This window comes from Chenopodium album, chromosome 14, assembly GCF_948465745.1.
Source record: "Chenopodium album chromosome 14, dcCheAlbu1.1, whole genome shotgun sequence".
In the NCBI taxonomy this organism is placed as follows: domain Eukaryota; kingdom Viridiplantae; phylum Streptophyta; class Magnoliopsida; order Caryophyllales; family Amaranthaceae; genus Chenopodium; species Chenopodium album.
In genome coordinates this window covers 19,056,033-19,128,121 of record NC_137847.1, presented here as the reverse complement: position 1 = coordinate 19,128,121, position 72,089 = coordinate 19,056,033, and the positions used below count along the sequence as shown (strand labels likewise).

Sequence of the window (72,089 nt, the reverse complement as noted above, 5' to 3'; positions counted from 1 at the left end):
TGTTAAAGCATAATATTAGCAAGATCCTAGGCATGATACTAACAAGATTAATAACAAACCCTAGCATGTCACTAAGCATTAAAGATCAAAGCTTTAGCCCTAACATGGTACTAACAAGATATTAAAAAAGAGTAAAAGGCACCCTAAACATGATACTAGAAAGCAATAATAACATCCTAACATGATACTAGGAATTAAACAAATTTAAACATGCTTTCTACAAGAATAGAGCAATAAGATTACATACTTTGATGCCTCGTATCTCTTTCTAATAACAAAATACACGCGTTAGTAACTTCAAGGAAAAGTATAAAATTAAACAATTAAATTAAATAATTTAAATAGAGATTAGGGACCAAACCCTCAGAAATTATAACCTTTCACGTCTAGGGCGAAGGCAACTTCGAACTTGGCTAGGTGTTTCTAGATCTCGTGTATGCGGAATTTTGTTTGAGAAAAGTTAGAGAGACGAGAGCATAGAGAGAATTGATTATTGTAGATGATGATTGATGATTGTCGATGATTGTAAACGGAGGTTCAGGACCCTATTTATAAGAAAACAGTCCGAAAATAAGTAGAATTTGATAAGGAATAAAACTCCACTCTGTCGCTGCAAAACCGACTTTGTCGCTTGGCGACAGGCTCTGTCGCGTGGCGACAAGGCTTGTCGCGTAGCGACAGGCCTGTCGTTTGGCGACAGCCTAGATTCCTACGCGCTTTAAAACACGGAGTCCACTTATCAATCAAAATTGATTTGTAAAGTCCGTATGAAAACTAAAAACGTATTTTTCATAAAATAATATTTTATTCCAAATAAAACTTATCAAAATATCTAATTATTAATTCTAATTCTATTAGGATTAAAGAGAACCTTCTAAAGAATTCTAGAAGACTATAATCAATTCTAATAAATTTAGGAATAATAATTAACATTGGGCCCTCCCCTAGATCATTGGGCAGCATGTAAAGATCAAACCGGACCCATTTTAGTATTTTGGCCATCACTTCCTCATTATTCATCGGAATTGGGCTTATAACATATCGTTGGAAAGCTCTTTGCAAGCCCCATCCAACTACACTATTATTGGACCCTTGTTGTGGACCAAACTAAACTAGATTGGCTGTTTTCATAAAATAGAGTTGTTTTTCGAAAACAGAAAGGAAGGATTTTTAATAAAAACTAACCGCAACACGTGACCTTTCACACTTTCACCTCATTCGATTATGATTCGACGCAAAAGGTATTCATCACTGGGTTTGGTTTTTGGGGAGACACATTTGGGTGTCTACAAAGAGCCAATCCAGGATGCAGGCAGTGGGGGGGAAGAGCGAGAACAAGGAGAGAACACTCAAGTGAATACTACTCTGCCCCCGCCTGAGAAGGATGGTTCGGGTGCCCCGACTGAGCCTTAGTAATCTTAGCTTCAATTTCTTCAATTCGGCTTTAGGCCATCTGCACTTCCAACCTGCGTGCCGTGTATTTTGGATGTTAATCAACAATCTCTCTATTTCTCGGATGTGGATCCGGTGTGACAATTTCTTCCCCGGCCATTTGGTCGGGTTTATTTAATGAAAAATACCGACTGAGTTGGTTTTGCTTAATTTGATTTACTTTTTGCAAAAAAAAAATTATTTTCTTTATATCTTCACATATACATGAATTTGTTTAACTTATTAATTGCATGCGGCAATCATCCGGCTGCCCTTTTTACCCTTAAGAGGCTGTGTGGTTGGTTTCAAACCTTAATTGATTGTCTTAGGAACTTTTGATACTTTGAAGAGTATGACATGTTCCTAAGTCAATCAATCACATTAGTGATTGCCCCAAACCAAGCACACACCCGACCAACATACAGGCGGGTAAACTGTTGATCTAGGCAGTTTAGTTAGTTTTAATACTCTTCTTCCTACCGTCTGGGGTGTTTGTGATCCAACTATACATTCCATGTCCTTTTGCTCCATTGGGAGGACTTTTTAAGAGTACATAACTTCAAGTTATAACCTAAGTAAGAACTTTGATTTAACACCGGCTGTGCCTCTAGACACATGATTTCATATATCTCCGGTTGCGTTCATTTTAGATTACTTAGGTCAGACGGCTAAGAGTTGGCCAATTAGGCCAATCAATTTTGGTCGTCTGTATAAGTTTGTAGAGCAATGTGTCACCCAAATGGGGGATACTCTTTGCGGGGAATTCACCCGGATGGGCGTCGTCGGATGTCGTGCTCTTGTTAGAGTAGATGGTTTTTAATTGATATTATCCGACCATTGGCCTCCTATGTTTTTAGGACAGTCGTTTGAACCAATAAGTTTTTTGGACTTAGCTTATTTACTTTGTGAGATTGGGAAGTTTGTATATTGCACAGACGGTGTTCTCAGCATAAATCGCATGTAATGAAAGCAATAAATAACAAGATTGAAAACGAAAAGTATCTCTTCATTGATAGGCTTTCCATTTACAAAAAAAATAACAATTTCTTAGAAGTAGTATTTCTGTAAGTTGTCTACATTCCAAGATCTGGCTAACCTCTTGCTGCCTAGGGTTTCCAGACGATAGGTGTCGCCTCTTACTTCTTCATAGATCCGGTGGGGCCTTCCCAATTAGGAGTCAGCTTGCCTTGCTCATTGAACCTACTGGTTGCCTCCATTTTCCGTAGCACATAGTCCCCCACTTTCAAGGGTCATTTGTGTACTCTTTTGTTGTAGGATTTAGTAATTCTCAAACGGTAAATCTCATGACTCATGGCGGCATTGCCCCTACGCTCTATGAGTGAACCCAATGCCAGCCGCATGGCCTCCCAGTTTGCCTCTCCATCATATAGCATGACTCGGAGAGTTGGTTCATAGTGCTCAATAGGCAAGACGGGCTCTGCACCATACACCATGAGAAATGGGGTTTTATCGGTTGCCCCTTTTTTGGTTGTTCTGATGGGCAATAGGACATGAGTTAACTCCTCTTCCCATAAGCCGCCATCTCTTTCAATTTTTTTCTTAATGTTATCTAAGATTAGCTTGTCGAAGGCTTCAATTTGGCCATTTGCTTGGGGTCGGCCGACTGATGCAAAATAATGTGAGATCCCTTGATCACCCAACCAATTTTTGAGCTGAGGTGTCTCAAACTGAGGGCCATTATCAAACACCATAGACATAGGTACCCCAAACCGGGTGATGATATTCTTCCAAATAAAGGAGATGACATCCTTTGTCTTGATGTTTTTGACCGCCTCTGCCTCCACCCACTTGGTGAAGTAATTAACAGCCACGAGGATATAGCGTTTCCTACGGACCCAGAATGTCCATACCCCATTTTGCAAACAGAACCGGGCTGTGGATAGCCGTCAGGTCAGTGGCCAGACGACGGATTAACCTGCCAAACCTTTGGCACTTGTCACATTTTTTTCACTATCTCCATAGCGTCTGACTCAAAAGTGGGCCAGAAATATACTTGCCGCCTGGCCCTGACTACTAGCGACCTGCAGCCTATATGGGAGGCGCAGTATCCAGAGTGCAACTCCTCGAGAACTTCTTGACCCTTTTCAGGGGTAATGCACTTCAATAGAGGCTTTAAGAAACCCGTCTTAAAGAGCTCTCCATTTTGAATCTCAAAGTTTGTAGCACGCTGTTTCATGACAGCTGCCTCTTGGACTGAATCAGGCAGCGTGTCGTCCAGCAAGTATGCCTGGATACCATCCATCGAGGTTGAGCTTTGGTCAAGTACTCCAATGGGCTGTTCTTCAACAATACTTCGTTTTTCCGTCACTTCCCAAAAGACCGACCGAGGCGTATCATAGGAGGTAGATGATGCCAGCTTTGATAAAGCATCCGCTTGATTGTTCTCATATCTAGGCACTTGACCCAAATGAAATTCTTCAAGTGTTCCAGCTTCAGTTTTGACCGCCTGAAGATATTTGATCATAGCCAGATAAGTGGCCTCATATTCATCATGGTATTGGCTAACGACCAATGTAACTATGACTCAGAACAGACGTCAATTTTGGTTGCACTTGTCGCCTTACACATGCGGATGCCGGCTAGCAGGGCTTCATATTCTGCCTCATTATTTGAGGCCTGGAACTTGAACCATAGTGCATACTCATACTTGTCCCCTTCAGGGGACTGACAGATAACGCATGCGTGCACCACAGTTGTTCATAGTAGAGCTCCTGTCTACATACACTTTTTTAACCTGATCAGTATTCTTCGGCGTAGCCGGCGTTGTCATTTCGACAATGAAGTCGGCGAACGCCTGACCCTTCACTGCCTTTCTTGGTTCGAAAGTGATTTCCAGACTTTACATTTCAATAGCCCATTTAAGCATTTTATCGGATGACTCCAAAGTTGTCATTGTTCACTTGAGAGGTTGGTCTGTGTAGACCACAATCGGATGTGCCAAGATGTAAGGTTTCAACTTCTTGATAGCCATGTAAAGAGTAAGGCAAATTTTTCAACCATTGGGTACCGTAGTTCAGCATTTCTAAGTACATGGCTAATGAAATAGACCGGGAGTTGGATGTTGTCTCTCTCAGCGAGGAGAACAACACTGAGGGCATGATCTGAACGGCTAAGTACATGTAAATCATCTCTTTGGGTAGATGGCTAACAAGCCTTGGCAAAGAGTGTAGATGAGGCCGCCTCAGCATCATCCCCCCATTCAAACCTTGTCTTCTTCCTAATCGCTTGGAAGAAATAGAGGCACTTGTCACCTGACCGGCTGAGGAATCTTCCCAATGCCACCAGACAACCTATTAGCTTTTGTACTTATCTAACAGTTCAGGGTGACTTCATGTCAATAACTGCACCACTACAAATTGGCCAAAGAAACCATATCAAAATGGCCAAAGAGACTACCTCAGGGATGGTCTCTAGCTCACAGATCTCTTTGGCCTAAGGGACCATTTCATCAAAAGTGGTCTCTTGTTTGAAAAACTGAGACCATCTATTTTAAATAAGTAGTCTTAGGTTTTGAAAAACTGAAACCACCTATTTCAAATAGATGGTCTCTTTCTTCTTTTTTTTTACAAAAAAAAAAAATATCCAATTGAAAAAAAAAAAATAAAAAAAAAAATAAAAAAATAAAACTCAATAATACTATAATCAATATTCTTTCAAAAATTATACAAAACTCTACAATCAAGGCCTTTTAAGCATATCTTGTGCATCAATCTCACGTCAACCAAACAATTCAACAAGCAAAATCATTAATCTTCCCCCATTACACTTTTTATCCTAAAATTTTTTCCAAGACATCAAAAATTAGCACACAATTATAAAAGAAATATAGTAAACAAACTTTAAATTAGCAATTAAATAAACAAAACAAAAATTAAAAACTTAATTAAAAAAAATAAAATAGGAATAATTTGATTTGTAAGCCAAAACAGCAACAAATAATCTGATTTGATATCCCCTTAAAATAAACTTCATTATCACCCAAATTTTATCAACATGCATTATTTAACATTCATTAGGAAGTATAATCTAACTAGAAAAATCACATCGTTTAATATTCAATCAAATTTTAAAGAATTTTAAAATCGAGCAGTAAAATTCAGTGTGGATGGACTGGCCGCCTGATAGGCTCTCATGAATTGATTGGGAATACCTTACCAAGGTATTCTTGAAGTTTTATGGGAAGCTCGACGTAGAAGCCGACTCAGACAGCTGTTGGTTTCTCTTTTGCTCGATGATATGTTGAGCATCAGAGAATGACTTCTTACTGCCATCTGGCTGAACTTGCCAGATGACCTTCCTTGTGCCCGTCCGAGGAAGAAGGACTTTAGACCAGTCAATCGCGGTCGTGGCCTTCTCCTTCAGGTGTGGAGTAGGCTGCTTGTCCCTGACTGGCTTTCTCCTCTCAGCTTGAGGAGTCTTCTTAGCCGACTGACCCTTTCTAGGGCCAGTCGTCCTTTTGTTGATGAGGTCCCTGATCTCCCCCTTGAAACTAGTCATGAATTTCATGAGTTCGTCCCTAATGATAGGAGCACTCCCTCTTGCCGCCTAGGTTTCCCCAGCCGATGGTCTAGAGGATTTACTTGGACCGGCTTGGTTGTCGCTCCTTTCCAAGTTGTCTCTGGGCGGATGCGTCTAGAGATGAGTGACCCATCAGGGGCCACATGAGTTTCGACTTCAACGTCGTTATCTGTGTCATGGTCTGAAAAGACCTCTGCCTCAACCCGAGGCTGATTCTCATTAGGAGGTGGTACAAACTCTTCAACCATCTTAGAGGTACTCTCCCCATAGACGGCACTAAAAGTTTCAAGGTTTTTGGTGTCCTGCAGGAGAGTTACAGCTCCAAGACTAGGTTCAGCTACCTGTACATGCAAAATAACAGAGACTCCGGGTGGTAGGAGCTCTGCCTCTGACGATCAAGTTAGAGCGTGTTCGGAAAAAAGTAAAGAGTACGAAAAAGGTAAAGGTGAGATCTTCTCGGATTTCAAGATCAGGTGTTTTCTCTAATGTGAGAAAATTTAGGTGTTTTGTAATAAATGAACGTGCCCCGACCCTAAAAAGGGAGAAATCTCCCTATTTATAGGGTCATCGGGAATGGTGCCTCTGCCTAGGTTACGGAAACCTAGGACTGATGGGCTGCGCCGCTTTGGGGTTTTCTTGGGATGTGGGCCTAGAAGGACGCCTTTTCTCCCAGTCATAAGGAGTGCCACATGTCGAATGGAGATAGGTCAATTTTAGGCCTATCTTAGGGTGACACGTGTCTCCTACTGATAGGACCACGTGGCATGGGTATTTTTACCCAAAACAGTTCCTAAACCCCAATTCTTTAAAATTTACCTCATAACATAATTGGGTTGGCCTCGACTCACTTTGTCGTTACCCTTCCACTTTTAGATACGTACGTACACTCCTGCTCCGGCGTCAAAGGTCTCTACTTTCTTCAATTTCTATAATAATCCTTCTTGTTCTCTCTCCTAATGAAACTAGGAAAAAAAACAATTAACTAACTCCGTCAAGCTAAGAAATGGTAACAAACCACGGTTAAACCCATAACCCTCAACAAAACTTTAAATATTATTAAATCGACAATTTTTAGGCCCATATTTACGTTTGTGCCACTTGAGTAACGCAAATAGTTACTCAATTAAGTTGAGTAACGAAAATTTAATGTGAGAATGACACGTATGATTGTTTTAGAGTTGATGATGTCATCAATGTTTTGTTTTAGTAATAGTTAATAGATTTATTTTATTACTAAATTTATTACTTAGTAGCTTTTCAGACAAATTTAAAAGTTGATCCTAGAGTAAAGTCTATTTTGAGATACTCTATGCTTTCATTATTTGGTTTTTTTGTTATTTTTTTGGAATTCCAGTGCTTAACAAAATTAAATAATAACAATAAAAAAAATCGTTTTTTGTTGAGCCTGATGCAGGTTAATGTAAGTTCTGTAATAGAAGAATTTATCTTTAGAGGCTTTTTCTAGGCTCGTTAACCTCTTAATAAGTATTGTGTATTTAATTGTTTATTTTTATAATCTAAATCCAATAAAATGATTATAGTTAGTCCTGTTTTTTATTAGAAGGAAGATTATAGAGCAAGATAGTCGTTCCACCATCACTAATGTTTTTAGTTTGGTTAACAAAAATTATATATTTATTAGCCACTATAAAGTTTGAAATGTTTCATGTATCGTTGAGACTAGTTCAGATGACAACACTATAGTTTAGCCTTTGATTAGCTTTTTGTCACATTAATATTTGTATTTGATTGACTTTTGTCATTGTAGTTTAGCGTAATTCCAAGTATCAACGTAACAATGTTTTAATTTGTACATCAAATTTACAATAACAGTCTTAATCGAGTGTTTACGGAACACACCCAACTAGGAAATCAATTTGAAAGGTAGATGACGCAATCCAATTGAAACAACGAACTAAATCATTGAACTAGTCCAACTTCAAGTTAGTATACTTGTCAGTTTGGGAAAATATCATACAAATGTACGAATTGTGTCATATATATATATATATATATATATATATATATATATATATATATATATATATATATATATATATGAACTTAGAGAGAATAAATAGAAGTAGATATTACCAGGCCGGGGATAAATGTGAGATTAGTGAAAGAAAATAATTCCTCCGTTTCTTTTTAATTGTCACGTTTCTTTAGTCACGTTTGTCAATGCACAAACTAAACCATTAATATCTTTAATTACTGATAACTAAAAATTATGAAAAGTTGATATTTTGAAAGTATATATTGTGACGAATCTAACAAGATTCCACGTGACTATATTTTCATTACGTATAAAGCACAAAACACGGTCAAAAGAGAGTGTGTGAATAGTGCTAAAGTCAAAATGTGTCAACTAAAAAAAACGGAGGTAGTAGGTTAGTGAGAGAATCCAAGCTTCAAGCTCACTTGCTGTACAAGTCGTTAGTTATTATACTTCCTGTAATTTTAGATATTAGTTATATAACAGATTTTACGAATTAGATTGATATAGTACTTGCATGATGCATTATTAATTTGTGACTTACAATGTCTTTAAAATTATCATTTTACCCTTAAACTTAAATAAATTTACTATTACACTTCCCTAATGCAACTATTTGTTTTTTAAACAACAATACGACGTTTTAATATTAAATAAATTTACAATCTTAATTATGATCCCTCACATAATTATTTTTATTATTATTATTATTATTATTATTATTATTATTATTAATTCCCTCCTCTCACATAGCTTACTTTTTAATAAACTACTAGTTTAAATTCTGTGCAATGCATGATTTTAAAATAAACTACTAGTTTAAAGGATTCGATAGAGACAAAGGGTAAAGCATATGAAAGGTTTATTAGATAGAAAACAAAGGTAAAAAGTTTAAAATAAAAAAAAAACTAATGACATCATCATAGCAAATTGGCGAGAAAAAAATTTATGTGAGAGTGACATGTGTACAATTTGGAGAAGAGGTGATGTCAGCATGTTTTGTTTTAGTACTCTGTATTAATTAAAAGATTAGAACCAATAAAAAAAAGACACGTGTCCAATTAACTTGTTCTACAGGTAACCATTATGTTTCAATAGGTAATGGAGCAAAGTGAGATGATCCAATTAACTTGTTCTACAGGTGACCATTATGTTTCAATATGTAATGGAGCAAAGTGAGAAGATGAGTGTTAAAGGTGGGATTATATTGTGTAAATTAAAAGGTTGGACCAATATGAGAAGAGAGGTAAATGGTGAGATTGTTCCTACAAATTTTCCTTTGTAAACTTCATTTATCGGAATCGATCAAGATGCTCACACCATTGACAAATAATTTCTATTTCTATAATCAATGTTAATGATGATAATAGTTTCACCATACATATGGCATTCAATTTACATGTTAGTTAACTTTTTTTTTTTAAGGAAACATGTCAGTTAACTAAAAAGAAATAATTGAATTCGATTGCATATAACAGAAAAAATTAATCGAATCCGATTGCATTTGATGAGAATCGATCCGAAAGCTCTAAGCACTTGAGATATCTCTTACTCCCGCCTCACCCAATAATTTTTGTTACTCTTAATTAATTTTATCTTTGTTGTAAGGGATTATTATTATTTTGACAGATTTAAAGCGATTAATTAATTTTATCTTCACTCAAACTAATGAGCTTCCCCCGGTTAATATGCCATATTAACGAAGTTTGTTATGATGGTATTTTTGCAAATATTCAAGCATCTTTCAATTATTTTAATATTTTCATGGTTGGAGCTGAGTTGGCACATAACCGCGGACGTTATTCCATGGTTAACGGTCAATTTTAATCCCGTTTTGTCTTCACTTTGGGAATCACAAGCTCACCCCGTTGGTGTTGAATTTGGAGAACACGAACAACTTGCTCTCCTCCTTCTCTACTCCATTCTTGTCATAGTTTGGGCTAGCGAGATAAAAATTTGATGTTTAGCGTCCTCAACCCAGATGAAAAGGTCTAATTAGGAAGGATACGACACATACCTTTCAAAACCCTAGCTCCACAAAATTGTTCACTGATACTGTAGTCACTGCCTCCGTCTCCACCTCCTTAACCCTTTGTAATCGGTACTGCAATTGGTCGCCTCAACAATTGCCTGGTGATATCACTTCAATTCTTCACCAAGTTACTGCTAGCTACCTCCATTAACAGCCTAACAGGAGTTGATGTTGGAAAGGGGGGGGGGGGATTGTTGAACGAGGTCAAACATGGCGTTAGATTGGTAAGACTTAACGCCGCTACTCTTCAGTTAACTCGCCAATTGTTGTTGACGACTTTACCCTTACTATAGCTGGCGAAATGACACGCATTGCCCCCATATAAACACTCCTCTAAAGAGGATTTTCTCAAAAAAAAATTACGTACAACGGATTAAAATATATCTTTTATATAATTATAGAGTCACTTAAGTACAATCCTCCAAAAGCCAAATTCTCAAATCTCATTGGTTTTTTTTTTTTTTTTTTTTTTTTTTTTTTTTTTTTTTTTTTTAACTCCAATATAATAACTTCTAGTTCTCCATTTTTTCTAATAACTTCCACATCTCCTATTTCTCTCTAAATACACATGTTATGTATATACCGTGCGTTACCACGGATACAATCTAGTTCATGTAATGCTTGAGCACTAACTTGCGGGCCTTGCTACAAATAACATTTTATACTCCATTAATCATGTGAAAATTGATGAATAGTTATGGTTTTGATAAATCTAGGAAATTGTTGGTGAAAAGGTGCGGTTGTTTATTTGGCTGATACATTTGTGTTGTTGGCTTATTTTGGATTGGCTTATACATTTATTCTGTTGGAGCTAATGCTAGATACATATAAGCCAACAAAGGATGTATATTAGCCATTAAAATGAACATATCAGTCAATTAATGTCTTATATCAGTCAATATTAGTGACATATAAGACATTAATAAAAACGTATCACCAACAAAAGATATTTATCAGTCAACAAAAGGAACATATTAGCCAACAAATAAAGCGTATCAGCTAACAAATGAAGCGTATCAGCCAACAAAAGTAACAGGTAAGCCAACAAAATAAACATATCAACCAATAAAATAAAACATATAAGCCAACAATTAAAATAAACATATCAACCAACTAAAATAAAAAACATATAAGCCAAATAATGTATGATATCAGCCAACAAAAAGAACTTATCAAAAATTAAAAAAAAAAATATCAGCCAACAAAAAGAATACATTAGCTAACACAAAAACCATATCAGCCAACAAATGAAACATATTAGCCAACGAGTAAAATATATCAGTCAACCCTCCTGCACCAAACAGTTCGTGCGTCCGTACGCACGCAATACCTTCTCTAAAATTGTCACGAATTGTAAAAAATAATAATAAAAAAAAAAAAAAGGTTTCACCACTACCTAACGGATTCTTGGATGAGATCCGTCAATGGGGCCATAACAGACATGTGTCAATATCCTATTGGTTTAAGAAAATAATTTTAAAAAATTAAAAGATAAATAAAAAAAACCCTAACCCCACCAGGCCCACCACCTGCCCCAGTTGCCGCCGACACCTCTTTCCCCACTACAACCCGCCAAACTAGCCCTACCACCCCTTCCTCCCCTCCCCCCCACCCCCCCCCCCAAAAAAAAAATAGCCCTAACGGATTGTTTGGTGGGTAGAAAGTGGTGGCTGTCACAATTATTGACCCCGAAAGACACCACCTCGCGCAATTCATGCACGCTTCTTATATCACGCCCCACAACTCAACCCACCGTTGAATAACGATGTGCTCAATGCGGTCGTGTTGTTGGGCTGGTTTTCAACCATCATTGGTGTTAGGGGAGGGGGTTCGAGCGTTGGCGATGTTAGGGGAGAGGGTTTCGGGCGGTAACAGTATTAGGGGAGGGGGTTTCGTGACGTAGTTTTGGGTTTGCGGGGCGTTCTAGTGTTAGGGGAGAGGATAGGTGGTGGTTTCAGCGATGTTACAGGCGGCAGGGTGGACTTCTCGACAGTGGCAGTGCCGATGGTGGGTTGTACAGCTGTCAGTGGTGGTGGCTGGGTTAGGGATTAGGGTTTTTTTCTTCGTTTTTTTTAATTCTTTTTTTAATCCAATACATAATTGACACGGGTCCCATCAACGGTGTTTGGAGAGAAGCCGCTAAGTACATGGTGGTGAAATCAAATTTTGGTGTTTTTTTTATATATATGGTGTTATAATAAAATTAAAAAAATATATAAATATAAATTTGTGGTGTTGTTATAATCCAATTTCCATCATTTTTTTTATGGTTTTATATTATTTTGCAAAATTCTCAAGGTTTTATCTTACTTAATTATGACATTTGTTTTACATAAAATATAAACTAAACATTCTACATCATTAAATTGTTCATTATAACCTTTTGATGTGGCTATTTTTTTTTTTAATATACTACCTCCGTTCCAAAATGATATTTATGATTGGAATCTTTGACTTCTATAATATAATTACAGAGTCGTTTTGATGAGAGTGCTCCAAAACCCAAATGCTCAACTCTCATGCATTTAGGTTTTTTTTAATTTTTTTTAAGAAAAAAATAACTATCAATCCCACTATTTTATTTTTAGTTTTTTTTTATCACTTTTTTTTAAAAAAATCAATAACTACTCATTCACTATTTCTTTTTGGTTTTTCTTTTTGTTTTTTTTTTCAAGGGACTACTACTAACATTTCACTTTGTGATTTTTTTTTTTTTTTTGGTACGTTGTATAACATATGACATGCATTAGCACGAGTATATAGTTCTTTTTATCAACAATTCACTATAGCACTAAAAATCCCCAACATTTCACTTTTTTTTTAAACACTACGTACTAACATTTCACTTTATTTTACGAGTATTTTTTTTTTTGGTACATAGTATAATATATGTCATGCATTAGCACGAGTATACAGTTCCTTTATCGACAATTCACTATAGTACTCTAAATCCCCAACCCTTCAATTATATGCATTTTTTTTAGGGACTACCCTCCAAACATTTTCACTTCTTTAATCATAAAAAAAAAATAAAAATGTACAACACGTTTTTGTGCAACTGGCCTCAGCGAATAACTACTTGCAACAGAACAAAGTATGTAACTCCTAGAGCAAGACACTAACCATATGACACTAACCGAGTAACACGAGTAACCCCTATAACACTGAACAGGTAACCTCTATAAATTTGAAAATGTAAACCCCATAATAGCACTGTGTGGCCACCGACATAAAAGAGTAAGATCCTGTTTTTTTAGCTTCTAAGCAAAGCATAGAATATCATATTTCAGCACAGCACAGCAGGTGTCAGCACATTATTAATACGATTATTAATACTCAGTACAACAGAGCTAATTAGGGTTCAACAAAACTGACCATTACAGCTCAAGTTTAAATTACAACATCAAAATCAACTTTCCATATTTTAAATATATTTTTTCTTATATATCCCGTGCATTTTGCACGGGTACACTCTAGTTTTTTTTAAAAAAAAAAAAAAAAAAAAATCAGGATTCAGAATTTCTCCGTCTCTCTTCCGCTTCAACATCCAAATTTCGCAATTTCGCAAAACCCTAATTCCACTCTCTACTTTTTCTCTCTCTTTCACTTTCTCTCTCCTCTTCTTCGCATTCTCACTTTCTCTCTCCTCTGCAAATCCATGGCGTCGGAGGCAAGCGCCGGAGCAGGCGGCAAATTCCGGAAGAAGCCCTTTCGACGAACCCAAGCCACGCCTTACGATAGGCCGCCGACTGCTTTACGCCCTACTCAGCTCGTCGGTGCTGCCTCTGAAAGAGAGAATAATGGTTGGCTTTCGAAGCTTGTCGATCCAGCTTCACGCCTTATCACTGCTGGTGCTCACAAGCTTTTTTCTTCCGTCTTTCGGAAACGCCTTCTTCCTCCTCCTCCACCTCCTCAACCTTCTCATGGTATTTTACTATTCCCCCCCCCCCCCCCCCCCTTTTTTCTGATATTTGGGCTGTTTTTATTGCGAATTTAGCTTAATAAATTGTTTTTGAATTGAATGATTTGGAATTTGTGTTTGGGAATGATGGGTTTTGTTTTGATTTTTGTGTTTTAGCTTAATTTGGGATTTGGGAATTGGGTAATTTGGGAAAATTGGGTACTTTTGGAATCTGGTAATTGGGTAATTTGGGAACTTGGAATTGGTTATTAGGGAAAGGAGGAATGAATGATTTGATTAGAATTGTTTAACTTAAATGTCATTTGAACGTTTTGCTGAATGCTTGCTTATAGGGTATCTTCTATAGATTCGGAAGCCGTGAAGGTGTGAAGTAAAAAGTGATTGTATTTTGTGGATGTTGTCTTACTTAGTTTAGAAGTTTTTTTTTTTTTTTTTTTTTTTAAAAAAGATTGTAATAAGATGTTAGTTTGTAGAATTTTGAATTGCTAGGTTGTGTGTAGTTTATTAGTAGCTGATTCCTGTATTTGCTTGCTCTAAATTATCGACCAAGTTTATAATCTATGCTGTTTTGGTGTTGATGTCGTGTTTGATTACATTTGAATGCTGTACGGTCGTAACTAGCTATGATAAAAGTGATGGGTCTGGCATTGGCGGTTATGTTTGCATTGATTAAGGTTACCTTGATTAAGATTTTAATGTATGATTCTAATCTGATTTTATTGTTGTTGCTATTTTGATCTTGATTTTAGTTTACACGTCTAATTGAATAGTGATGTTTGTAATTGTGTTTTTTATTTTTAAATTCAAGCCAAATATAAATCTGAAATTCTGATCTGAGTAATTTCCATTTGACTTTTCCCATGTATATAGATGAGACGCCAGAGATAGCGGACGAGCAGCCAGAAACCACGACAAATGTATGTCTCACATATTGTACATGTCTTGCCTATCTGCTATACTTTTAAATTTGTATTCTTAATGACGATATTATGTTTGCCTATTCAAAATTCATGTTTTTGAATCGTAAAAACTGTTCCATACACAATAAAGGATAGAATATGTATTCTAGTGAGTGTGATAGTGTATGCCTCTTTAGTATTGGCCCTAACTTTACAGATATTCTTCTTCTATATTTCCGAATAATATTTCTGTGTTGTTTAAAATTACTTGCGATGTTTGGCCCAATTTTTTTTTTGATTGAAGTGCAAAAGTAGTGAGAATAAAGTGGGCAAGCAATTTGGGGCGTAACTATCATGATAAAGTGGATAAAAATGATGTAACGTTGTGTAGCATGTAATTTGGGATGTCTAAATATTACATGTGGCAAATAAATTGGATGAAGTAGGTTGTATTTAGGTTGTTGTTTGTCAAGGCTTATCAAGATAGGCCATTGCTTCCTTTACCATGTAAAGTAGTTGATAATGTGATAGACACTTATTTTTAATACATCCCTTTTTTTTTTTTTTTTTTTTTTTTTTTACTTACACTATCTTGGTTTTACTTTGTTTATAATGGCACAAACATATCAAGGTGGTATTTAGTTAGATTTGTCTTACCGTGTATTTTCAAAATTTCAATAAAAATAATTTGTATTGATAATGAAAAATATTATTTGTAAGTTATGCATTGGCACTTTAGCAACATGATAGTCATTGTTGCAATTTCATAATTGAAAGATTTGTTTATTATAGAAGTTATTGCTTCTGTTACGGGGATGCATTTTGCTCCATGTAAGCAATCTCTTCTCTTTGTGGTTACTACCATGATATTGTTGTCGGCAAAAAGAAAATCAAATGTGGCCAATAGAATAAGGATTATTTGATCTTATTATAATCTTCTTTTTAGTTTATTAGGAAAAGGGGATTAACTAGATTTTCTTTAGCGGGTTTTATATTTCTTCCATAATAATATCCTATTGTACACTTGTATATTTACTTTGTGTACTTTACGAAAGAACGTCATTTGATGTTGACTTGTTATTCAATAAATTGTAGGTGCTCGGACGCCTTAGAGTACTTTAGATGTCCTACGTAAATGATTCCTTGTAATAGATTGGAGTTAGATTGATTTGGCTTTGTTTTAGTGAAGCTCATATTCATATATGCAATATAGCAATCAAAGAAAGTGTTGAGGGTCCATTTTATTTTGCTAGGTAAGGGAGACCCTGCTAGATTGTCCCTCACAACTTTCACAGGTTAACCAAGCCCTACACACGGGCCAAGCCAAGCCTTTGAGTGGGGTGAGGGGAAAGGAGGGGAGGGTGACCTAATTCATAGGCTAAACTTTTGAGTTGGGGAGTTTGGGGGAGGATATGGGGAATCTCCATCCCGAAAGACCCTAGGGTCAATTTATTTGGTTTTGGTATATAAGGATCACTAAACTAGAACCCTTCACATGTCATGGATTAACCCAACCCAAATATGCAGGCAAGCCTTTGAGTGAGTTTTGAAGGGGGAGGGTAGGGTCAGGGAAATCCGCACCCTCAATGTCCCATTTCTTTGAATTCGATGAGGTCCATTTAGTTGGTTTTGAGATAAGGACTGAATATTATAATGGGGCCCAAACAATTTATAGTTTTATTTAATTAGTTAAAATGAGATCTGGAAGTAAGATTTAAATATGTTGTATTAGTCCTTAGTAGTTATATGTATAAATCTGAGTTGATCTCATAAGAAAAATTGTCAATATAACAAGGTTTAACTGAAGTTGCAAAACTTTTGTAATTGGAATGCTAGGATAAATAAAATGTATGACTGATATCTGTTCAGATCATTTTTCAATTATCTGAATTTAAGCTATGTTGTTCGGAGAAAATAGTTATTTCGATGCTCTTACTTTGACAGTATGACCTTTTTGTAAACTTATCATTGTTCTCTTAAATTATTGTTACTTGTCACTACCCTTGGACCATGTATATTTTCTGTTACAGCTCATCACTAATTCATATTGACTAGGTTGGCCCTTCTGGCAACAAAGAAGCAGTTGCTTCTAAAGGTAATTATCCAAGCAGAGTATCTCAGAGCGGTGAGGTTGCAGATTTGGAGGATATTTTGAAGCAAAAGACCTTTACTAGGCAAGTCTTGTTGGTTTTTTGCTAATGTTATTTGCATGGTAATAATATAATAAATCTTGCCTTGAATATAGGTTGTGTTGGCAAATCTCCCCCTCCCCCCCCCCCCCCCCCTCTGCGGGTATGTTTTTGTTTTATTTTGACACTATTAAGAAATGGTTAAGAGGATATCTTTACTTCTACTCTTTACCACCGTATGATGGAGACCACTTCGAGTGTGAGACATATTCTTGCTTCTTGTTGTTTCTTTTCAACATCATAGATGGTGATGAGGGAAAATCCTTATTCTTTCCAGTAAAACCTGAAAATTTTCTCTACCATCCGACTTTGGTTGTCCTTTTTTATGGAAATTAAATTTTTTACTTAATACAATACACTTTATCCACTTTGGTACTACATATTTCAGTTGCCTACATTCAATTTATAAATTATGTTCTCTTAGAATTTTGTTTATGTGAGCAATCCCAGTTAAGTTAGATGTTTTATATAGAAAGCTTCAAATGAAATTAAAATTAAATAAATACATGAAGATTGCTTTTCATCTTTTGGATCACTACACTTTCTGATAGTCTTCTATAAAAATATTATGCTAACAGTCAAATGTAACCAAAATCTGATTCCAAAAGCCAAATGTGGTACATATGATCAGATTGAATTTTCTTTCCCTCCTTTTTTTCTTAGAACTTTAGAAGCATTGATTCTTGTCAACCTAGATGAATAATGGAATATGCCCAATAAGGCTTAAGTAAAAGTGCAATCTCTGGGTTGTCTAATTTTATCTGCTTTTTAAAAGTTGTTAGCTAGGCATGGACTTGTGTACACAATGATAAGTGGGCAAGTTATCATGATATAAATTTTGAGTTTTGGTTGAATATTTGTAGCCACTTTAAAATTCAATTTAGAGACAGTGTAGAACATTGAGATGTACTATTGGTAAAGCAAATTGGCATTTCATATGTGTGGAGTATCAAATATGGACTTTAACATTGCCCTAATCCGTCTATATCTCTCTCTTTCTCTTTTGGCCCCCAGGTCTGAGATAGATCATCTAACTGCACTATTGAAGTCAAGAACTGTTGATAATCTGGTTGAAAATGAGAAGGGAAGTTCAGAACCCAACTCTTCAGACGAGAAAGCTTTTCATAATAGATGTGAAATTCTAACTAATTATCCTGCTAATGAGAATGGAGCAGAGCGTGTACTCCCTGCAGCCATCACTACTCCTGTCACGAGATCAAAGGTGGGATATATCTTGAGATTCTAGTTGTTCTGTCTCCTCTTCTATTTAAATGGTCATGCTGAGTTTTCCCATGCAAATGTTTTGTGTATTTAGGTACTTGAAGATGTTATTGCTTCCCCTGCTGAGCTTGCTAAAGCATACATGGGTAGCAGGCCTACGAGAGCATCTCCATCCGTGCTGAGGGAGGACTTATCTGCTTCTTATAATCCATTTTTTCAACCAAAATCTCCAGCCACATCTCTTATTCAAAAGCCTGCCAATGAGATTGGAGCTGCTGCTAATGGTTTTATGACCCCTAGATATAGAGGAAGATCTGCAATATACAGTATGGCTCGTACACCATATTCCAGGCCTCATCCTACAGAAGTGTTTAAGGTTTGCTCTAGAAAATCTGTTGAAATTTGAGTCACATTAGTGCTTGCTTATATTTATGTGCATGATTCAGGCTGCTGAAACTTCTTATGGTGCCCATGGTGCGTCATCATCATCTCATAATGCAACGGAGATTCAACAGCTTAGTGGATCTAACAGACAGGTAATATCTATCTATGAGATATTGGTTGTAGCCTTTGTAGGTGTGATGTGTGCTTGCTCATTTTGGTTTCTACTTTTGTCAGGTTCTCAAGCGCAGGAGTTCTGCCTTGGAAAGTGATATAGGATTTGTTGGTCCCATACGTAGGATTCGTCAAAAGCCTAATCTTCTACACTATAAAGCCTTGTCTCAGCCTGTTTCTGGTGCTACACATGTAAAACAAGGATCTGGGTTTCTTACAGATGCTACTGAAGTGCCCTCTTCTATTAATGGGAGTGCCAACCTCCGTTCTTCATCAAAAGCACTTGTAGACAATGGCATGCGTAATACAAGATATAAAAGTGTTCCTTCGCAGTCTATTGAAACGGCTGAAAAGATCTTCCAACAGCTTGACAAATTCTCTTCAAAAGGAAAGTCTCCTGAGAAGAAATTCGACATCGTAGGAGGAAGTTCATCTGGGAAGATGACAACTGATATGCGAGATGGATTGGCTCGTAAGAGCATGAATACAGATTCACTGAAGGTTTTGCAGAGTATTGAAGACAGTAGGAAGGAGAGTGGTTTGGTCGACTCTTCTAATGCACCTGATCAGTCACTTCAAATTTCACGAAGGGTAGAAGGTAGTTTTCACAAGTCTGTTCCCTCTGTTGAGGAAGGTGAAGAGGCTGGAAGACCTACTAAGGCCCTGGATTTTAAGAATCCTCGGTCAAATTATGACCATCCGCAGAAAAAACGGGCATTTCAGATGAGTGCTCATGAGGTATTTATTTCGTTATCTCTCTGCTGCATCCTGTATAGGAACTAGATTATCCTTGACCTCATTTTTAGTTAATACTAAACACACTCCTTTTGTTCTTATGTATGTCAAGATAAATTGTACATTGTATGTGTGTATGGAATCAATGGACACAATTTAGTTTAGGTTTTATTTTATGCATAGTTATGCCCTCTTTGAAATGGAATGTCCACATTTCTAGTTGGACTCATTTAGTCATTTTTGCATCCTTTGTAATTAATTAATGCATCTATATTTGATCAACAAGTTCCACTCATTTGCAAGCACTCAACTTGGACATACTCTTTGCTATAGAGAACTTGGATATTTTTTTTTGAATGTGATTGCAATGGAAATGTAATTTCTAGATTGACTCAGTTTCTTGTGGTTGTAAATGGAAGATGATTAATTTTTGCCTACACAAGTGATATTTCCTTTGAAATACTATCTTCATGTCTTCTCTATTGGCTAAAGTTGTCTGCACCATGGTGTTGAATTTTAATAGTTTTTGTTAGATGGTTCTGTCTTTGAAGTGTAGATCTTGAATATTGTGTTTTGTTGATCTTTTTATATTCTGATGATAATATTTTGATAAAAGTTTGCTATATTGTCTCATCTAGGACTATCTGGAGCTGGATGATGATGTTCATGCAAATGGTGTTGCGTCAACTCCATTTGTTAAAGGAGTGGAAGACCATGAGTTGGCTAAAAATTCTGCTGCCATCTCTGATAACCCTCAAAGTGTGGCAATCTCAGCGGGGAACCCTCTAGCTCCAGAATTAAAATCATCAACAATTTCATCGGGCTCAATAAAAGAGTCCCCAACAGATGGGTTTGCTGCTGCACAAACATCTTCTGGCTTTTCTGTTCCTATTGGATTTTCAGCATCATCATCAACTAGCACAAGTACACAAGCTGCAGTAAGTTATCCTCTTTCAACTGCGGAAATGAACAATGTTGCTGGACAGACTGAAAAAATAAATGATATCATTGCAACAAGCTCAAACTCTGCAGCTGCAAAGGACATTAAGTCAGAGTTGCCAAGCAGGTACTTAATGCTCTCTTACACTCTATTTTGGAAAGTAGACTCCTACCTTCATTTGTTAGTATTTTGTCTAAGGACTCTGTAAGAAGCATTTACAGTTCTACCCTTGTATCCATTTGTCATTCTACTTCCAAGTTACTTGGCTAGAATAGAAAATCAGACTGAGGTGAAAGTTGACTCCTGCTAAATGAGAATGGGAACATAATGTTTGAACCTCTGTTAATCTGATTTTTGGCAAAACAACAAATAACTTGTGTTTTAGACTTGAGCTTTTTGTTGGCTTCCGAGAATTTTTTATATTATGGACTATAATGAAGGTCTTGTTGGAGAAATTTGATAGATAGTAGCTATAAACTTTGTCGTTGTACCTCAGGACTTGAGGAGAGTGGTATGTTTTACCATTGGAAAATAATTATATATGTGACTAGCTTATCCTCCCTTCCCATTGGCTGGAGTGGCTATAGTTAGAACAGTTGCACAAATTAGTAGTTTAACGTGCACGGGCTAGCGCTTTACTACAATACTTGCCATTCTCAGATATTTCTTGAACTTGAATTTATAGTAAGTTTTTATTTGTGTTTTTTGGTGCAATTATGTTAGACTCTGATGCTTTCTCTTTGACTTGAATACTAATGGCTATTGCTATTTCCAGTGCAACTGTAGTAGATGGACCTGATACGGTCAAGAAGAACACCCTACATTTTGGGGATGTTTCTAAGAGAATGGAGGGTGACCCTTCTTCTGTGGCGAACTCAGCCAAAGGTTTATTTTCCTTCGGAACACAATCAAATGGTGCAACACTTAGCAATGGATTATCCAGTACGTTATCTGTGACAATGGGTGTGTCATCTCCCGTTCAAACTTCAAGTAGCTCAAATGATCAGGTTACAGTTCCTGTGTCAGTGTCGTCTTCACCATTGCCATCGCTCTCTGTTTCTAATGGCAATGCTGTATCAACCTTTTCCTCAGTTACTTCGGCAGGAACCATGTTCAGCTCTGCTACTACTGGGGGCTTGCTAAACTTTGGGAGCAGCAGTAGTCAGTTTTCTACCTCAACATCTGCTCTATCAGCTTTTGGTTCCAGTTTCCAATTCGGATCTGCTGCAGTTCCGTCTACCTCAGCATCAGCTTTGGAGTCTATTGCTGGACCTAAATCAAGTGAGACTGCTTTTAGCAACGCAACTGGTGGCCTGTTTAGTGTAAAACCTGTTGGAACTGCTACGGTAGGGAACACTATATCTGAATTTAATGCTTCTACTTCCAAATCTGCCAGTGGCGAGACCCAAACTGCTCCTCCAGCTATCTTTAGTTCTGCATCATCATCTGCTGTTGCATTCTCAAGTTCGACACCAAATTTCTCAAGTCAATCTGCTTCCTCACCTTCATCTAATATTTTTGGGTTTAGTGCACCTCCTAGTGTTAATGGTAGTGCTTCTGTAAGCACTGGTTCTAACCCTTTCACTACTGGCTCAGGGTTCGTATCTAGTGTTGGTTTCCCTTCAGTGACTGCACCTGTTAGCTCTAGCAGTAATACATCATCCACCATATTTGGTTTGCAGTCGTCTAAACCTGCCACCTCTGGTTCTATGTTTGGCTCATCATCTCAATTTACTGGGTTTAATTTTGGATCGACAGCCTCTGGGACTTCCGGAGCTAGTAATAGCACACCGATTTTTGGAGCTACTTCCAGCTCCTCTGCGGCTAGTATCAGCACCCCACTTGTGTTTGGAACTACCTCCAGTACCTCTGCAGCTAGTAATAGCAACCCAAATGTGTTTGGAGCTAACTCTAGCTCTCCAGCAGCTAACTGTGGAGTGTTTTCGTTTGGGGCTGGTTCATCCACAGCCTCCATTTTCTCAGTCCCTTCTGCTGCAGCTTCCACATCTGCTCTGAGTACACCATTTTCATCTCAGCCGGCATTTGCTAGCTCTACCCATCAACCATTTGCATTTGGTTTGACGCCCCCTGCTGGAATTAATGATCGAATGAGCATGGAAGACAGTATGGCTGAGGATTCTGTGCAAGTTTCCACACCAGCAGCACCAGTTTTTGGTCAGCCAATTTCAGCACCATCAAGCAATTTTGTGTTCAATGGAGCAGCAGCTCCATCTGCAGGAAGCCCATTTCAATTTTCCGGCCAGCAGAATCAATTTGCCCCCCAGAACACACCATTTCAGCCCTCTGGTAGTCTAGAATTTAATGCTGGTGGGGCTGGGAGCTTTTCATTAGGTAGTGGTGGTGTGGATAAAGCAAGCCGTAGAATTGTGAAAGTAAAAAAACAAATACGGAGAAAGTAAATGTGGCTGTGTCACAAGAATTTATGGAACAAAGGTGTCCTGTATTGGTTTTCTCATGGAGCAAGAATGGGCATGACACCAGGCTGCTGGGATGACTTGGCTTTCGCCTAGGTTTATCCATCGTATATTTCAGGAAAGGAAGGTTAGTCCTTCCATTTTATAAAACTTTTCTTTTTTGGGGATAGGTTACCATTTACAAGGCCTTTTTCACAATTTTGAGTTTTATTTGGAGCTGGTCGAAGATTTGTATTTGTAATAACTGTAGTTCAGTAGCTAGCGTAGGATCATGTCTTCTGTACCCATATTGTGTACCATAAAGATTAGAGTCTCGAATTTAAATTTTTTAAAAGTTGGAAAATACTACAGTGTATTGTACTGTAGTAGAATGGTTCTATATGTTTATTCCATTGGAAAGCTTTCTGTCTCGACCCGCTTTCAATTTCCATGCAAATTTCTTACCAATTTTGTTTTTTTTCTTCTTATTGGTTCGCGATTTTGAGTGGTTTAAGGTAATCAATAAAGAATTTATAATTGATTTGTTGCTTGTTCTGATTTCTATAGGGAAAGATTGAGACCTTGGTATTATGTTGTTTATAATTAGGAATTGCTAAATCGGATTTTATCTGTGCTAGAGTTGATTTTGTTTGGTACTAGATTTCCTAATTTGTCTTTTAACTAGAGGCGTGAACAAACCGAGCTGAATTGATTACTATTTTGTTCATGCTCATTTAACTTAGGCGAGTCTCATCTTGAGTCTCTTGACCCTGAGCTTTTGTTTTTCAGAAAGTTAGTGTTCATGAATGGTTTCATTTATTGATAATGCTGCATTTGTTAATTAGATTTTTTTTCATTATCAAGTTTTTTCTTATAATAGGGCTTTATTTATTTATTTTTATATATTACCTCTAATTTTTTTAGTTGACACGTTTTGACTTTAACAATATTCACACACTTCTCTTTGACCGTATTTTGTGATTTATACGTAATGAAAAATATAGTCATGTGAGGTCTTATTAGATTCGTCACGATTTATATTTTCAAAATATTAACTTTTTATATTTTTTGGTAATCGGTAATTAAAGATATCAACGGTTGAATTTGTACATTGACAAACGTGACTAAATAAACATATCAACTAAAAAAAAACGGACGAAGTATGACTTTTGCCTGTAACATTTTAATATTTTGAAATAAATTATAATAATAAAAAAAAAATCCTAACTAAATTACTGGTACTCAAAGACCATCCAAGCATAAAGGTTTAGAAAGCTTCCAACATCAAGCTTCCTACTACAGTCAGAAATAAAACCAAACAACAACAGCATTAAGTCCACTACAATAGTTAAACCATAGCAAACTAAGACTTTAGAGGTTAGGATCTGCCATGGGGCTAAGCAGAACAGCTTCCAGCAACTAAATGCTTCCAGTAATGTCGTCTTCATATGCGTCCTTCACACTGGTCGGAGCTTCAGCGAACCATTTCCCTCCCATCTCAATGTCCTGTCCAAGTTGTGCTAAATAGTGTGCAACCCTATTCGCCTCTCTTGGCACATAATTGAAAGTGAATGTGCATCCTTTGCTGAGCAAGCTTTCCATATCTCTCAAGATTACAGCAAGTTCATGAGTATTGTACTTCTCTACCTCCTCAATGGTCTTCTTAAGGGATAGAGCATCAGTTTCAATAACAACATCCTTTAGCTCTGCGTCAACAGCCATCTGCATTCCTCCCTGTATTGCCAACAATTCAGCTTCAGCAGCAGTTCGTGGGTTGAAGCGCCACGATTTCCCAAAGAACCAAGTTCCATCAGCCATCCTAGCAACCACTCCAGCTCGTGCCTTGCCATTTTTCCTCCACGCTGCATCCGTGTTGATCTTAGTCACTCCATTTGGAGGCCTTTAGCACAGCTGGGATTCTTCCTTTTCCCTGGAAAACATTCAAGGTAGTACCCAAATCCAGCTTATATTTGTTAAACAAAGACAAAGGGTGGTAAACAGCTTATTGGAACACTGTATAATTCCTAGCGCTCCATATATGCCAAATTGCAACCGAAAATTTGATCCTCCAATTAACACTAAGATTCATGTTATAGTTAATCCAACCTTCCCAATTAATGTTGAAAAAGACGTTATAATTAAATTCTTTGTCCATATTGTTTAGACCAAAAATTCTAGACCACAAAGTTCTAGTATTAATGCAATCCCTAAACAAATGCACATGACTCTCATTTTCTAGCTTGCATCGAGTACAAATAGCATCAAAGTTATTAATTCTTAATGCCAAAACCGTAGCAGTGGGAAGAATTTGATGACTTATGTTCCATATTAGCATTTTGTACTTATAGTGGTTGGGAAGATGCCAAATTTTTTTCCAATTGATGGAGGGGAAGGACTGGTGAGCAGAGAAGTTAGAGCAAATGTCATAGGCACTTCGAATATTAAATTGACCATTGGTCTCAATTCCCCAACAAAGAGAGTCATCAACCGAAGCAACCTTGGGTAAAGGAATGCATTCAATAAGATTGCAAAGGTACTCAGGGATGATATGGCTAATTTTCCTAGTATTCCAATTCCCATTATCAATAATATCACTAACTCTCCAATGAGCTATGGAATCCGGAATCGGGTTATCAATGGTAAGATAAATTGGCTTATCTCCCACCCAATGGTGATACCAAAGGCAAATATCTTTACCATTCCCAACTCTATAAGATATACCCTTCATCAAAAGCTCTTTACCTTTCAAAATATCTTTCCAAAAAGGGGAGTCACGAGAAGAGGGAATGCTATGAAGAAAATCAGAATTTTTAAAGTACCTAGCTTTAAGGATTTTAACCCAAAGTTTATCCGGTTCTTTAATAATTCTCCACCCAAGTTTGGCCATGAAAGCAAGGTTCCAATTTCTTAAAATCCGAAATCCAAGACCCCCTTACCCGAAAGGAATGCTAACTTTCTCCCAACTAGTCCTAGGAAGATAATAAGACCTACGCACCTTATTTCAAAGAAAACGCCTACTACATTCTTTCAACTCCTTAAGAATAGAAATAGGTAAAAGAGTGGTTTGCATAGCATAAAGAGGGTAAGAATTAAGGACGGACTTAATTAATGTACATCTACCCGCCATATTTAGAAGCTTAGCTTGCCATCCTTTTATCCTATTTTTAGTTTTCTCAAGGAGATCAACATAATCGGCCTTTCTTAGTCTATTAGGACTAATATTGACACCCAAGTATTTACCAAAGGAAGGGGCTCCATTAATATTAGAGGCCTCTAGAATAGCTCTTTTAAGGGAAAGACAAATTTTAGGGGGAAAAATGACTTTGGATTTAGTCGAGCTTATGAATAATCCTGATTTTTTGCCAAACTCAAGAAGGGTCTCCTTAATAGTTTCCACATTATCAACCGAAGCCTTTGCAAAGAGGAAAACATCATCGGCATAAAAGAGGTGGGAAATACTAACCTCATTATCAATTTTGATTGGCTTCCAATGGCCCTCGCCATCTTGTTGCTCAATCATTAGTGATAACCTTTCGAGGCAAAGAACGAAAATATAGGAGGAAAGAGGATCACCTTGTCTAATTCCTCTTGAAGGAGTAAAATTCTCGGTTATTTCTCTATTCCATAAAATAGAAATAGAGGGAGAAGTGATACAACTTAAGATTAATTTGATAAGAGAATCCCAAAAGTTAAGACCAATAAGAGTTTCCCTAATAAATCCCCATTCCAAGCTATCATAGGCCTTAGAAATGTCAATTTTAAAAGCCATCAAGTGTTTTTTACTAGATTTTTTAAAAAGATGGGCAACCTCCTTAATGACTAAAATATTCTCATCAATAGATCGACCCTCAATGAAACTAGATTGAACCGGATTAATAAGGTCACCTAAAAGGGGTCTAATTCTATTAGCAATAATCTTCGTAATAAGTTTATAAATAGAATTACAAAGCCCTATAGGTCTAAATTCATTAATGGTCTCCGGTTGATCCGATTTAGGAATAAGGCAAATATAAGACTCATTAATATAAGCCGGAATTTTTCCTTCCCCAAAACATCTTAAAACAAGATTAGTGATAGACTCACCCACAACATCCCAATATTTTTGATAAAATCTAGGTTGAATCCCATCCGGACCGGGGCTTTTTAAAGGGGCATTTTTAATCTCCAAAGTACTAAATTACTAGATAGGGAAACAAAATCATCATATTTAACCACTGCATTAGGGGTAAAGGACACGTTCCTAGGTTGACAAAGCTGCTTTGACGCAAAGACCTCCTTAAAATGATTAACACACAAATTTTTTAACTTAATCTGATAATTAATCCAGTTACCCGATTCATCTTTTAGACTAATAATCTTCCCCCTAATGTTTTTGGCTAGAATGTGAAAATATTTGGTATTCCAATCACCATACTTTCTCCAATCTACCCCGGCTTTTTGAGCCAAGAAATTCTTTCCATTTTAAGCACGTCATTAAGTTGTTTTAAGAGGTCCTTTTCAAGATTAATAAGGAAGGATGAAAAACTATTACTTAGAGCTTTTTGTAATCCATGAATCCTAGCAATTAATCTGTTCTTATGTTGCATGGTTTCATTAAACACATTTATTCCAAACCTTAACATCCGAAGTGAAGTGACGTTGAGAGTTATTAAAATTAATTCCTTTTCTCCAAGAATTAGCGAAGAAATTATCAAAATTAGGATTTTCCAACCAAGCTTCCTTACATCGAAATGGGAAATTACCATTAGAAATAATAGAACCTGTATCAACCATTATAGGAAATGATGTGAATAAGTTCTAGTAAGATGATATACCTGAGTTTGAGGGTACACTTTCAGCGATTCCACATTTGCTAGAGCCCTATCCAGTTCCCTAATCAGTTCCGTACTATCCCGCCATTGGTCCAAGTAAACGAAGGTCCATTGTATCTAAGATTGATCAACCCATCCGCATTGGTCCAATCCGAGAAGGAACGACCTTGCGAATTAGTGACAGGCCTTCCCCCCATCTTCTCAGCCTGAGAAGTGACTTCGTTCATGTCACCCATAACGAGCCAAGGAGTAGCAGTTGGAGGAGGGTTATCCCCTAAATTTTTCCACAAATCTCCCTTATCTTTCGTAGAAGAAGGAGCGTGGATACCAGAGATTAAAACTTCAAGATCAGAGGGAGAGAACTTAAAAAGGGTATGCGCCACATGTTGAGAAACAGTAACAAACTCCAACAACATCACTGGTTTGCGCCAAAGCACCCAAATCCCGCCTTTCAACCCATCAGCAGCCCTAGACTTAAAATCGTCAAACCCAAGTTTCTTATAAAGAGAATTAGCCACGTCATCAGTTGACTTAGTCTCAAGAAGAATTAGAATCTCAGGTTTGTGAATTCTAACAACTTCTCTATCATGAGCAGCAAATTCCTTACTCGTAGCACCCCAAACATTCCAAACAATAGCTTTCATATTGATATATGGGATGGTAGAGCTAGGGAAAATACCAAGGTTAAGCTCATTCTGAGATGGAAAGAACTTCTCCCAATCCTTTCATAAGGGTAGCTTCCCCATTGCCCACACATCTTCCATCGACAATGGAGATGCCCACATTTGAATTTCCCGGAGTAAATTCCCCGTTGGTTTGTAGTTGAAACTCATTTCGAATCCCACGACATTCTTCCTCGATTCCAATACTACAAAGAGATTTCGCTGCTCCATTAAGTTTAAATTTGTGCTTGTTAACTGCAACGGGTAGATTGGAGGGTTTTTTGGTGGATCCTCGAGAGGAATAAAGAGATTGTCGTAGTCTGGAAGAGCTAGATGGACGAATTGATCCATTAGAACCTTCATCCCTGCCTCCATAAGTTCCAATTTCTCTACCGGAGTTGGAATTTGCTTCAAGATCGGCCAAAGGTAAGGGGTTGGTAGGGTCGGGAACAGGTGTTGTATTTGTGATGGTGATGAGTCCTGGGATAGTAAGGATGGGGTTGAGGGTGTGGTTTTCGGTGATGGTCGAAGAATTGTTGGGACTATGATCGGTGAGAGGACTCGATGGGGTTGGAAGGGGTGGGACGGAGGTAGGTGAATCAAGTGAGTGTTTGGGGGTAGTGAATGATGATGGGGTAGGATTTGAGGTATTGAAGGGTACTCTTTTTGCACTGTCTTCGATGCATTCTGGTTTTCCATTAGGAATATTATCATAAGAAATTAGGGGTAACGACGAAAGAGATGAATCAGGGAATTTAATTTGCGACAGGGGGTTTTCAGAAGCAGGGGAATTAGCACGGTTAAAGGCAACGTTTGACAGCGAAGTCAAAGCGCCATTGGTGTCGTCTGGGCTGTTGGTTCTTGGGACTGAAGGATGTTTAATGTTAGCTATTCCCGATGCCACAATTTTCTCTAGGTAAGATCTTTTTCGAAAAAATTTCTTTTCACTGGCTTTATCTCTATTGCTAGGTTTAGCAATATTTAATTCACCTACTTCTTCTTCTTCCGATACAAGCACCTCCCATTGAATTTTTTTTATTATTGTTAGGTTGGAGGCTATTACCCTCCCTAAGTAGCTTGTTTTTATTCTTCTCATTTGTATTTTTCTGTTCTCCCTCTAACTTTCCCTCATTTTTGTTTTTTTTTCTTATTTTTTATACACCTATTTTCATGATACCGCCAAAACCCAAGGGCCATAGATATCCTTTTCTTCTTGCTGCAACATAATCTTTTCTCCATTTTTATCTTCAAGGTTACTAATAGTAGCCTTGTTTTGCTGTTGCCTATTGCTTTCCTTGGGAGGTTCAATGTCACTTGCGTGTTGCTTTACCACAAGCGTGCTCTGCCCCTGTTCTTGGTCTTTCTCTTGTGCTTGCAGTTGCTTACCTTGCTTCCATTGGCATTAAACTTTTGAATGTCCAATCCTACCGCATTCGAAACACAGCGTATGAATTTTTTCATATTAGATCCTTTGCCATGCTTTCCCCACCCACACTTTGATAATCAAAGGTTGATCAAGATTAATTTCTACACATACTCTTGCATACCTACATTTGCTAATTCTATCTGTAGAATAATCAACTCTAATTGGATTTCCTACCACTTCCGCAATACTATATAGTGCCTCTTTATCGTAATATTCGACGGGAAGTTCTGAAAATCTAATCCAAACCGAAATGCTTTTAAAACTCTCTGATGATGGCCTGAAGTTAGGTCTCCATTTTGCAATCATCAAGTAGTGATCAAATATGAACCAAGGCCCTCCAAATAGAGCTTTTTCAAGGTTGTCTTGTAATGTAAACCTGAACATGAACACCCCTTTCTCTATCTCAATCACTTCTACCCCCCCCCCCTTGGATTCCACATTCTTTGTGCTCTTTGAGTCATAAATTCTGCTCGAATATTTAAACCCGGGCACTTACAAATTAGAGTTAGACTCCATGGCTTCCTAAGCTCCCTGATTTTCTCCTTCTTGAATCTGACTGCATGTGAGTAATTTGTGATATCTTCTTCTTCTTCCTCCCACTCATGTGAAGCTATCATGATTTTCCTGGCCTCCATAAACCATTACGAGGAGTTGGTAACAACCTCCTTGAAAGAACCTGTAACCTTTTTCTCCATCACATTAGAGACGATAACCTTACCTATTTATTTTTCTACTGATTGCTCCCCTAACTTTGTTACAGCTGGAATGAGCTGCTGGTTGAAGCCTACAGATTCTACTACCCCTTCCATGGGAATTATAGGTGAATCTTCAGATTCTATATCTAATCTAACTACTGATCTATTAACCAAATCTATTTCCTAGATGGACAAAACTTCCATATCGATGTCTAAACCCATGACCAAATGAACGAAGGACCAAATGAACGAACTAATTAATTAAGAAAGGAACTAAATAGAACTCTAAACCAATGCTGGAAATTGCATTAGAAAGCACACGACCTGCTCCCTGATAAAAGAAGCTTTCGGAGTCCCTAGCACCAAGGTGTTAAGGATGCTCTTCGATGACTAAACTTCTAGAGAGAGAATCCTAACTAATACACACCAACACAAATTCAGCATTTGGATATACGCACGATGCACAACAAACACTAAAAAATGCTGCCAGCATTACACTACGCACAACTGGACCTGGTAATCTAAACCTAGGCAAGGCCCAACGACCAGTCTGTACAACCTCCTTCACATGTTGCGTGTACCATCCTGACCACTAACACATCATGTTAGACTCGATTATACTCGTGAACAACCCATTTAAGTTGAGTGCATCTCAGTGTATAGCTGCTATGCATTTACAAAGAATATAAGAGGGTAAAAAGGTCATTTGGCAAGCTTTTGGAAAAAAGCTAACTCTACAATGGTACATTATAATGTACCATTATTTACTATTATGCATGTACAATATACCATTAAATTATAAGTTGTCTTAATAGTACTTTTTGTGTACTATTATGTATGTAGTGGTCCTTTTACTGTCCTATACGCTGAATATTTTTCCCCAAAATACTTACCACTAGTCACCTATTATGCATGTAATGGTACATTTTTACATCCTATAAGTTTGCTAACTGTTAAATATATTGTATAATATATTGTATGTATATCTTATAGTCAACGGTGATAATTAGTTTCCTAATTATTAGCCTATAGTTTAGCCTTTGATAAGGCTTGTATGCTATATATATTCGTGACTCCTCTTTGTGAATAATCAAGGAAAACTTTCCTATAATCTTTCATGGTATCAGTGCCTAGGGTTTCTCTTCTCTTTGATTTCGCTTGCCCTAGCTCCATTTTCCTTGCCCACAGTCTCCTTCCTTCTTTCTTCTCTGTTTTAAGCCTTGCATCAATTTCAGACAACAAATCCTCTTTTCACCCGGCTCTTGCCGTACCAAATATCAAAACCAGCATTCCTGTCACTCTTGAGATGGAAAATGTTTCTTACTCAACGTGGGCAGAACTCTTCAAGATTCATAGCATTCCCGTCACTCTTGATATTGAAGCAGCGATGCACACCATGTCCCTCCAGCAGCCTGATCCGTCTTGGTATATGGATACCGGGGCTACTTTCCACATGACGTCCTCTACAAGTACTCTCACGTCTTATGTAAATTTGAGCAATCATCCTAATAATAATATTTTGGTTGGAAATGGTCAAACTATCCCTATCCTTGGCTATGGTCGTACTAAACTCAAATCCCCAAGTCAATCCATTTCCCTTCATAATGTTCTACATGCACCCAAATTGATTAAAAATCTCATTTCTGTTAGGAAGTTTACTACGGATAATTCCGTGTCAGTTGAATTTGATCCTTTTGGGTTTTCTAGTGAAGGATTATCGGACGGGAAGGCGAATAATGAGATGTATAGTCGGGGTGATCTTTATCCTATTTCTTCTTATAACAATCAAGCTTCATTTTCTACTTTTGTCGTCATCTCTCCTAAGCTTTGGCATGATCGGTTGGGTCACCCGGGTTCTCCGATTTTAGATATTCTTAGGAAGAATAAGAGCATTGACTGTAATAAATCTCTAGTTCTAGTGTGTAAGGGTCTTGTGTTCTTGGTAAACATATTAAGTTACCATTTGTTTCTTCTTCTTCGAGTACTATTATGCCTTTTGACATTTTACATAGTGATCTTTGGTCATCTCCTGTTTTGAGTTCTACGGGTGATCGTTATTATGTTCTTTTCTTGGATGATTTTTCTTAGTATTTATGGAATTTTCCTTTGGCACGAAAATCTGATGTGTATGACATTTTCTTAGCCTTTAAAGCCCATATTTCAACTCAATTTGAGCGTAATATAAAGAATGTGCAATGTGACAACAGTAGGGAGTTTGATAATAGTTCTTTTTGGGATTTTTATAAAACTCATGGCATGTCATTCCGTCTATCTTGTCCCCATACTTCATCTCAAAATGGGAAAGCCGAACAAAAAATTTGGTCTATAAACAATGTCACACGTACTCTTCTAGCTCATGCCTCTCTTCCACCTTCGTTTTGGCATCATGCCCTTCAAATGGCAACATATCTTCTTAATGTGCTTCCAAGTAAGCTTTTGGGTAACAAGTCTCCCATTGAGGTTCTTTACCAAAGGGTTCCCTCCTATTCTCATCTCCAGGTCTTTGGTTGTTTATGCTACCCTTTATTTCCCTCTACAACTATTAATAAGTTACAACCTCGGTCTACTCCATGTGTTTTCTTAGGGTTTCCAACCAACCATCGTGGTTACAAATGTTATGATATGTCTTCCCATAAAATCATTATTTGTCACCATGTCATGTTTGATGAGAACGGTTTCCCATTTGCTAAATTACATACTCCATAGTCACACACTTATGATTTTTTGGATGATGGACTATCACCATACGTGATCCACCATTTGCAACAGACTGGCCAACTGCTCCAACCCAAACCGAGCAGCCTGCTCCTTTATCTCCGCCCAACTCGCCAGATAGGCCTAATCCCTCACCCGAGCCCATTACGCCCCTGGCCCAACACCCACCTAGCAGCCCTCCTATTTGGTTCGCCAAGTGGACCACATTCTCCAAGCCCACTACCTTCCTCTATTGCTCCAAATTCACCACCAACACAGCCACAACAAATATGTTCACCCTCACCAAGCCCACAACAAATTCCATTCCAACAATCTAAGCCAGTAACGTGAAGCCAAAATGGAATTATTAAGCCTAACACTAAATATTCCATGCAAGTCGTGGTTGAGAGGTCCCCCTTGCCTCGAAATCCGGTTGCGACTCTTCGAGATCCAAATTGGAAAATGACCATGGATGATGAATATAATTAGGGGTGAAAGTTCAATGTTCGGTTTGGATTTTGGCCTAATCCAAATCCAAACCGAATTAATTCGGTTTTGAATTTTCAAAATCGAATCCAAACAGAACTTGATATGAAACTGTAGGGAATATTTCAAGCATTACCCCAAACTTAAACCCCACTGTGATCATACACTTAAGTATGGTGGCGTCCAAAGGGAAGGAAGCTAGAGCAAAAGAGTCGCCAACAAGTTTTAGGAACCTGTAAACCGTTCACAGGGTGAAGATTACACCCCTTAACGATCCATGAGATCGTCAACTCCAAAAGGTCTTGAACCAAATAGGGTTCGGGGATGAAGGTACAAATCCAACCTAAAAGAGATTGAACCTGCCATAAATAGGCCTCTAATTAATTCTTATCGTATTCATGTGCGCTTTCTGACTAGCATGCCAACAATAGATTAACCCTAAATCTGTTTATCTATGTTGGTTGAATTTAATGCACAAATAAAACTATAATTGGCGATCACTTGAATTATAATCATATTAGCCCTAAACAAGATTATTAATTATCTTATTAAGCGTGATTACAAGTACAAATTCCCTTTAAACATGCATAAAAGGCGTGATCAAGCAATAACGGTGAATATAATATCAAACAACATAATAATCATAACAATTATGATAATAATAATCATAACAATCATAATAATCATAATCATAATCATGTTAAAGCATAATATTAATAGCAAGATCCTAGGCATGATACTAACAAGATTAATAACAAATCCTAGCATGTCACTAAACATAAAAATCAAAGCTTTAGCCCTAACATGATACTAACATGATATTAGAAAAGAGTAAAAGGCACCCTAAACATGATACTAGAAAGCAATAATAACATCCTAACATGATACTAGAAATTAAACAAATTTAAACATGCTTTCTACAAGAATAGAGCAACAAGATTACATACTTTGATGCCTCGTATCTCTTTCTAATAACAAAATACACGCGTTAGTAACTTCAAGGAAAATAATAAAACAAACAATTAAATTAAATAATTGAAAGAGAGATTTGGGACCAAACCCTCAGAAATTATAACCTTTCACGTCTAGGGCGAAGGCAATTTCGAACTTGACTAAGTGTGTCTAGATCTTGTGAATGCGAAATTTTGTTTGTGAAAAGCTAGAGAGAATAGAGAGAATTATGAGAATTGTGAATTGTGGATTAATGTTGATGATTAAAAACGGAGGTTCAGGACCCTATTTATAAGAAAACAGTCCGAAAATAGGTAGAATTTGATAAGGAATAAAACTCCACTCTGTCGCCGCAAAACCGACTTTGTCGCCTGGCGACAAGGTCTGTCGCGTGGCGACAGCCTGGATTCCTACGCGCTTTCAAACACGTATTCCACTTATGAATCAAAATTGATTTGTAAAGTCCGTATAAAAACTGAAATCGTATTTTTCATAAAATAATATTTTATTCCAAATAAAACTCATCAAGATCTAATTATTAATTCTAATTCTATTAGGATTAAAAAGAACCTTCTAAAGAATTCTAGAAGACTATAATTAATTCTAATAAATTTAGGAATAATAATTAACATTGGGCCCTCCCCTAGATCATTGGGCCGCATGTAAAGATCAAATCGGGCCCAGTTTAGTATTTTGGCCATAACTTCCTCATTATTCATCGGAATTGGGCTTATAATATATCGTTGGAAAGCTCTTTGCAAGCCCCATCCAACTACACCATTATTGGACCCTTGTCGTGGACCAAACTAAACTGGATTGGCTGTTTTCATAAAATAGAGTTGTTTTTTTTGAAAACAGAAAGAAAGAATTTTTAATAAAAACCAAACGCAACAGTTGACCTTTCACACTTTCACCTCATTCGATAATCATTCGACGCAAAAGGTATTACAAATACCAATTTGCTATCCTTATCAAAAACCAATTTGCTATCCTTATCAAATACCAACATTACATGCGCTATGCAATTGAGATGATATAGTCTATTTGAACAAATGGTATTTCAATTCAATTATATCAACATCTTAGATTATTTTTTATAAGATAAGATGGAAATTAACAATGTTACAACTAACCTACTCCGACTGTGATACTATAATTTGTTTATTATTTGCTTTTCCATGTTAGTTTGTTTTCTATTTAACTGTATTTTCGAGGAAAATACACAAGGTGGATATACTACGTACATATGGCTGAGAGAGGGAATATTAAACAATTATAGTATACTCCCTCTGTTTCTAAATACGTGCAACAATTTGGTTAGAATATATGTTTTCAATGTACGAGTTTAACCTTAAATATATATAGTTATATATTTATAAAAAAACGTGAAAAAATAGTACTTTGAAAAATGCATTGAGACTAATCCAGTAAAATGCAGTTAAAGTTGATATAGATTAATTTCAGTTTTTTTTTTATTTTTTTTTATTTATTTTTTTTTTTATTTTTTTTTTTTACAATAGCAAATGGCAAAACACAAAAAAAAAAAACTACACATAATTGACATGGAAAAACGACACGTTCTTGCAATATCATTTGCCCTTTGCACCTGATCTCTTGGGACCTTCATGATTGCGCATCTTTGATTTAGCCCCCACGTCCTTTATCTCTTTTAACATCCAAGTTATTGTTACGTCCTTACCAATATTACCCTGAAGGTTGTTAAGAAGTAAGATAGAATAAGAGAGAATCAATACCCCCTGTTTTCCTTTTCCATGGGCCTATTTTAGAGCTTCCAGGCAAGCCCAGGCTTCACATTGAATAGCCGACGCGGCTGCACCATGCTTTCCGCCTTCCTCCAAAGTGTAGCCTTGATCATTTCTTGCAACTGCCCAACCAAACCCTGCTCTAGTAGAGTTCTTATCCCAAGAACCATCCACTTTTATAATGAAAGAGTCGTAGCCCACCTTAACTTCTCCTAGTTGCACATGGTTAAAACCTGGTGGGATAATTGGGTCGTCTCCTGTTATACCCACTTCGACATTATGGTGGCTACTCTGGTGGTTGAAAACTTCATGTTCATTCATTGTCAACTTTGAATTCCGCAACTAAACTTGCAGTCCCATTAGCACCAGTGAAGCATCTTGCGTTCCTAGTCTTCCATAAACTCCATAACGTCGCAATGAATTGGATGCTACGAGTGCTATGTTTACCATCCTCGCTATAAAAGAGCAGGATATAGTGCTGAATCTAAGCCCTCAAAGAGTTGGACTCAGGAGTATCAAGGCAAATTGTCGGGGAGCCATTCTCCCAAACTTCTTTTGCCAGAGAAAAAAATCGAAAGAGATGTTGACTATCTTCCCTTTCCATCCCGCAAAAGTCACAAGTTTCATTGACTTGTATTCCTCTTCTAGCTAAGTTAACCTTCACATTAATTCCGTCATGAAACAGTTTCCATAGGAAGAGCTTCCATTTCGGTTGAATATTCAATCTCCACACCAGCTTCACAAAGGTCTGATCTATAGTGGAGAAGGAGGACTTCTCAAGCCCTAATTCCTTTGATAAATAGTAGAACCCCGTCTTGATTGTGTAATTCCCCGAAGGATGGTGTTTCTAATACATGAAATCCTCCTACCTTGTCGATGGCACCTCCATTGACAAAATGGACCTCGCATTGTTCAGTCAAAGCACTCCATTATCTTCCCTGCATTTCAAGAAGTCAAATCCTCATTGATAAAATCCTTCACTTTCCAATTCAGGGAAACCCCCAGAGTTTGGTTTGAGTTCACAACTAGGATTTTCCCTTTAACCTAAGGCATGCTGATTGCTTTAATATCCCTCCCATTACCAACTTTCCAAGCGAACCCCTCCTTGAAAGACTGAGTAACCTTAAGCAGGTGTTTCCTTCCCATTGAAGGTTTTCCCATCCTAACACATGGTCTTGCCATGTTGCAGATGTCACATGGCTGGAACCCTCTATGCACCCTAGAGATTAGAAGTTTCGGATTAAGGTGCATCCTTTTGATTGTTTGAAGAGTAGAGCATCGTTAAGCATTGAAGTACCTCTAATTCCTAGACCGCCCATACTTTTAGGGATTTGAGTGATCACCCTACTCACCCAGTGCATGTCCTTATGTCCATTATTGGACCACCAAAACCTAGTAAGGAGCGAATCTATCTTGTTGGCAATACTTTATGGAAGCTTAAGACATTTCATAACATGAAATGCTTAGCCACTTGAGAGAGGCGCAACGAAGCCCATGACACAATTCTTTCTGACACCTTATCCACTAGGTATTGGAAAGCCAACCTCTTTTTTCCTTGGATGTCTGTTGGATCCCCCCAGATGAGTTCCCATGTTGTCAGTTTCTGACATAGAAAGGATTTGCTTCAAAGCCGGCCTCGTGTTGTTGTCCAGGCCTGGAGAAAACTTCACAAAAGATTTTTGCAGATTCAATTGTTGACCAGAAGCTTTTCCAAACCTGTGAAGGATGTCAGTAATGCATATACATGACTCTTCATTTTCCTTAAAGAACAGCATTGCATCATCGGCGAAGAACAGATGAGATATTAAAGGGGACTGGCGAAAAACTTTCAACCCCTTGAATTGGTTGATATCTTCATCCAACGTCAGCATTCGAGAAAGAATATCCATACAGAAAATGAAGAGATAAGGGGAAAGGGGCTCCCCTTGCCTCAACCCACAATTCGGAGAGAAATGTTATGTAGTTTTCCTGTTGATGACGGCTTTGAAACTAACCGTCGAGATGCACTGGGAGACCATCCTAATCCAGTGACTAGAGAAACCATAAGCTTGTAAGACCTTGAGGAGGAAAAGCCAGTCCACTCTGTCATAAGCTTTAGACATGTCAATTTTAACTATTGTGAAGTTCGAACCTTTTTTCGAGTTTATAAGATGTATCAGCTCATGGCTTAGGAGGATATTATCCTCCATGTACCTTCCTGGAATGAAAGCATGTTGATTTTCTGAAATGAGGCCCGGGAGAACACTCTTTAGCCTATTGACCAGACACTTGGAGATGCACTTGTAAACTGTATTGCACAAGCTGATCGGCTTAAACTGATTAGCCGTCTCTAGAACTTTCACCTTTGGTATCAGCACCAGTAAAGATGGGTTCCATTCTCTAAGAATATTTCCCGTTCTCAGAAATTGTTGGACACTATCCACCACAAGCTCCCCTACCTCCTTCCAATAAATGTGGAAAAACTCAGCTGTGAACCCATCCAGCCCCGGGGACTTAGAGCAATGTATTTTGAACATTGCACTTTTGATTTCCATATCTATGAAGGGGAAATCGAGACCAATTTGGTCCTCCTCATACAATTGAGGGATATCCAATTGTCGAAGTATGAGGTCTATATCCTCTCCATGACTATCCAGAATGACAGGGTTATAGATTCCCTTGATAGAAGTAAGAATCACATCTTCCACCTCCTTTTGCCCCTCCACCCAAATTTCATTATCCTTCATTAGAGTTAGAATCTCATTGTGAAGCTAACATTGCTTCACCTTCCTGTACATCGTAGGAGTGGGGCAATCCCTAAATTTTACCCAATTCGATTTCATTCTTTGTTTCCAAAAATTGTAACCAATCTGGCTTTCCGGAATGATAAGGTTAATATGGTGAATGTAATTTTCTCCTTCTTGAATTGAATTAATATCCATCGCCAAGCTCTTAATATCCCTGGTGATTTTCCTCTAGTTGATCCCCTAGATTTTCTTGTTTTCCAGGAACCAATTCTGAAGTCTTGACCTTACCCTACTTAAATTCTTTGAGAGTTGAAACATACAAGAGCCATGAACACTTTCCCTCCATGAGTTTCCCATAATTTCCTTAAATTTCGGGAAATTGAGACACTAGTTTTCAATATTAGAATTGGTCGCAGTTGGTTGCGAAACTTAAGTGATTGCGGCATGATCAGAGCATAAGATCGGTTCATGAATTATTCTCCCATCTGGAGAATGTTGGAACCACTCCTCCGTTATGTAGGCTCTATCAAGCCTTTCCAGAATACGACCATCCCCTTCCCTTTTGTTACTCCAAGTAAACCTTGGACCCGAGAAAGGCACTTCTGTTGCATTACTACTAAACCTCAAATCAAGGAATGCATCAATTCCTCTACTTATGACTGATCCACCAAGTTTATCTCTTCCACTTTCCACTTGGTTAAAGTCACCTATCACTAATACATTTTTAAACTCATCCAAGAACCATTGAAGTTGTTCCCAAACCAGCCTCCTATTTTCAACTTGAGGCTCGCCATAAAAAAACAAGACATACTTAAAACATCCATTAGATTCAAAGATCTTACAAAGGATAAAGTTCTTAGAGGAGTACAAGCATTATTCTACTACATCATTAGACCAACTTAGAACAAGCAAACCCCCACTTACTTCCATCCGAATCCCAGCCAAAAGTGGAAGTAGGGCCTAGAACACCTATATATGTGTGTGTGTGTGTGTGTGTGTGTATGTGTGTGTGTGTGTGTATATACATATAGAACCATAGTCCAACTATTACGAGTATTCAAAAATGAAAATAAAGCATTTAGAATTAGTGAAATCATAGTTAATCTAACAACATTCACATGCCTATATGTGTGTGTGTGTGTGTGTATATGTAACCAAGTTATAATGATAACCAAGGCTATAATTAGAATTCGGAACTAATCTAGGCCCTTAGATCATATTAATCGGATGGTCAACATGCTTCCCGTGTCATTAAGGGCATATTCATAATATTTTAACTTTTCAAAGTGATTTCCAATTTTATTTCTAAAAAGTAAATGAAAAGTTTGTAAAAGTAATGAAATCAGTCATAAAGTAAATAAAATTGCCTTAAAAGTTAAAAAAATGGAAAAAAGTTTTAAAATTCGTGAAATTACAAAAATGTCATTAATGAATGCGGGTAAGATGTGAGCCGATATATATATATATACATATATATATATATATATATATATATATATATATATATATATATATATATATATATATATATATATATATATATAATTCTTAAATCACAAATGCTGGTTAGAGTAAACTTTGTAAATAGTTTCAAAATTGAACCATTTCTTACTAATTTGAATCGAGGAATTATACAACTCAAATAATTTTGTATTAAACTCATCCCGATTACCAAATAGCTCATTTGTTATAAGTAAAGCTCGGGATAATTTATTTTAGGTTATAACATATAACTCATCATACAATAAATAAATGAATAAACTCACTACCAACTATCACGCAATAAATTATGATATTAATTAGCTTTGCATAAAACATTGTAAAAGTCAAAATATGTCTACTAATAAGGACTAACGGAGCAACTTACATATACTCTGTAATAAATCAAGATGAATTATGAGAGAATGTATATTAGAAAATTATGATAAATCCTCAAATTATTATTACCTTCGTCTCACTTTACTTGTCTCATTCCATTTGAAAAAAAAAAAAAATAATTCTCATATACGTGGTAATAGTGATGCTCCGATAGTAGTCTTCAAAGATGATGCATTTGAGAGCAACTATTCCCGCGTTTTCTTTCAACTGACAAATGAATTTATTTTCTAGGATTTGAATGAATTTATTCTAAATTATTGATGATGTTGTTACACCAATTAAAAAGGCAATGACGAAGCTATTACAAAATATCTTTGGTGGACTACTTCTTAACATGAGTTGGCAAAAAGTGCATTTAGCCTCTTATCTATTTTAGCATTAATAATAATTGGTTTGCTTCCCTCACTTAGATACATTTAAACTCTAAAAAGACTAAGATTGAGTGTTGACTTAATACATTAATACTATTTGATCAAAAATGATGAAGTGTACAAGTAGAAAGGAAAATTTAAATAAAGAAATAAATACTCTTGCTTTCTTGCTAGAAATAACCTCTTTTCTAAGTGATAATGTGATATTTCTCATTTGCCGCTCATGTATGTACAAACCAATGTTTATACAAGTTGATCTTTATGATAGATAACAAATGTTTATTTAATGGCAATATGATAAATAAGTGTTTTTTTTTTTTAAATGTTTATGAGTAATCCGCTACTTAAAGAGTTGAAGTAGAAATTTTGCTTCTAGATAAACACAAATCATTAACCAAAAAATCAATAGGGGCTCCCTCTATTTTTATGGTGGGATTTCTATTTCAAACCAAATTCTACCATATCTCAAAAAAAAAAAAAAAAAAAAAAAAAAAAAAAAAAAAAAAAAAATAGTTTCAATCTAAAACAGGACAGGGTCAATATCTTAATGTGTCAGTCTATAATAACTTAAATTGGGATGGATTTTTTTTTTGACAAAAATCGGTAATTTTTCTGTGTGGCCGTGGGATTACTTTTTCAGGGGTTATTTATAATTAGTCCGTCAAGGGTTACTCACTCAGAGGTTACTCAGTCGGTTAGCGTTCATCGGGGTTACTTATTTAGGGGTTACTTACTTGGGTTACTTAATCGGGTTACTTATTTTGGGCTTGCTTAGTCGGTTAGCGCGTTTCTCTATCAGATTAATCTGTGATCGATCGAGTAACCCTAGAATAAGTAACCCCGACCACATGGTGTGGTCAGCCACATATAAAATTAAAATCTATGAACAAAAATTATTTAGTACCACATAAAAAAGAAAAAGAGAAAGAAAAATAATAAATTACTTATCATCTAAGAGCATCTTCAATGATTTATAAGAAATACTTGCTTGCAATTTTTAAATAGTTAGAGCTATTAACTAGCTATAAGCCTATAAGGGTTGTAGTTTTGATGAAGCTATATAGCTCTACAATGCCACTTGAATTGAATAAATTGATTTGTTTTTTATTTTATGGTTTTTTTTAGTTTATTTATTTATTTTTTTTTTTTTTTTTTTTTTTTGATTGAATAAAGGTTGTAGTTTGTCGGTGGAGGTTATAGCTTAAATAATGGAGTTTAAGAATAATGATGTGGCAATCCAAAACTACAAAGAAATGTTGGTAGCCATTGGGGATGCTGGCAACCCGTTGTTCTTTGCTACTTAATTTGTAATTTCATTAATGTCGACATTAATGAGGGTTAATGCATGCTTACAAAAATAATAAACAATAAAAAAGGTGAGAAATCAATTTAGTCGTAGAATCCCATTATAAAAGCAAACATGTCCTCGCTTTCCTTACCTCTTCCTCTACCTTTCTACACTCGTACAACCATAATTTCTTTTCTTTTATTCTCCTATAAACAAAAATTAGTACTCTAAAAAAACCAATTATGAAGTTAGATTAAAGATTACAAACCTAGAATCTTTATCTCTTAATTATATTACATCTTAATTACTTCCCAAATTCCAGCAACATCAAATATGTGCTATATAACAGCAAAATTAGCTAGAACAGTATTATGGATACTAATGTTTATTTTGTTGCTTAAACGAGTATTTCCCCTAGTAATCTCGAATTCGTTTCTCCTTTTGGACTTAATCAAGGGGCGTAAGTTCATGTATATTGTCCTTAATTTCATTATCATCTCGATCCTCATTTCTTCGTCTTCTTTTGTTCCCTATATAACCAATATCTTCCTTAAAGTACACGAAAAAACGCAACTTCGGTTTCATAGTCCTAAAGTTATGTCATCTTCTCCTGAAGATGATGATACTTGGTGGTTTTGCACATACATGGATCATGAGCACCCTATGGAGTGTACTATAACATCAACAATAGTCGAGGAGGACGAAACTTTGTCGTTGTTTCGAGTTAGTGAGCAAGAGCAACCCGCCGTGGAAAGTGCTACAACATCATCAACGTCGTCGTCGTTTGGAGTACTTGAAGAAGAGGAAGAGAAAATAGGTGAAGTGAAAAACACGGAAGAAGAAGAGGGGGATGATTTGGATGCCACGTGGAAGGCAATCATGGAGTCAAAAGGCCTAGGAAGTAGGCCCCAGCTAAAGAAGAGTGACACGGGGAGTTGCGGCGATGGTGTTGGAGAGGAGATGGAGAGAGAAAAGGGGGAGATAAGGGGATTGAGTAAGTATAGGGTAAGTGGGAAGTTGAAGAAGTGGCAGAGTTTTCGAGAAATGGTGGAGAGAAAAGCGAATGTTGGTGGTGATAGCGGCAGTGGTGATGGTGGGGAGAAGCCAGTGTGGAGGAGTATGGATGTGGCGCTGACGTTTCACGATGAATTCAAGAAGCGAGCTGATGCGTTTATTGCTCGGTTTACTCATGATATCCGCTTTCAAAGATTGGAGTCTGACCAACGTTTCTTGGAGATGATAAACCATGGTCTTTAGTCAAATTTATTTTCTTTTACCTCATGAGTCTGGTTAATTGTCTAACATTTTGGCAGTCAATTAGCATAGTAGAAAAGTCTTTGTTACTCGTACTTCTTTGTCCTCTCCTAGCGTATCCTCCAGAGCTAATTAACTAGAGTTTGGCTCATTTAGGTCAAATAGGTGAATTCGACCTCGATGGTTGCCTAATTACTGTCTCTTTCACATTTTGTTACCTCATTACCCTAAATCGCATAGTCGTTACTTTGAATTATTAGGGTAATGTTGTTTAAAGAGATAAAAATGGTAATCATACAAGTTACGGATACAAAAGAGTACGTTTAAGATGGTTTATTTACACAAAATTTGGGAAGTCTACGCTCCTCTAATGGACGAAGATGGGAATGAATGTCAAATACTTTGTAATTTTCTTCTTATGTTTGTTCAATATAATACGAAATATCAATCTCAAAATGATAATATCAGTTGACTCTTTACCCTTTTATGAGTTGTATTATTTTCCTTTTGTAATAATCTCAAAATGATAATATCAGTTGACTCTTTACCCTTTTATGAGTTGTATTATTTTCTTATTGTAATATTAATACATATGTTATATTAGTAAATTCTAACTAAATTGAAAAATCCGACTAGAACAACCCCTGTTTGACAATTGAGATTATCCATGAACCCGTAGTATTAATGGATAAAAGGGTCAAAGTGTCTTTTGCTAACTTGTTTATCCAATACCAATGAAAAATAAAAATTAAAAAAAATACTCTCTTTCTTTATTTTTATTTTTTCTTTCAAGTATACTCTCTTTATTTCATTATTTAGTGCTCTTTTCATTTAAATAATCTATCTTTAAAGATTGTAAGTTTAAAATTCATTAATAAATAACCATGTAAAATTTAAGTAGAGTTGTTTTAATATAGTGCTCATTTTTATTTACATGGTCAGACTTTACAAAATTAGCAAAATTAACTATAAATACTCATAAAATATACAACATAGTTTGTTGAGATTTTGTTAGTGTCTTTTTAACGTGTGATTTTATAATATCAGTTTTTATAATTTTTATTAATAAGTAATTAAAAATATTGACTGCCAAAAAGACATCTTAAGACTGTGCAAAATGAATTAAGTACTATCGGTACTTAAAAAAATAAATAAATAAATAAATAAATAAGGAGAGAAAAAAATACCACTGTTCTAATCGTTGAAAGAGAATGGGAAAAGGGCTGACCTTGGGAACAACCTAAACCAAAAGAAGGACCTGAGACAAGAACAACCTAAACGAAAAGGGCCTGAGACAGCAACAAGACGTTTAGGCTAGCGCCAAAAAGAAAAATGATAGGGCCATAGAATTTCACACCCCTTGGTGGCTATATATACACCCAAAAAAAAGTCGATGTCATGAAACATACTACATATTTTTCGTCGAAAACAAACCATTGCCAAGTGAACATTTTAACCACTTCTAGATATCATACGTATACTTCCCATTGATCTAATTAGTCAATTCAAAGGCAATACGTTTTTATTCGGACAGTTTAACTTATTGCAGCAAGTATATTCAAGTCCCAATCAAAATTTAGCATTGCAACTAGGAGCTTGTATAAATCAGCAAATATAACTTTGATTCAAATTTCACTCACCTAAACTGATGTATGAACTGCTATTGCTACTGCTAATATTACTAGCATTCATTACAACTCGAATGCTACCAGCAAATTTCACAGTATTTGCTGTTCATTAACTAAGAAACATGATATTGTTACAAAATTTGGAGGTCGATCACAGTTGAAACTCACAAGGAATCAAATGAATCATCAAAATCGTAGACATAAGATCTCTTACATCCTGGTACCTTGATAAATAGTCAAAATTGAAGAGATTTTACAAGATGCACTGGACACCTATGATGTAAGCTTGAAGGATTGCAAAGCAACACCATTTCTAGCTGTAGATATACGATCCCACCTTCCAAGACGTGGTTCCTGCATTCAAGTGGACAATAGCTTAGCAACATGTATTAGCATTATTTAGGGAGATAGTGACTGTTTCAGAGCCATATAACCCAGCATAACAAGACCTAAAAGACATTGTTTGACTAAATCAGAATAAGCACATCTAATTTTAACAAGTCGATTACATTCCTTATCCAACAGTGAGTGAAAAACAAACAACCAGACAGTATTCATTCAGTTTATTCGCATAGTTGTCATTTGTTCACATAATTTATCTAATCCATAACAGACAACACCTTTAATCCCGATGCCATATAAAAGGCTACCACTTATGGTGAATGAAAATGGATGCAAACCTTAAGATGAAATTTTTTTTAAAAAAAATACTTATAGATTAGATCCCCTTTTAGATACACCATATGGTGTTAGAAATGCAATAGCAAGAGTATTTATTTGTAACAGCAATCAATGCAATGCAAGTTATTCCAATGAACACAAGAACAGCCTAAACTTAGCCTAGATGATCAAAAGCTATATATAACAATTGATATAGCCATACATACACCAATATATTGCCAAATAGCTTTTCAATACAAGTTGAAAAGGCACTAATACCAGACTTGAAATTTAGCTCCCTCCAATTACGAATCGAAAGCAACATGGAGAAAATTAGCAGACTCAAGGCTGTGATTATTCCTTAATGTTTTTGACTGTTACTATTTGCACAAGAGTTAAGCAAAAGAAGAAAGAGCGTAAAAGTGGGGCTGCAAGTGGCAAGAGTGAGACATAGCAATTTGCTAAGCAGTCATACAATTTCAGAGCATTCTCCCAAAACACTATAATAAGCTGTAAAGATGCAGTCTGCATCCTAATGAGCCAAATAATATATACACAACACAAGCAAAATAATATAAACAAATTAATAAATTCACCTGCCCAACTCCAGCAACAAGAAATCTGCCAGATTTTGCAATAGCCAAGGAATTCACATACCCCACCTGCATCAAAAGAAAAGGAGGATAATAATCAAAATTATGCAACCAATTAATAAAAATCACAATGCATAAAATCAACAAAGGAACAATTAATTTGTCACCGACAAACAACATTTTTTTTAGAAGATTTATCCCAGAAGCACATGGAAAATGGAAGATAAAGAACACTTAAACTTTTTAAATGAAAATTTTAAAGATTATAAAAAAAAAAAAAAAAAAAAAAAAAAAATAATAATAATAATAATAATAATAATAATAATAATAATAATAATAATAATAATAATAATAATAATAATAATAATAATAATAATAATAATAAGAATAAAAATACAACAGCAGTAACAATTTAAGAAAGCATACATGGTGAAAGAGGTGTTAGAAAGATAACCCATACCATATAAGAGTATTATTGCAGACACAAAAGGTAATGGGACAGCGTACATCAATTGCAGATCACTAATTTAAAAACCCATATATAGAGAAGAAAACCGTCATCGTTTAAGTTCAAAGCACAAGTATCCTTAGCCATATGAAGGATCATGAATTATCCACAAACATGTACCTATTGTAGGAGATATATTATAGCAGATATTGCACATGTGAAGACCTATGTGGGAGCCAAAGGAGACATCAATTTGCTATCCACTATCTTCTATTATCAAGAGAAGGTGGGGATTATTACTTTACTAAAGAAAGTATCCTATTCATGTGAAATCACCAACATGATGTCAAGGGAGCTATAACCAATTTCTCTAATAAAATGACTATTGTTCCCACTTGCTGACTTGCATGATGGAGGCAAGTAGCATATCTAAAAAGGAAACCTGATGGGCAAGGCCAAGGCAGTAAGTGAAGATCAAGGAATATTGAGATTCCAGGAATAATCCCTGTCACAACAAAGACTCAAAGAGAGGCTAGAAAAAGGGTAACAACTTCTACACCAAGAATATCAAATACTTTAGGTGAGCCATGTCTATCTTCCTTCCGTCAAATTCTTCCTCCATTATCACTAACCAGTCACAGAAGCACTTTCATATGATACCCAAAGCTCCACAATTAGTATCCAGCATATTAGATTCCAACTGATCAATATGACCCATTACTAACTCTTTTCCTAAGACATATTTTTTCGTTGTAACTACCTTGTTCCTAATTTCCTATGTTACATGGGCTCATGTACTCATGTTGAGTATCCAGCATCAACACGGCTATATCGTGAAATATGTACATGATTTTGGCCCAAAACGAAGTGTAAAAGTGTCCTACCGATGTTGGATGTCTAAGATTTGACAAGTATACCTTGAGGTGAAATGAAGGTGTTATAGCATTGTTCTATTATCAATATTTTGGACCAAAGAGTATCTACATGAAAGATATAATACTTCTAACCTCTTGTCTATACTTATCAGCTCCATTTAATAGTTCTATATTAGACACCTTCACCACTGTAGTCACACATCTTCCTTGCAATAGTACCAATCTATTGCTTCAGTCACAACAACCTTCTTGCAGTGCACTACCAATCCAATTATATACTCCCTACCCATCGACACTCATACAGTCATGATTATATATCTGCTTAAATATGAGCAATAGGGACACATTATGTACCCATAGCCACTCGTGGTTGTGGTGCCTTTTCTGGTTTTTAGCATCACCATCCGTATATTTATTTTATTTTTATTTTTTACAGAAGAAAAAAGTTAGACAAGAAGAACCAAGGATAAGATGGTGGACCCTAAGGGATGCAAAAGCTAAGGTTTTTACAGAAAAGGTAATTGAAGAAGCGGATTGGGATGGAGAGGTGGATCCGGACATGACCTGGTTACGAATGAAGAACTGTTTCCTAAGAGTGGCCAAAGAGGTCTTAGGGGAAGTAAGGGGAAGAACTTCGGTACAGAGAGATACTTCGTGGTGGAATGAAGAGGTGAAAGCAGTAATTAAGCAAAAAAGGGAATGCTATCAAGCCTTAGGAAAATGTAGGAGTGATGAAACCTTTGCAGCGTATAAGGAGGCTAAGAGTAAGGCAAAGGCAGCTGTTCGCCAAGCAAAAGAAAAGGCATATCAGGAGGTTTATGAAAAGCTTGATTCCAAGGAGGGAGAAAGGATCATTTATAAGATGGCAAAGAGAAGACAAGAGGCAAGGAAGGATATTGGCATGGTGAAGTGTGTCAAAGATAAGAACCAAATGGTCCTAGTGCAAGAGGAGGGCATCAAGGACAGGTGGAAGGGGTACTTCGATGAATTATTTAATGGAAGTAATGGAGTTGTGATAGGAGATACCTCTATGAGTGATGAAGAAATCAACATGGAGTATGTGCGAAGGATTAGGAGAGTAGAGGTGGAGATTGCACTGAGGAAGATGAAACCTAAGAAGGCGGTTGGCCCTGATGGGGTACCGATAGAGGTGTGGAGGTGTTTGGGTAAGATTGGTATTGATTGGTTAACAAACCTTTTCAACAAGATATGGACGGCTACAAGGATCCCACAAGATTGGAGGAAGAGCACCTTGGTCCCGGTTTATAAAAACAAAGGAGACGCTCAAGATTGTTCTAACTATCGAGGAATTAAGCTTATGAGCCATACTATGAAGTTGTGGGAAAGGGTGATTGAACAAAGGTTGAGGGCATGCACAAGCATTTCAGATAACCAATTTGGTTTTATGCTTGGGAGATCTACTATGGAGGCAATCCATTTGATAAGACAAATGATGGAGTTTTATAGGGTAAAGAAGAAAGATCTTCATATGGTCTTTATTGATTTAGAGAAGGCATATGACAAGGTGCCAAGAGAGATACTTTGGTGGGCAATGTTGAAGAAAGGTATCCCACGAAGGTATGTAGACCTAGTTAAGGATATGTATCGGGATGTGTCAACAAATGTGAGGACATGCGGAGGGTTGACAAAAGATTTCCCTATTACAATCGGATTGCATCAAGGGTCTGCATTAAGCCCTTTTCTTTTTGCAACGGTTCTAGACGAATTAACTAGACCAATTCAAGATGAGGTTCCATGGTGTATGCTGTTCGCAGATGATATCGTTTTGGTGGATGAGACTAAGGATGGGGTTAATGTCAAGTTGGAGCAATGGAGGCAAAGGTTGGAATCTAGAGGGTTTAAGCTAAGTCGAAGTAAGACTGAATATTTGGTATGTCGTTTTGGCACTCGGAGGGGGACAAGCAATGAAGTGGTGAGTTTGGATGGAAAGGATTTGACCATGAGTGAATGTTTTAAGTACCTAGGGTCGATCATCCAGAAGAATGGTGACATTGATCAAGACGTGACCCACAGGATTAAGTCAGGGTGGCTTAAATGGAGAGCGGCCACGGGAGTGCTATGCGACCGCAGCATTCCCTTAAAGTTGAAGGGAAAATTCTACAGGACTGCCATAAGACCAGTGTTGCTCTATGGTACAGAATGTTGGGCTTCTAAGAAAGAGCATATTAAAAAGATGGAGGTTACGGAAATGCGCATGTTAAGGTGGATGTGTGGAAACACTTTAAGAGATAGAATCAGAAATGAGGTTATTCGCAAGAAAGTAGGTGTGGCGGGCATTGTAGATAAATTAAGGGAAAATCGTCTGCGTTGGTTTGGACATGTAAGACGGAGACCCGAGGGTGCACCGGTGCGAAGAGTGGAAGAGTGGGACCATGGAGGGATTAAACGAGGAAGAGGGAGACCAAAGATGACTTGGTTGGAAGGAGTGAGGAAGGATATGAAGTGCATGGATTTACGTGAGGATGAAGTTTTGGATCGTAAGGGATGGAGGAGAAAGATTTATGTTGATGACTACACGGAATAATCAAATTTGGTTCATGTTAGCCGACCCCACTTTTGGGATTAAGGCTTTGATTGATTGATTGATTGATTGACTCTTTAATTTCATCTTTTATTTTACTCGTTTTAGTTTAGTCGTTGACATCCCAACCATGTCGCCAGTTAAGTGAAATTTGGCATAAACAATGGGACTTATGGCCCTTACCTAACTTCACATTAAAATCATGACCATATTCTCTCTTAAGAAGGCCTCCTTATCCAATCACTAGTATCATTAGTACTAGGACTTTGAGCCAAAACATATAATCTGGAACGGCTACAAACGTTGCAAAAGCAAACACAATATCTCCTTATATTCTCAATATATTTAACACTAGTCAAACACCATGTTATTGGCTCTCACCTCACTACTAAAATGAACGCATTGTATAATAAAAATAAATTTTCTTCATTGTCTATATTTCTTGTCTGACACGGTATGACATAAATCAGAATCTATATACTAATTCCTCAATTTTAGTAGTTCTGCTTAAACTAGAATTGTTTCCCTAGTCACAAGTTTAACTATTAATTTCTTTTACAAGCTATTAGTAAAATTCATAAAAATAAAATAAAAAATAAAAAAATAAAAAAAAAAAAAAAAGTCATTATTTAGATTTATACAATGAGACAAAAACGGTGAGTTTTATTTTAATATTTTTAGAAATAAGATATATGGACAAAGTGAGGTATGTAAATAGCCCAATATGTAAGAGGTGCAGCTACAAAAAAAGCAGAGGTTCTAATATTTGACAGTTGACATCCGGTTTATGATCAACAGAATTTACATTAAACATTTTAAGAGCACTATCAAATTTAAACACAATATTTCAACTCACCAAAGGAACATCAAATAAGGGTGCAACAGCTTTGGTCTCACTGTTGATTTGCCATAATCGAACAAACCCATCTCCAGCACCGGATGCAGCAAGGTCACTATTCCTGCATACAGCGACAGAGCTGACCCAGGACTGCGCATTTGAGCATGGACTACTTGCTTTAAATTCACTACTATCTGCAAAATTGTAAAAACACTGTTCTTCAGTAATGCAAAGGAATCAAGTGAACATGCTGTTTAAACAAAGAAAATGAAAGTTAACTTAGCAAAACAGTTATATATCTGAATTTCATCAATTATCAATTAGACTAGAGTTGACTATACTGGATATGAGTCATATGACAACGCAAAACCAGTATACAAAGCCTAAACTTGACACATTATACTAAGAAAAATAAGCATTCATGAGCATAACTGAGTTGAATTTGATGAGTCTGGACTCGTTAAATGAATCATGCCACTGATAAACTAGGTACAATCCTATTATGTACTATTTACAGCTTCACATAACTAAGATACAAATTGATCCCAATCTGAAGCTTACATTACATGAAGCCAAGCCCATTACAAAAAGATAAACTAGGTAAAATATTCCATAACAAATAGGATTGATTACAAGCTGTGAAATTAACTTTAATCCAAATTAGGAAGCTTCAAGTTCTTTTCATAACACGCATGGCACTAAAGTAGCTAGACAAACCACAATCCTAACTCTAATAATACTGATATTGTATTGTTCTTCTGACACTTTTTTGGCTTTGTTGCCCATAGACCTAATCTTGTATATCTTTGTTCTTTTCCACTCAGAACTAGAAAATACTTATATCAATGCAATAAATTGTATTTGTTCAAATGACAGATGCTTCTAAATAGTTATAATAATTGTAAAAAATTAATTAATAAACCAGCACTTTAAGTAGGTTTAAAGAAGAAATGCTAAGTTCAGTTGGCATGTTTGGATAAGTTCATATAAGGAATTTTCAGGTGAAACTTTAATATGTAAAAATTGCTATTTGATCAGCAAGCTAAAACTTAACAACCCATGCCTTCTAAACTTCCAATAGAGCAAGTGCATTTGATAAGGCATGATTGCATAATTACAAGAAAGAGATGATTTACCAATATGACCATTAGACATAACTCCGTTGCTATTTAGCTCTACTTGCTTCTTCAATGCAGACGGAGTGTGAGCATTTTTTACAATAGAGACTGGCTTTTTACGCAATACGCTCCACAGCTCAATGCTTCCGTCATCAGATCCAGACAAAAATTCATCATTACCAGCAAAGCAACAGCACTCAAGAGCAGAAGTAGAAGACCGGTAAACCAGACGTGACTCCTCCGGAACCTTTCACCATAATAAATAGGAAATTATTATAAGAACAATATGAGATAAGATAAACATACATTGTACAACATCGATGACAGTTTTAGCACAGGCACACAGCAACAAAACCTTTACACAACTCAAACAAAAAGACCCTAAAGTTGTAGCTATCAATAAAAGTAATGAGTTTCAAATAAAGAAAATCCTTAACCTTTGAACTACTTTATATTCACAAGCCAAATTTAATGTCCAACGATAGCTTCTCCTATATCAAAAGTCATGAAAAATAATAGTATAGCTTAAGTTTCAACTTTTAAACAAATAAAAAATATAGTACTTCGATAAACGGAAAATTAGATGTTATTTTTAACATGTTTACATTATTTAACTCTCGTGATCAGAAATTTCTGCGTCCATTTTTCTCTTTTTATTGGAGGGTTGCAGTGAGAGCCGTAAGCCAGTAATGAAACTCTCCTTAAAGCACAAATGTGACTGATAAATGGTTTAAAATGTCCTCATTCCTCTTAATCAGTATGGCTCCCAAATGATAATGTTTTGAACAAATGTGCCTAAGATGTACCTGTCATGTTCGAATTTTCCATGTTTTAACAGATCATAATAGGTATATAGAAAACTTTCAGGATACTACATTCAACAGAGACCCCACTGATGGCTTATCAAGCTCAATTGATGTAGTAAAAAGAAGAATAGAAAGATTATGCTGAATACAAACATTAATATACTTTGATCATATAGCACAAAAGCAAAACCATCGTAAACTGGTACATGCCAACTAAAATACAATTCAAGTACAAAGACAAGAGACAAGAATAGTTAAGTGAGAGTTACACCATAGGGAGTGATGGGAAAACTACCTTATACAACTGCATAGTTCGATCCCGTCCAACAGTCAATGCCCGTTCTTTTCTCATACAATCAATGCTTAACACATCACTTTGATGACCAAACAATGTTGTTATGTACGCTCTATCTTCAGCATTCCAAATCTTAACTGTTCGATCAAATGAACCAGAAAAGATTTCTGAAGTCCCTTGCCTAAATGTCAAACATGACACAGGCCCTCTATGACCTGGAAAAGCCTGTCAGTCAATCAGTTGGGCTGCAATGGATACCACTAAAACCAATAGATGTAGCTACCAACATAGTATTGCCACAATCGGCCATATAATTACACATCATCCCAGAACAAGACAGACAGCCAACAAGACAATTATTGGTAAACCAGTAAAACATATTGGCAAGTTACAGAATTAAAAAATCTAAAGGAAACAGAATTTCTCACTCAGACCACCACCCCCTTATTGCAACCATGCTACCCCAAAAAATTCTTGTCAATGTTCACTCTGCAAGACTTTGGCTGCCTTGCAAAGAAATTGATACTAAAAATCATTTAATTACACACTTTAAATAATAAATTAATCATTGTGAGATGCATCATACACAAGACTATTGAAATTACGTAACCTTTCTTGGACTTGAAGCCGGCATACAACAACAACAACAAATAAAGCAATATCTACCTGAATATGCTCCCGTTTACGTGTATCCCATAAATGAACATGACGATCAAAACCACCGGTAGCTAGATAACGGCCATCAGAACTAACAGCCAATGCTAGGATATCCTTACTATGCTTCATTACTTTACCCTTCTTATTTGATTGACCCTGTGAATCTTTAACACCATGGGACTTCAAGACGTCTTCAGAGGGCCAAAGATATTTTTCTGCTTTTCTAATTTCAACATCCCAGTGGGCAATACCACCATCCTTTGAAGCTGAAAACCCTCTTCTGTCATCATCAGACAGAGCTACAGCAGTAACAGATTGCCGATGCTTAAATAAAAACTCTGGTTCTTCTTTATCTTCTAACTTCTGTAATCTACACATCAATTACAGTAACAGTCAAATCTCAAAAATTAACAAATATGAACATTACAGTTTGTCTAATGTATTTTCTGAAAGCCAATACATAACCTCAATAAGTGTGTGTTTGAAGATTCTAGAATCAATAACATTGTAAGATAGTTCAATTGGATTTTGTTTCCAAATTCAATAAGCCCAATCCATAAAATAGATCAACACTATCAGCTACATCCCACTTCGGGCATACCCACGAATATTCCACATTATCACACTGCAATGCTAGATAACATGATACAAAGAACAAAAACCAAATGGTAGAAAAACTGGCCCTTTAAGTACAATCAACAATGTCAGAAACTTTTACTCCATTTCACAACAATTTAACCAACTACATACAAACAGCCATATACAGCACTAAAATTACTCAAATTTCCTCCAAAACAAACATTCACAATTTAACATCTCAAGTCAAATAGAAAAACCCACAAAAATTCAACCAATAAACATTCAAATTACATATAAACAAACCCCAAAAATTTGAGTATAACTTACTTGGAAGCGATCAATCTACGAGTTCTACCACTATCTTCAAGCTGCTCCTGCTGCAAAATCTTAGCAACAAGAGAATCCCTAGTCCCACCTCTCTCCTCCCTCTCATCATCATCATCATCTTCATCCTCCTCTCTCTCTTCCTCCTCACCTTTCCTCACTTTCTGAACAAGCTCCCACGCCAATCGCCGCCTTCGCTCATCGACAGTTTCTCTCTCCAACTCCTCCTCCTTTTCCTCCTCCTCTGTTTTCTCCTTCACCCCACCATTATTTTCATCCTCAAAAAAATCATCCCCACCATCCGACATATCGCTCGCAATCTCACCATCAAATCCATTTTCTTCTTCACTGCTATCAAATTTGCGCCGCCTTTTCGAGTTATTCTGCTTTGCGAATGAACTGGCTCGTCCCTTAGCAAGGGCAGGAGTGGCGGCCGCCCTTCGGCCAGAAAGTAAAGGTCGTTTTTTATGGTTTCTTCCTGACATTAATGGGTTCTATAAACTACAACCTGCAACAAATTAGCAACCAAATTTGACTCAATTGGGCCCAGAGAAACGAGGTCTAATTTCATAGTTGAATCCTTACATTAAAGGGTTGTGCGATACATTACATTAGCAACCAAATTTGATTCGAAAAATCACATAAGTTTAGGATTCAATAATCAAATTAGGCTCATAATTTTCTTTTCTTTTGGTTGTCGTAGAATTTAGAACAAATATACTTAATGCAGTGACAATTAAATTAGATTGTGAAATTGATATGATGATAACAAAAAACAAACAAATTACCACGAAAGCTGCTTCAATGGGGTATACAAAGCTTTCTTCAATGGGGGATACAAGTATTACAAGGATTCAACAGAGAACGTGAACTGCGCTTCAGTGGAGAACGTCGAGTGCGCTTCAATGGAGAACTCCAAGACAGGTAGGGTTTAAGGCCTTGGATTCGATGGGGGGATATTTATTTGATTCAAAATAATCAAGTATAAAAAGCCATGACCCGCCCGGTTATAAATGGGTTAGATCCGTCTAAAATCAATAGGGCGAATCTATAATTCTATATAAGATCGTCCAATTATGAGATAGGACGGGCCTTAACGGTTTAAAGTAAACTAGTTAATGAGTATGGGTATATCTAATGTTGAACAATATTTATAAGTGAAAGAAAAATATAATATAATAATTTACTAGTGTTTATGTAGATGATGAATTTGATAGGTCTTTCGTCCCCAATTAGTATGAGGTAATACTCTGTAGTTACATTTAAGGGTGAGCAAATCAGGTACCTGGTCAAAACTTTAGGAACCGGACCTGAAATCAGTTAGAACCGGGTCTTAAAATTCGGAATCATAATTGAAATTGGTTCAATCAAGTCCTATAATTTAGGAATTGGAATTGGAACGAACCACCGGGTACCGGTTTCGGATCCCACTTATGTATATAATTGTTAAATTATAATTCTTATTTTGGTTTATTTTCATTTTAGCGTTAAATACTTATATGTAAATATGCATTAAGCTATTTTATTTATGTTAGGTAGTAATAATATTTTTTAATTTTACTAAATAGTTACGTTCAACAAATTTTTAGTTTTTTAATTTTATTTAGTTTGATATATGTTGGGTAACCGGGTACCCAATCGGTTTCGGGTCTAAAAATTTAAAAATTGGAATTGGAACTAATTGTAACCGGCGGGTCCTTAATTTATTACTCGAAATTGGAACCATTGGGTCCAATTCCGATTTCGGACCCACCGGTTCCTAATCGGTTCTAATTCCAATTCCGGGTAACCCGGAATTCTTTGAGTATCTCTTTTTTTATTTTTTTCTTTTTTTAAATTGAACCTTGTGCTTTTTCCAAATATCAAAAGACAATATTTAAATTTAATTAATTTAAACTTTAAAATCTCATTCGCCAAAATTGCTTATATGGCATTAGAATTATTTAATTCTAAAAGAAATTACAAATCTCTTATTTGATTGGCTATAATTAAAAAATTTCTACATGGCGCTTTAAGAAATTTTAATTCTACGTGGCTCTCTAAAAACTCGGGAAAAAACTCCATTATATATTGAACTAGATCTAAGCCCGTGCGATGCACTGTTCTAGTAAATCATTTTATTTAATTTAAAATTTTGTATATTTATGAAGATCATTTATTAGATATATGGATAAAATTCCTAATATCATAAGATAATTTTTTAATTTTAACACTAAAGTTATCTTTTGTTGTTTTATTTATATTACGTGACGCTTGAATTTAAAATCCCAAACCTTTTTCACTAATTTTGCTTATGTGAAAATTTAAAGTTTTAATTCAAAAAAGAAATGACAAATCTCGTTTTTTTTATTGATCAAAATAAGTCTTTTGCCTATGCGTTTATTTAATATACTCGTTCTGTTTAAAATGATAGTCTCATTTATAATCATTTAACTATTAAAAATTATGGGGAATTAGTCATATGAGATTTAGTTTTATTCGTCTCGATGAGTACATTATTAAAATCAAACTTTTATAATATTTGCTTGGGAGAGATTAAAGATATTTGCGATCAAAAATTTGCATCCATATATGTAAAAAAAGATAATTATTACTTTTTTTTTAGACAAGATAATTATTGGTTTTTTAAAATAATTTGAATTTGAATTTTAATTATTCTCTATTCATTGTTTTTACCTATGTGCCAATATTCTTAAATCTTATTTCACTTTTGCTTAGGTGGCGAGTAAATTTTTTAATTCTAAAATAAATTATTAATCTAATTTTTCATTGGACAAAATAATACATTTTCTTATGTGGCGTGCCGAATGCTCCCGAAAAATACCTACTTTATTTATATATACTAGATGTAAGCCCGTGCGATGCACGGTTTTTTTTAAAAAAATTATTTTGATCTATGGCTCTCTATAATAATTTTTTTTTTCTATTTTAATTTCTTTTACATAGATTGTAGAAATTAAGATTTTCATTTTTTTACGAAATCTGATCGAGAACCCCTATAACACTAACAAATAACCACGGGTCTCTATTAATAATTTAATATAACATGAAATATTCATAGCGTGTACACGGTGAAAGACATATCTGTTAATAAAAAAAATTCTATAAATAATTAAATGTAACATTAAATAGTCATAGCATGTTCACGATGAAAGCACATATCTGTTTTTTTAAAATATATATATATATATATATATATATATATATATATATATATATATATATATATATATATATATATATATATATATATATATATATATATATATATATATATATATATATATATATATATATATATATATATATATATATATATATATATATATATATATATATATATATAAAACCATATGTTTATCTCATGAATCGGTGATTGTGTCCGTTGTTGAGTCGTATTTTGTAGTCTGCCTCTTGCAAAATGAACATTTTAACTCCTTAATTATGACCACCGTTCATACTTGAGATAATACTTTCATATAATTGTGTGGAATTGACGTTAAATAGATTTATATAAATTTGAAAAAAATGTTAAATTTAATGTGGTGATAAACTTTTATCATGAATATGATAAACTTTGTAATGTAACACATAATCTTTTTAGTAGAATAGATAAATGATGAACAATTTTTTTGTTTGTGCAAAATGATGAGAAGAGATTTTTTTTTTGTTTTTTTTTTTAATTCTAAAAAATTTTATTTTATTTTTCTAATCCAAAATTGAACTTTTTTTTATTTGTTTTAACTTTTTATTTTTTTGATTGAATTTTTTTTGTTTTAATTGAACGTAGTTTTTTTTCCTTCCATTTTTTATTTTTATTTTTTATTTTTAATATATGTATGTTATTACAATAACTTTTAATATTTCATCATTATTTTTTATCGTAAACATGTTTTTAAGTTTAAATGAACGTGATTTTTATTTTGAAATATAAATGTATTTTATTATATTATTTTTAATTTTTATATTTCATTATTACCTATATGTTATTATCTTTTTTCAATGTAATCCAAAATTGAACATCTTTTAAAATTTTTGAAAGAACTTGTTTTTCTTAATTTTCAATTTGATAATTTTTTTGTGAACATGATTTTTAATTTGTAAGTTTAATATTATTTTATTTTGAATATTGTGATTAAATTTTTATCGGAAATGTATAATTTTTTATTTTTTTACTGTAATAAAAAAATGCGATTTCATTTGAATTGATTAAAAGTAAAATAAATTTTTCATAACATTTATTGAACTTTGCATCAATGTGAATTAATATTGTTAAATTTCAATTGTTAATTTTGTTTAACTGACGAATGAATTTATCAATTCTAAAATAAAATATAAATCTAATTTTGTGATTGGTTGAAATAATATCATGCAATAATGCATTTTTTTTTTTAAATATATCACTTTGTATAATTTTTAGTTTTTCAAATATTATAAATTATGATATCTAAAGGTAATTTTTAGTTCTTTTAAAAAAGATAAGTTTTAGTTTTTCGAATAATTTAAATATTAATAAATCATATTCATTGTTTTTAGCTACGTGTCCAAATTCTTAAATCCCATTCGTCACTTTTGCTTAGGTGTCGAGTAAATTTTTTAATTCTAAAATAAATTATTAATCTAATTTTTCATTGGACAAAATAATACCTTTTCTTATGTGGCACGCCGAATGCTATCTAAAAATACCTACTTTATTTATATATATTAGATTAGATTAGATTTTAAGATAAATTTTGGTACAACACGGTGCGGAGGTATTACTCTATTAGTCAAATTTTAAAGAAAAAATAAACTTTAATAATCCCAACTATTGACGATTTACCTCTAATAATATCAATTAAGGTTTATTATCTAATAATCCCAACTATGAGGTTAGTTTGCCTCCAATGGTCCCAACCAATCAACGGTGGGTCAATGACTTGTTATAGCAGGTGACCATGATCGAGACGTGTCAACACATGATTGGTCCAAAATAAAAAATTAAAAAATTAAAAAAAAATAAATAAAAAGAAAAAAAAAAACCCAAAATTCTAATAGCCACCACCTACCTCCCTCTCCCCCACCGTGACACCCAAATCCCAATTCCTAGCCTACCGGAAAACGGTCGGCCGCCTTCCCTAACCAACAATAAAGGTCGGCCGGCCCCTCCCGCCCCCTGAAACCACCCTAGCCAGCCACCACGTAGACCTCTGCTTCTCTCACGCCGAATTCTCTCTCCTCCATAAACTTTCACTCCGTTTTGAAATTATCGTCATCGTATTGTCGGAAATCAAACCTCTCAATGACCGATTTTTGGCGATTGTTGGTTGTGGATGCGGAATGGAGCTGAGCGGCTGCAGTTGAGAGGGTGTGTGGTGGTTGACGGGTTGAAGTGCTGGGGGTTGTTATGGTTTGGTGGCCGGTTTGGGCTGGTAGGTGCAGCTGGTGGTGTTGCGGGCTGTGATTGATTGTGTGTGACGAGCTAGTGAATTGGAGATGGCTAGTGGTAGGTGGACGGTTGTGTAGGAGAGATGCCAGGTGCTGTGTTTGGTGGTTGTTGCGGTGGGTGGTGTGGAAAACAGGGGTTGCGGTGGGTGGTGCGGCTTCTGTTGGTGGGTTGCGGTGTTATTGGTGGGTTGATGTTGTTGTGTTGTGGTGGCGAGTGGTTGCAGTAGCGGTGGTGTTGGTGGGTGGAATGAGGAGGTTAGGGGGTGGGGAATGGGTGGCTGGAATTTTGGTTTTTTTTTTTTTTTTTTTTTATGTGTTATTTTTTAAATTTTGGACCACTCACGTTTTGACACGTGGATATCAAAAAAAAAAAAAAAACTCTTTCAACGGGTCACCGATCATTGGGATCAATGGAGGCAAACTGACTCCGTAGTTGGGATTATTAGATAATAAACTTTAGTTGAGATTATTAAAAGTAAATCGCTTATAGTTGGGATTATTGTAGTGTATTTTTCTAATTTTAAAATATATCATTGATACAAAATTAGTTATGAATTGATGTATTTTTGTGACAATTTAATTATTTAAGCTATCTAGTAGGCATATAATGACTAATAATAATATTAGTGAAAATGTTCGATTAATACATAAAAGAAAATTGTTTCAAAAAGAAATACATAAAAGAAAAAAATAGCAAAGTAAGCATGAGATATTAGAAACTTCTGAAAAATTTGCAAAAAACAAATTAAATAAAAAATTATTCGAAGCCCATTGGCCGTTGGGTTGACTCAAACCCAAAACTTTTGGCTAGGCCGGGTTGAACATTTCCTGACTTGTAATATGAAGTGACTTGATTCGAAATAACTCGTGACCCAACCCAATTGACAGGACTACATACAGTAATAAAATTATATTAGATTGTGAACTATATTATTTAATCAATTATTAGAATATATTATAAATGAATGTTGTATGTTTTGAACTATTTCCTCTGCTCTAACAAATATTATGATATACAAAATCAATTTGTATGATAATTATTGAGAGTTATAATCTAATATTTCTTTGAATAAAATTATAATTCAATTTCCCATATGAAATATTAGTATTTTATCGAAAATAAAACTCTAAACTAACAATTTTATCCTAAAATTCTATCCAAACTTGATTGAAAATAGAATTCTAAACTAACTTTTTTATCCTAAGAAGTCTATATAAATATATCCAACGTGACACGACACTTGGCATTGACATTTGGCGAAATGTTGGAATGCCAAGTGTCTCTATCTCGTGATCTGGTTAAAAGTTTAGCTTTATATACAACTATTAGTCACTAGGTTGGTGTCCCGTGCGATGCCCGAGTTGAAGGATTTATGTCTTCGTCAAATGCAATTACTAGATATATCATGGATCGATATTATGGAGATTATAAGTTCATTCTTTTAGGTCGTCATTATCTGTTGCTAGACATGATCAATGATCTTTGGGCTAGTCAAATAGTCCAAAGCCCAATAGAATGGATCCTATAAGGTCACACAAAAGAGTGATGGATTGAACAAAAGAAAGAAGCCCATTATTGGGCCTCATGGAGTGGCCGGCCATATGAGAATGAAGAGGGAGTAGTACGTATGGGCTTGGTTTGGACTCTAACTATACATATGATGTATAAATAAAGGGAGTAGTACCTAGGATTTGAGATACAACATAATGAGCAGTCAATTAAGAATAGACTTGCTAACAACCAAACTCTAGCCTCACGCAATCTCTCTCCTTACTCCCTTCCTCACGTTTGTACATCCGTATAGTTTTTTGGTGCAAGGTGGTGTACGGTGGTGGTGTTTGTGGCTCGGTTTTCTCATCCCCTCTCCATAGAAGGTGGTTCGAAGTGTTCGTGCCCAACTATCTAGCAGTAGTAGAGGAGCAACACTTGGGGCTCTTATTCTCCAAATTAATCGTGGTTAATCGCTTGTGGAAATTATGCGTCAAAGGTATATATTATGTGATTCTTTATGTGTTATGCTTGTAGGTCTTGTTTAGGTGTGAACGAATATGATTCGTGAAATTCCGCATTATAGTACCTAAAACCCTATAGTAGTATCAGTTAGCCTCTTGCATTTACGTATATTGATCATAATTCTTTGATGTCCACAAATTTTAATTTAATTAAGAGGGAGAATAATCTAATTATGGTTCAATCTTTATTTTAAACGGAGATTTAAAGGTTTGGAATTGTTTAAATGTGATTTAAATTGCTCAATTTTTCATAGCAAAATCCGAATTAAGCCCTAGTTTTTCGAAAATTTTGATTGAAATAAAGCCCTAAATTTTGATTTTTGTGCTTAATTTTGATGATTTTCGAATATTTTATGCTTCATAAATTTAATTGGATTGATTTGATACATAAAATATTAATAATTTGATTTAAGTGTTAGATTAAATTTGAATTAATTTTGTGAAGAACACTAAAATTGAAATTGAATTATGAATTTAATTTCAAAGTTGGATTAGGCATAATGTTATGTTTTAATTCAAAAGACTCAATTTAATTTAATTTTAAAAAAGTTGTTTAATTAGATTAAATCTCAGAAAAAGAAAGGGGGTTTAATTTTGAGTAGGGGCAGTCGTGGCTGGGTGGAAGAACCACCGTCAAGTGGTCCGCGGTGGCTGCCCAAATGGTCAGAAAAGGGGCGCACGAGGGAGGGCGGCAGCAAGGAAGTGCAACCGTTGCATTGCCGCCTGTTGCAGCCAGCAGCCGCTAGTGCCTGGGCTTCGGCCTTGCTGTGACGCGTGTTAGCAGCCCTTAGTCGATAGCAGCGGTGTCCGACTGGAACAGTTCCAGTTAGGGTGATGGTGGCGCCGTGGCTGGGCTATGTTCCTAGCTTAGGTTGTGTGTTGGTTGGGGATTTCCCTGACTAACGTGCAGTGCGGGATGTTGCTACGTTGGTTGGGTTTTTCCCTGGCTAATGTGGAAGCATGTTTTCTAATTAAAAAAAATGTTTTATTAAAATTATTTGTTTTATTTTAATTTTAAATAAAATATGATTTTATCTAAGATAATTTTAAAAGGTTAAAAGATAATTTTAAATTTAAAATTTTAAAATTTTTTTAATATTTGAAAATATTTAAGGATAATTGAGCAAGATTCAAAAAGATAAAGATTGATTTAGTAATGTGATTATCCATAATTAGTTAGGTAATTTATTTAAAATTTTGTGATTGGCTAGTAATTAGGATGGAATCTCCTAATTTTGTTAGGATAATCTTTGAGGATAAATATGATTTATCTTTTAGATTATATATGATTTGATTCTATCTCATACCTAATTTAAAATTATATGATATTTTATTGATGGTCATTAATAATATATGATATTATCTAATTACAGTTTTAAAGTTTGAGATATTTAGGTGCTGTGTTTCCTTAATTATGAACATTCGATGTTGTATTTTTGAAAAGCATGATGAGTGATTTATTATGTGGCAATTTTATAATATATGATATTATGTTGCTATATAATGACTAGTATGGCCCAGTAGATTTCTAAATACGATCTGTGCATGTATTTTTGTAATCTAAGTACGATCTATGAACCGTTAAAGTATTTTTGTAATTTTATTTATTTTATTTAAGTAGTAAATAGAATAGAGTAGAATTACAGGTTGTAGTTAATCCAAGAAGCCCATGAAGTGAAGGCCCGAAGGAGCGAAGTGGATGAGATCCATGAAGGTTCAAGTGGGAGCATTTACTTTATTAGTTTTCTTAGAATTAGGGGCCATGGTATGTCTTGTTTATGAATTCAGTATTTTATGCATGTTAGATTTTATTGATATTTTGTGATGATGCGCTAGAGTTCACTAAATAATCACAACATAATAAATCTATGTTTCAGTAATATTGAGATTGCTTTCCCAATTAAAAACCCAACAAGCCTTTGATATTTAATGATAGGTCATGCCAAAGCTAAGCTGGGTGTCATTTTATATCCTAGGTGACTTGGGGTAAATCAAGTTTTACAATTTTAATTGGTTATACTCAACAAGGTTACCTAAAGAGTTTAGAATCTTAAAGCAAAGTGTAATAATTAAATATGAGATGGTTAATTATTCAACCAAGAGTTACAAGAGTTGTAATCAGTAAAGAGTTTACTTACCTTGAAAGTGTAATGGTTGATGGTAGGGCCAAAGTCCAGTCAATTATTACACAACTAAAGGATCTTGGAATCACTTAATTCAAATTGGATCATTTAAAATTGAATAAAGTGTTAGAGTTACCTATAGTTTTAATTTTAGGTGCTTTAAAGATAAACATAATTGAATTTTGCGTTTATTTATAAGGAATGTTTCGTTCTAATTTTATATTATATATAATCTCCTTGATTGAAAATAAAGTTGAGAAACGTTCTCAAAAGTTTAAAAGATAATCCGTAAACAAACTCATGTCACATATCTAAGGTTGGTTTTATCTAACTCAAAACGTTTGAGTAAAATGCCAACACCGTCTTCATTTTGAAAAGTGTTTCAAGGGAAATAATGAGATGGGAGGTACAAACCCTCTAAAAGACAAGTATGAAAATCCAATAAAATCACTTATCTTCAATATGATTGAATATAAGAAAGTGACTGGAAGTATATATGATCAAAAGTTGATCAAATGACATTATTCTTCGTCGATTTCATATCACTAGTACATAATTGAGTTTATGTATCACGTCTTGGTAACACTTTTTGATATAGAAGATTACTAGATTTATAAGTAACACTTTGGTAACACTTTTTTAGAATGTAACACTCAATGTAACACTTTTAACATAAGTAACATTATAAAGTAACACTTTCATACTAAGTAACATTTTGTGGTAAAATTAACGGGTGTTACCTTGTGTTTTTGGGAAAAAAAATAATTTAAATTAAAATTTCTATTAAAAAAAGGTAGTGTTAATTCCTAATTTTAACAATTTCATTCATCTAGCTAGGTTAATACTATTAGCGCCAAAGGAAAATAAAAAAAAAAAAATTGGGGCAAAATTGATTCTAAAACCGCCAAACAAAATCAAAAGGTGTATTTCATCCTCTTCCCAGGAGTAACGAAATTCTCTTACCTAGTTTGTTGATCGTGTAGCGCAATTTCATCATAAAAATCAATTGAATCCTTGATCGTGTAGCGCAATTTCATCAGAGAAATCATTCGTTTCCTTGAAGCTGTGGGTATCATCAAAATCGTGCTCCAATTTAAGGTATTATTTGATTTACGAGAGTGGTTTTTAATTTTTTTTTGTTTATTTATTCATCAAATTTCAAGAATCTATAAAATGCTTATTCATTAATTTCAAGAATCTATGAAATCAAGCGTTTATTTTTTTTAAAAAAATTAAACTCTAAAATAATTTATCGGTAGGAATCAATTAAGCGTTTAACTCTGTATTAGTATAATTGTAGGAATTAAGCATTTATTCATTAACATAGGTTCAGAGAGATTACATGCAAATTGTGCAGAGCTTGTTAAATAGTGTATTTGATTGAAGACACTTTGAACTGATATACTGAATTTTGAAGATGTGATTATTTGAGTGTTATTCTATGTTTGGGTTCTACTTATTGAGGTATTCGTGAATTCCACTGCAATTTTAGAGGCTTGGATAATCCTCTTATTTTTTCCTCTAACAATTAATCTTCAATTCAGATGATTTGTTTAATTTTTTTTTGATGATTTGCTTAAGTATCCAATAAGATAACGAGGATTAGAACATAGTTACAATGATACAATATGTACCCTCAGCTGGTTTGAATTAAAAAAAGTTACTAACTTCTTCAATTTTTAGACCATGTTACAGTGTGAAATGCACTGTCAGATAATCTAGAATTTGATTGGTTTCAGGACATCATAGTTTATGTATCTGACCACATCCTTTTAGGATTAAGGCTCTGATTTATTGTTCTTAGCTGTTAGATTTTAGCATCCTATATGCTTTTTGTAGATGAGACTTTGATCTTTCACAAATCTTGAAGTAAATTTGGCAGGTTTTGCATTGTATTAGAGAAATTAGTTGTAAAGTGTTTGGGAAATTTCCCTGATTTGCAAGCTTTTCACTTGTGGTTTTTCACTTTCATTTTTCTATTGTCCTCTAGACTCTACTTTTATGGTCAATTTGTTTGGCTGGCTTGCAGGGTTTCAATAGCATAGGTTAAATATGGCTTATATGGATTTAGAAAATAAAAAAACTTTTTATTAGTTAAATATGTTAATAGAAAAAGTTTTCAGTTGATGAACGGGGAGAAATTTTCACCCAAAAAGGTTTGGAGTCTAGGGGATGGGGGTCTTAGAATAAGGTGTTAACATTTTTAAATTAAATACCCTGTAGGATTGTGTCATTGTGTCTGGAGGTTTGGTAATGGTCAGTGCTTTTATATAGGGATCAATGTAAATTGAAGTGTGAAGCAGCACTAACTTACTTTGTTTAAATTTAACTTATTTGAATCGAATTTGTCTAAACAAGTCCTAATAAGTTAAACCAAATGGATTGAACATAATTTTTTTTTTTACTCGTTTCATTTCTATTATTATTATACGAGGTTGAATATTTGGGCGTTTGTTTCTATGGATATTGTCATTCCTTTTGAACATGTTAAATTATATGCCAATATTTTAAATCTTTAAATTAATTATGTATAAATTTTTATAAAGGAGACAAAATGAGTAGTTGGACCAACTTCTTACAATCTAGTCACGAGTATGAGAAAGGTGTAGAGGATTATTTAGATAAAGCGTTTTCAAGAAATCAAATTTCTTGTCCGTGTAAGGTGTGCTATCATCGCTTTTGGCATCATAGAGAGACAATTTTCAATCATTTGATTGCAAACGGGATCGAGCCTGGCACTGAAGGATGGCATTGTTTTGAAAATGGCTTGTCATCAACATCAAATAACGAGAGGGATGTTGAAGACATGCAGGATGATATTGAACGTCTGATATATGATGTTCATAGAGATGTGGCAGAAAGGTGTGAAGGGGTTGGAGATGAGCCAAATGATGAGGCTAAGAAGTTTTATAAGTTAGTTGAAGATGGAAAACAAGAGCTATATCCTGGGGTGCAAAAAAATTTTAAAGCTATCATTTCTTATTCGTTTTTACCTTTTGAAGTGTACTCATGGGTTAACTAATATAGCAATTTCGGATTTTTTGGAGCTTTTTCGAGAAGTGTTACCGGATGCATCCAATTTGCCTAACTCTTTTAATGAGGCAAGGAAATTGATAAAAGATCTAGGTCTTCATTATGACAAGGTTGATGCATGTCGTAATGATTGTATGCTATATTGGAAGGAGCACGAAGCTGCCACGTCTTGCCATGTTTGTCATGCTCCAAGGTGGAAAGAACCACAGACTGAAATCCAAGAAGATATTACTAATCAGCCATCTAAGAAAGTGCATCAAGTCCCCGCAAAAGTTCTTTGGCATTTTCCTCTTAAACCAAGGCTTCAAAGGTTGTACATGTGTTCAGAAACAGCAAAGCTAATGAGGTGGCATGATGAAGAAAGAAAGAAAGATGAGTTATTGAGGCATCCTGCTGACGGTGAGGCGTGGAAAGATTTTGACCAAAAGTACCCAAATTTTGCTAATGAAACACGTAATGTTCGTTTGGGCTTGCAAGTGACGGATTTAATCCATTTCGAACTATGAGCACACAACATAGTACATGGCCTGTTGTTATAATTAATTACAACTTACCACCATGGCTGTGTATAAAACCAGAATTCTTAATGTTATCTCTCCTTATTCCTGGGCCCACCTCTCCTGGAAATGACATTGATGTCTACCTTCAACCATTAGTTCAAGAACTTAAAGATTTGTGGGAGTATGGGTTGGACACATATGATGCGTAGAAGCATCAAACATTTAAGATGCGTGCAACTTTACAATCAACGACCAGCGACTTTCTAGGTTATGCTATGCTATCTGGTTGGAGAACCAAAGGGAAATTTGCATGCCCCTATTGTCACTATGAGACTGATCATCATCACTTGAATAATAGCAACAAATCCTGCTATTGGGCTCATCGTCGATGGTTAGATGAAAACCATCCTTGGCGGTATGATATGGAGCCTTTTAACAGGGAAAAGGAAGAGAGGACATCTCCAGATCCTTTAACAGGGGATCAAATTTTAAGCTTGTTGGAAAATTGGGAAAACAAGTTTGGAAAGTTACAACCAAAGAAGAAATATGTAGATTGTCCAAGGAGAAAGTCCTCCGTCTTCCACACTTTGCCTTATTGGAAAGATTGTGGGTGTCGTCATCATTTGGATGTCATGCACATTGAAAAAAACGTATGTGATAATGTGCTAGCAACTTTGTTAGACATACCTTGAAAGTCAAAAGATCATCATAAGGCTCGATTAGATCTGGAAGAAATGGGTATAAGGGAACAACTACACCCTATAGATGCAGGTGACGGACGGTATGTTTTGCTGCCCAAAGCATCATTCTCAATGACGAAGGAAGAGAAAAGCATATTTTGTAGTGTTTTGAAGAAGGCAAAGCTGCCCCAAGGTTGTGCATCAAATATTGCAAGGTGTGTGTAAGTGAAGGAGGGGAAAATATTGGGGTACAAGAGTCATGATGCTCATATAATAATGCAACACTTACTTCCGTCAGCTATTAGAAAAACTTTACCAAAGCATGTTGCTTTACCTCTTATGAGATTGAGTGGCATTTTTAGAGAAATATGCAAGAGAGTCATCAATCCAAAAGATTTGGATCGCCTTCAAGCATAAATTTTTGAGACTCTTTGTGAACTAGAAAGAATATTTCCACCATCTTTTTTTGACATAATGGTCCACTTACCGATTCATTTAATTGATGAAATAAAGCGTGGTGGACCAGTTTGTGATTGGTGGATGTACCCTATAGAAAGGTACCTTGGAAAGTTAAAATCAAATGTTAAAAATCGATGTCGCTTGAAGGCTTCTAAAGCTGAAGGTTATTTGGCTGAAGAGTGCTTGATATTCTGCTCTAGGTATTTAAATGCAAGTGTAAAGAAGCGATCTAAGTGGTTTAACAAAATTCAAGAGAAAAGTAATGAAATTGATGAAGAATCACCTTTGTTCCCTAAGGCAGGTTATCCTCTTGGGAGGAAAAAGAAAGGGAAGAAGAAAGGGAAGTCATACACTCTTGATTCAAACACAATGACTCTAGCACATCGTTATGTGTTGTTTAATTGTGAAGATGACCAAGTTGAGAATTACATCAAGTGAGTAATTTTTCGATTATCTTTTTCCGTTGTGTTTGAATTTATATTGTTTTATTATCTTACTTATATGGTTGTTTAAAACCATGAAGGGAACATGAAGAGTTTGTAAAGAAGAAGTCTAGATATAGAAGAAAAAGAAGGTGGAAAGAGGCACAAGAGCATAGCAATGAATTCATGGTTTAGTTTAGAGGAAAGGTTGAGGTGGATAATGTCCCAGATCATATCAAGTGGCTATCCAATGGTCCTTCTAGTGTTGTACAGAGCTACACCAGATATTTTTGTAATGGATATAAGTTCTACACAAGAGATCATGATGAAAAGTGTAAAACGCAAAATAGTGGAGTCTCTTTGACAGCTTTGACTCCAAGCTTCGCGAGTAGCAAGGATCACAATCCCGTCCTTGGTGATGTCACATACTATGGGATTATAAGGTCTATAATAGAGATAGATTATTGGAGTGCTTTCAGTGTTGTGCTATTCAAGTGTGATTGGTTCCATATGGAAGTAGACGATTATGGACTTACTCGTGTTAACTTCAAGAAACTGTGCTCTAAAGATGATCCTTTTGTCTTGGCATCACAAGTGCATCAAGTGTTCTATACTCAAAACGGCCTTGAAGAAGATTGGTACTATGTGAACCGAAATTTGCCAAGAGACTTTTTTTATGTCGAGGGGCAATCTGAACAAACGTTTATGAGTGAAGTTCGTGAACCCGCGGAGGATGTAATTTCTGCTACAGGTCATGTTGAACATCATAATTGGTGTAGAGAAGCTTCTTATGACAAAGTTGAGGTTCCTGTGAACAATGAAATTATGGATGATAATCGAGAAGAAAGTTATGATATAGATGACACAGATTGGGATTGGATGGAACCATCAAAGTGACATGTCTGGAGAATTTAATAAGAATTATTATTATCATAGATTTAAACCTATTTTGTGGATTTGACAAACTATCGTTGTACTGTTTTATTTTTCTATCTTAAATTCTTGTGTTATTTTTTTGTTTTAAAGTCAATGGTTAAATTAAGTGTTGTGCAACAGAGCACCTCTATGTTGCTAGTTGATTTGATTCGAGGTTTGATATTATAGTGGCAGTTGAATATTCAAAGGGTCGTTCTTATTTTCACTAGGACCCAAATTACATTTAGCCAACTGTTGAAATATCCTTTCTACTCAGAATATGTAAATTAATCTAGACTTTTTTTTTATGAGCAGTCAGGTGTGCTGAGGTGCTCATTCTTTGCTGAAGTACTCAAACTTCCAGTCAGGTGCTCTTTCTTTGTTCCTGTCTCTCTCATTTTTTATTTTTGGCTTATATTGAAATTAGTGTGGAAAATAAATTGGAGCCTTAGATTCTTAGGGGTGGTTGGCTTGTATGTCCTTCTTTTGAATCCTATTTAATTTACACCTTTTACAGAATAAACTTTCTTGCTGACAGCTTGCATTGAACGGTAACTGTTTGTGAATGTGTGTTATCTAGCACTGTGAGAAGTAGCTGAAAAAGGTTATATGTGTGTTGCAATGAACGTTGTGGTTCAAATATGTTAAAGTGATTGGTGGTGGTTGTGTCCTGCTGCTGGTACTTTTGTTTTTTCCCCTGTGTCCTGCTGCTGCTGCTTTTGTTTTTTTTCCCCTGCTGTCCTGCTGCTACTTTTGTTTTTCTGGCTGTGGGTTAATTACATGTGTGCAAGTAGTTAGAATTTGCATCAATGATGATAAATGCCTTGGTTTAGCACTGTCAATTTGTCATGACTCTTGAGGTTTAGACTTAGAGTGTGATTACAATTCTTGCAATGATGGACCTTAGTGTCTTAATTGAACTTTGTTGCAGCTAACTTGCAAAATCATACTTGGGAATTTTAAGACCTTTGAGTATTGTGAAATTCACCTTTATTTTTCTGTTTGCAAGTGAATTGATGCTGTCTCTGCATCACTGGATTTGCCAGATACTGAGTTTATAGTCCGAAACCGTAGGCTTGTAAATCCATGAGCAATACTCTTTCTTAGGCCTCATAGTAATGTACTAATGTGTATATCAATCATACTGTAAAACTAAAGGAAATTATATGAATTTTTGTCATTTCTTGGCTGCTAAATTTTTGCCAGAAATGACACCTTGGTTTTTATATTGTAGAGCTTTATGCCTCCTTTTCTTACATGTCATTCCTGTATTTCT

At 35.5% G+C, this 72,089-nt stretch overlaps 5 protein-coding genes across 5 annotated transcripts; 2 read left to right on the top strand and 3 right to left on the bottom strand.

Moving 5' to 3' along the window:
* Positions 1-3,388: 3,388 nt before the first annotated feature.
* Positions 3,389-4,222, bottom strand: LOC145577885 (uncharacterized). The gene is made up of 2 exons (XM_081635306.1): positions 4,122-4,222; positions 3,389-3,953 (listed from the first exon to the last, which is right to left on the bottom strand). Exons 1-2 carry the CDS (start codon positions 4,220-4,222, stop codon positions 3,389-3,391), a joined length of 666 nt encoding a protein of 221 aa, XP_081491432.1.
* A 9,330-nt stretch (positions 4,223-13,552) lies between these two features.
* On the top strand, positions 13,553-23,305 carry LOC145580125 (nuclear pore complex protein NUP1-like). Its single transcript, XM_081637476.1, has 9 exons — positions 13,553-13,924; positions 14,791-14,837; positions 16,875-16,993; positions 18,023-18,230; positions 18,324-18,605; positions 18,676-18,765; positions 18,848-19,522; positions 20,158-20,585; positions 21,235-23,305. The coding sequence occupies exons 1-9, from the start codon at positions 13,657-13,659 to the stop codon at positions 22,877-22,879; spliced, it is 3,762 nt and encodes a 1,253-aa protein (XP_081493602.1). The 5' UTR covers positions 13,553-13,656; the 3' UTR covers positions 22,880-23,305.
* A 4,444-nt stretch (positions 23,306-27,749) lies between these two features.
* Positions 27,750-28,328, bottom strand: LOC145577884 (uncharacterized). The gene has a single exon (XM_081635305.1). The coding sequence runs from the start codon at positions 28,326-28,328 to the stop codon at positions 27,750-27,752; it is 579 nt and encodes a 192-aa protein (XP_081491431.1).
* Positions 28,329-45,453: 17,125 nt separating this feature from the next.
* LOC145579064 (U3 snoRNP-associated protein-like EMB2271) lies at positions 45,454-56,171 on the bottom strand. The gene is made up of 8 exons (XM_081636341.1): positions 56,030-56,171; positions 55,245-55,749; positions 54,348-54,708; positions 53,682-53,906; positions 52,599-52,827; positions 51,481-51,656; positions 46,763-46,828; positions 45,454-45,860 (listed from the first exon to the last, which is right to left on the bottom strand). Exons 2-8 carry the CDS (start codon positions 55,724-55,726, stop codon positions 45,780-45,782), a joined length of 1,620 nt encoding a protein of 539 aa, XP_081492467.1. The 5' UTR covers positions 55,727-55,749; positions 56,030-56,171; the 3' UTR covers positions 45,454-45,779.
* Positions 56,172-67,358: 11,187 nt separating this feature from the next.
* Positions 67,359-68,343, top strand: LOC145577883 (uncharacterized). The gene is made up of 2 exons (XM_081635304.1): positions 67,359-67,754; positions 67,807-68,343. Exons 1-2 carry the CDS (start codon positions 67,359-67,361, stop codon positions 68,341-68,343), a joined length of 933 nt encoding a protein of 310 aa, XP_081491430.1.
* The last annotated feature ends 3,746 nt before the right edge of the window (positions 68,344-72,089 follow it).

Coding starts and splice junctions, on each gene's coding strand:
- LOC145577884 (XM_081635305.1), bottom strand. CDS start 28,328: ATGAAAGCTATTGTTTGGAATGTTTGGGGTGCTACGAGTAAGGAATTT.
- LOC145577885 (XM_081635306.1), bottom strand. CDS start 4,222: ATGACAACGCCGGCTACGCCGAAGAATACTGATCAGGTTAAAAAAGTG. Junction 3,954..4,121: donor GGTGCACGCATGCGTTATCT/GTCAGTCCCCTG, acceptor ATTGGTCGTTAG/CCAATACCATGATGAATATG.
- LOC145579064 (XM_081636341.1), bottom strand. CDS start 55,726: ATGTCAGGAAGAAACCATAAAAAACGACCTTTACTTTCTGGCCGAAGG. Junction 51,657..52,598: donor TATGTCTAATGGTCATATTG/GTAAATCATCTC, acceptor ACAATTTTGCAG/ATAGTAGTGAATTTAAAGCA. Junction 46,829..51,480: donor CCTTATTTGATGTTCCTTTG/GTGAGTTGAAAT, acceptor CTTTTGATGCAG/GTGGGGTATGTGAATTCCTT.
- LOC145580125 (XM_081637476.1), top strand. CDS start 13,657: ATGGCGTCGGAGGCAAGCGCCGGAGCAGGCGGCAAATTCCGGAAGAAG. Junction 14,838..16,874: donor AGCCAGAAACCACGACAAAT/GTATGTCTCACA, acceptor CATATTGACTAG/GTTGGCCCTTCTGGCAACAA. Junction 16,994..18,022: donor AAGCAAAAGACCTTTACTAG/GCAAGTCTTGTT, acceptor TTTGGCCCCCAG/GTCTGAGATAGATCATCTAA.
- LOC145577883 (XM_081635304.1), top strand. CDS start 67,359: ATGAGTAGTTGGACCAACTTCTTACAATCTAGTCACGAGTATGAGAAA. Junction 67,755..67,806: donor AACAAGAGCTATATCCTGGG/GTGCAAAAAAAT, acceptor TACCTTTTGAAG/TGTACTCATGGGTTAACTAA.